Source organism: Elaeis guineensis, chromosome 4 (assembly GCF_000442705.2).
Source record: "Elaeis guineensis isolate ETL-2024a chromosome 4, EG11, whole genome shotgun sequence".
Lineage (NCBI taxonomy): Eukaryota > Viridiplantae > Streptophyta > Magnoliopsida > Arecales > Arecaceae > Elaeis > Elaeis guineensis.
Window position 1 is genome coordinate 42,883,729 of NC_025996.2, and position 72,089 is coordinate 42,955,817.

Here is a 72,089-nt window from a genome sequence, read left to right on the forward strand (position 1 = left end):
TTTTATATTTTATTGCTTATCCTTATTTTCAGACTATATTACTATATCAGTGTGATATGGGAATTCTTACTGGACTGTAAAGCTCACACCTCTTCATCTTTTTTTTCTTTTCAGAGATACAGGATGTTTATGATTGACTATGGCTTAGATTTACAGATGAGCAGATGAATAAATAGAGTGTCATAGTATCTGATCAGAGAATTGAAGAAATTTAATTTGTAATTATGCAAGATTTTATAAATTATTGTTGAAATAAATTATTATGGATGATAAGATTGTAATGATTTAATTTGGCCTTGCATATTCTTTAGGGCTTGCTCTAAGGAGTGTGCGGCCATCGCGTATCCGACTTGGGTGTTGGGTTCGGGGTGTGACAGAATGGTATCAGAGCATAGGTTATGATCATTAGGGATTATGATATAAGTGATTAGAATATTACAGAGTGATATTAGAGCTTAGGTTGTGATCATTGGAGATTACGATATAAATGATTAGGATGTGATAGAATAATATCATAGCTCAGGTTTAAGATCACCAGAGATTATGAAGAGATATTAAAACTTTATGTAAGATCAGTAGGATGTGACAGAGTGGCATCTGAGCTTAGAGGTTAGGTTACGTTTATTTGGAGACAATGATACAAGTGATTAGGATATGACAGAACAGTACTAAAGCCCAAGTTTAAGGTCACTAGGGATTGTCATATAAGTAATATCAAAACTTTGAGATTATAATCAATAGAGTATGATAGATAATATCAGAGTTTAAGGTTATAATCATTAAGGATGTAATAGAATGATATTATAGTTTAGGTGATGATCATTAGAGAATATGATTTAAGTGATATTTAAGCTTAAGATTATAATTATTTGAAATTATGACTTTAGTGATATTTAAACTTAGGTTATGATCATGAGGAACATGATAGATATGAAAGAGAAGATTCAATATTTAGATTTCGAATCAATAGATATTAAGATGAAATTTATGCATAAGTGGCATGTAATATTTATAATAGAATTGATGAGTTATATCTTAGATTTCAATTAGTAAGGTTAATCTAAGTATGAAAAGAGTTGACCTTGGAATGAAGTGGGAGGTATTGATAAGTTATGTTGAGTATACTAGATGATTTTGGAATGTAAAACTTATATGATTGAAGATCATGATAATTTTTTTTAATTTCGATGATAATTGTCTGAGCATTATAAATTTTGGACTTATTAAAGAAAGTTAATTAGGATATGGTCTAAGAAAAAATTACATCATATGAGAGAGAAATATTTTTGAACATTGAATCTATAAGAGGTCATATAAACTCAATTTAAAATTATATATATATACTTAAATTTTATTATGAGAATACGAGATACACATCTTGGTAAAAGTCTTTAGTCACTCAAAATATCATATTCTGAATATAATTTTTTATCTTTCAAATTGCATTGAATTTCAAATTAAAAGTTTATTTTTCTAAGTGGATCAAAAATATTTTGATATTGTTGTTAAATTAAAGAAAAAAATTTATTTTGTTAGAGTATGATATACAGGTTATGATAAAATCTTTAATAATTCGTATTACTATCTGTGGATTAATTTTTTTTAATTTTTTCTGTGATTGTTGAAGATGGTGAAGTGTATTAATTATTCAAGTCAAGTTTGGATTTTTTTTAAATTGAACTAAGACATCTTGCTAGTGTTAAATTTTGAATGACTTATACAAGGGACAAGATTTTGTATGGATAATAAGATTTTGTATGGATTTATTGATTAATATTAAGGGTTGTGATGAAAGGAGCTTTATAAGAAATAATCAAGTTGATTCTACTTAAGGATGTTGGCTTGAGTTCTTCTAATTTGTCAAGTTAGAATTAATTCTTAAAAAAAAAAAAAGATTGATTTAGAAATTATCTAAATGATTGTAAGGTAAATCTAAAGTTAACTCCAATTGATTCTAGATATGTTGGATTCTTGAAGAGTGATGAAACTTATACAATAATTTCAAACATAGAAAGTGGATCAAGATTTAATTTTTATATGCTATATCCGAAGGTAGTGAAGATAAAGAAACTTAAAATTTTATCCTAAGTCTTATATAAAATTTGAAGGTTAGATCTATCTTGGATTGATCTAACATATAAGGATATTTTTATCTTTGATAGACTTATATAATTTGATAAATTAATATCAAAGTGCGCAGTAAAGCATGGTGGATTAAATTGATTAAAAATATTAATCTTTTAAATCAAAAGATATTATGATGGAATACATTAGTTGCAAATAAGGAAGGATTTTATTGATAATGAAAGGATACTATAAATTTTGATCTAAATTGATCATAACCGGATAATTTTTGTCAGTAGATCATTTCATTGTAGATAATACCAAGAAATTCTAGATATCTCAAGTTTATTAATAGCTTGATAGTTCTGATATTAGTTCAAACTTAGAAAGTCCTAACATAGATCTCATTTTTTTTTAAAATTTAATATTGTTACTCGAACTGATATAGAAGGTTGAGATTTTCTTAAGATGAGAGTCTACATATAAAATTTATTGGAAGGACAAGAGAAGAAAAAAAATAGATGATTGTGATGAGTGCTCGATGTTTGACCTTTATTTATTTTTCTATCAAGGGTAGTCTGAGATAATTATGAAGTTGAGTGGAATGTATTAGACAAATAATGGTGGTATATTAATACAAGTCCAAAATGTTATAGTTCTTCAAAAAGTTGAGAAATCAATCAGAGGAGATGAATTTGAAGTTTCAAATAATTTTTGTTATAACAAGATCATGAGAAATAAATAATATATAAGACATTATTGTAAGCTTGAGAATGATATGAAGAATGTATACCTTGAAATATATCTCAACAACATAACTTAATTTCGAGGACGAAATTATTTGAAGGGGGGAGAATGTAACACCCCGACCCAAATTGGGTCCAGATTCAGCCACGGCCCATAAAAAAAAAATTGAAAAAAGGGGAGAAGACTCCCTCCGGGAGTCTTCTCCCTCCGTTAATCGGCTCCCAATCGGAGTCGGAGACAAGCTCCCTCCGGCCCTATTTAAGGAGGAGATCCCTCCTCTCTCCTTTCCATCGAAAATCCCAGGGCAAAACGGTGGCAATCGTCGGAAATTTCTCACGGAGACCCATCACTGTGACGTCCAATTTCTCACCAGAAAAGCTTCGCCGGCGACGGAGGTAAGCCTCCTCCCCTTCCTCTCTCCTTCCCCTTCCTTTCCGTGCCGATGTGCACGCTCGCCGGCGACCGGAGTCACCGAATTTTGTTGCGGAAGAATTTTTTTTTTTTGCCATTTTTTCATCGTCGGTGGTCACCGCCGACCACCTGTTTGGCCGCCTCTTGCCGTTGGATCACCTCTCCTTCGGCCGTCGACCATCCTCACGCCGGTTGCACCGCCAGCCGGCCAACCAAGGAGGGGATCAAAGATCCCCTGTTTCGGTCAAAAACAAGCCACGGGAAGAAAAGAAAAGAAGAAGGAAGAAGAAGAAGAAAAGAAAAGAAAAGAAAAAGGAAAAAGAAAAAGAAAAGAAAAAGGAAAAAAAAAAAGAAAAAGAGAAAGAGAAAAATAAAAATAAAATAAAATAAAAAGAAGAAGAAGAGAGAAAATTTTTCTCTCTCCTCTCTCTACCTTCTCTCTCCAGTTTCTTTCTCTAGATTCTCTCTCTATTTTCTCGCTCTAGATCTTTCTCTCTTTTTGTGGATTTTATCTCTCTAGAATCTTTCTACCCTCTCTCTGATTACATCACAGACCCTAGGATATATTTGAAATAAAAATATGATGAATTGAGATTGCTCCAAAATTCGTGCGGTAGATCTGATCCCAGCCGATCCTATTCAAAATTGTAACACTTGATTCATTTTAAGTCATCCTGATAGGACCTCTGATGGTCTCGACCATGATTGCCTCATCTGAAGGATACGAAGATTTCTCTCTCCACTTTCTCTCTCTACTTTCTCTCTCTAAAATTTTCTCTCTCTTCATGGATTTTCTCTCTCTAGAAGTCTTATGGATCAGTGGAGGATCCTGATACATAGACAAATCCTAATTTTGGTTAATCCTAAGAGAAGTCCTCGATCTGTGTTGTTAGGATCGATTATCGGTAATTTTCTCTATATATGATTTTTATATATTTGATCAGGGTTACGAAGAAATGATTGTCTGCATATGACATCAAGTGAAATATTTTGTTAGAGAAATTCATAAATCAAAGAAGAACATTGATTTCTGTGCTCGGATCAGTCATCGGTAAAGGTAAGAATCCCTGAACATGATCACTATTATATATATGCTATTTTACTGTTGGTCTTGCATCGTTGGTTTTGCATCGTCCGATTTGAGATCGATGAATTTATTATACCTGAGATACTGTTATTTGATATTGAGCATGAGTATGTTATGTCAATATATATGTATCAGAGATTGATGGCATGATTATATGGATATGACATATCTGAATTGATCATAATGCAAGACAGAATTGATTTGATAAAATCAATACATAATAATTGAATGAAAAAGAAAGAGATGTATGGTATGCACTAGCCTTGTCATATGGAGCAGCCCGCCAGGAGTTTATGCTTGGGACAGCCCCCACTGGCTTACAGGTGGATCAGCCGGCCAGGAGCTCATGCTTGGGATAGCCCGCCAGGAGCTTATACCTGGGACAGCCTCTCACGGGCTTTCGTACGTGGGACAGCCGGTCAGGAGCTCATCCTGAGACAGTCTTGAAAGACTTTTTAAGTGGATTCGATCCGGATGATGACTGAGGTATAGACTTGGATAGTCCAGAGCTAGAAAGAAAATATTAAAAATCATGTGATTATGAAAAGAGAAATGAAAGATAAGGCATGAAACAATTGTTAAACAAAAGTGTTTCACCTGTTAACATATGATGATGCATCTATTTTGATAAGACAGAAAATTTATGAATGTTTGTATTATTCTGGACATTGAACATGAGATTTTATATTTTATTGCTTATCCTTATTTTCAGACTATATTACTATATCAGTGTAATATGGAAATTCTTACTGGACTGTAAAGCTCACACCTCTTCATCTTTTTTTTCTTTTCAGAGATATAGGATGTTTATGATTGACTATGGCTTAGATTTACGGATGAGCAGATGGATAAATAGAGTGTCATAGTATCTGATCAGAGAATTGAAGAAATTTAATTTGTAATTATGCAAGGTTTTATAAATTATTGTTGAAATAAATTATTATGGATGATAAGGTTGTAATGATTTAATTTGGCCTTGCATATTCTTTAGGGCTTGCTCTAAAGAGTGTGCGGCCATCACGTATCCGACCCGAGTATTGGGTTCGGGGCATGACAATCTTCTACATTGAAATGGAGTTTAAACAGTGTTCGAGCCTTCCAAAATCTCGTCAGGCTATACAGTCCCACACTTGACAAGTCAATTGCTTGGGTTTTGGATTAAAGTCTATCTGTATTTGCTATTTGGATCAGGCTGATGAGTCAATGAGTGTCCTGAGTCAACGAGTGTAAGTGGACCAAGAGTTAAGTGTTACCAGGACCATAGAGTAGGAGTCTTATTAAGACTATATGGACTTCCTTGATGGGTAAGGAAAGCAAACTATAAACAACTCATAAGGCTTGGTCTCCAGTAACTAGAAAGCATAAAAGTCAATCAATTTTCCTATCAAGTTCCATGCTTCTGGTCCCTGCTTGCACAGTCTAGACTGGCTGAGTACCTGCCTGCAGCATAGATTGTAGTGCAGTTTGGCTTTGAGAGAGCTGTTGGGAGAGATTATCATAGGGAACCAGTCCACTGGACCGGGCCAAATCCCAGGATATGTGTACAGTGGATAACAGGATGGATTCTCATCCCTGTTTTGATCTTGAAGAGTTTAAATACAGGGGAGAATAATGTGGCGAATGACTATTGGCGTAACCCACAAGACTGGGTCCATCTAATAATTTCTCTTCGGGTTCGTGGGAACCATGTTTTATTATTTTATTCAATATAATTTTTATAATTATTTTGCTTGAATCTTTATTCTTTTCTAACCAGGCCTTGATTAATGTCAAGCCTCAATTGGTGATGGGAACCTAGGGATCCAACTTTAGTGGGAAGGTCGAAGAGCAAAAGAGAAATATTTGTTGGTTTCTTGAGCCCCAAGTCCAGTCCATTGGAAACCAAAAGAATTTTTGACCCAGGATCTAGATCTAGTCCTTGAGAACAGACTTTTATTCATGCAGGGCCATTGACGTAAGAGTTTTCATATTCACGGAACCTGAATGTTATATTCTATTTTTCTGGATATAACTGTACAGCTTTATATATGAATTGTTGTTTTGGCCATTTTGGATCCTTTTCTAGGCCATTGTCTATTCTATTCTACCGGATCATAAAGAAACTTTTAACAAATTTTCTCACATCATATTTGAGGGTGATTTGAGTATAGAGATGAGAAGAAGTATCTTATACTTGATGATGGCATATAGTTGATTATTTTACTCTTCCTTTCTTATGGTGACAAGCAAAAGCATCCCATATTATCAAGACGTGGTAAAGTTTAATCAAATAAAGAGCCTAATAATTACCACATTATATGGTATTGAAATTGCACAATGAGTTCACATGTAGTGGCCCAGACTCAAAGCCATCACATTTACAAACATATAGTGGGTTGAAGGATCGATATAGTGCATAATTATTAACTTGGTTTTTGTCACCCAAAGGCCTCAAACACATCTTGATTACTATCATTTTATTAATACCTTCATCACATGGATAGGCATATTATTGTGTTGTAGCCTATAATTTAGAAAAAGTGTTACGTTGGAAAGCTGTTATATTTACAAAATTAACTAATATGGTTAGTAATTTGGATTTGCTTTGAGTGCCTTGTAGCATGTAATATTAATAGTAAGCATGTACCATATTTGCAGCTCTTCTTCCTTGTTGGGTATAAAATACCCACAGCCGAAGTTCTCAACAGAATCAACGATTCCGCCCACGATGCCGACCTCAAAGGAAGACTCCGCCCAGACTCCTACGGGAGCCGGGCTTCGCCCTCGACTCCAACGGCTGCAGACAGACTTCGTCCGGACTCCTACGGGAGCCGGACTCCACCGACAACTCCGACCTCAAGTTGACTCCGCCCGGACTCCTACGGGAGCCGGGCTCCGTCCTCAACATCAATTGCTGGTAAGCCCCGTCCGGACTCCTACGGGAGCCGGACTTGGCCTTTAACTTTGATTGCAGGAAGACTCCGCCCGGACTCCTACGGGAGTCGGGCTTCGCCCTCGACTCCAACGGCTGCAGACAGACTTCGTCCGGACTCCTACGGGAGCCGGACTCCGCCGACAACTCCGACCTCAAGTTGACTCCGCCCGGACTCCTACGGGAGCCGGGCTCCGTCCTCAACATCAACTGCTGGTAAGCCCCGTCCGGACTCCTACGGGAGCCGAACTTGGCCTTTAACTTTGATTGCAGGAAGACTCCGCCCGGACTCCTACGGGAGCCGGGCTTCGCCCTCGACTCCAACAGCTGCAGACAGACTTCGTCCGGACTCCTACGGGAGCCGGACTCCGCCGACAACTCCGACCTCAAGTTGACTCCGCCCGGACTCCTACGGGAGCCGGGCTCAGTCCTCAACATCAACTGCTGGTAAGCCCCGTCCGGACTCCTACGGGAGCCGGACTTGGCCTTTATCTTTGATTGCAGGAAGACTCCGCCCGGACTCCTACGGGAGCCGGGCTTCGCCCTCGACTCCAACGGCTGCAGACAGACTTCGTCCGGACTCCTACGGGAGCCGGACTCCGCCGACAACTCCGACCTCAAGTTGACTCCGCCCGGACTCCTACGGGAGCCGGGCTCAGTCCTCAACATCAACTGCTGGTAAGCCCCGTCCGGACTCCTACGGGAGCCGGACTTCGCCCTTAACTTTGATTGCAGGAAGACTCCGCCCAGACTCCTACGAGAGCCGGGCTTCGCCCTCGACTCCAACGGCTGCAGACAGACTTCGTCCGGACTCCTACGGGAGCCGGACTCCGCCGACAACTCCGACCTCAAGTTGACTCCGCCCGGACTCCTACGGGAGCCGGGCTCAGTCCTCAACATCAACTGCTGGTAAGCCCCGTCCGGACTCCTACGGGAGCCGGACTTCGCCTTTAACTTTGATTGCAGGAAGACTCCGCCCGGACTCCTACGGGAGCCGGGCTTCGTCCTCGACTCCAACGGCTGCAGACAGACTTCGTCCGGACTCCTACGGGAGCCGGACTCCGACGACAACTTCAACCGCAAGGGGGACTCCGCCCGGACTCCCACAAGAGCCGGACTTCGTCGCTGACTCTGATTGCCGGTAAGATCCGTCCGGACTCCCACGGGAGCCGGACTTTCCACCTGACTTTAGTTGCAGAGGACTCCGCCCGGACTCCTACGGGAGCCGAACTCCGTCATCAGCTCCGACCACTTTCGAGCTTCAGCCGATGGATCTGCACTCCCTGACAGGCTGTTTTAACGGCCACGATCCTGCTCCACTTCCTGTGGCGGATTCCGTGCAGCTCCATCACTCCCTGACAGGCTGTTTTAACGGCCACGATCCTGCTCCACTTCCTGTGGTGGATTTCGTGCAGCTCCATCACTCCCTGACAGGCCACGATAAATGGCCACGATCCTGCTCCACCTCCTGCAACGGATACCGCACGATTCTCCCATCCGCTGGCAAGACGCGACAGCAAACGCCGCCCCACTTCCCGCGGCAGATTCCACGTGGCACGCCCCAGTGATGGCCACGGGTCTACTCCACTACTCTTCGCAGCAAATTCCGCCTGACCCTAGGCAGCCCACTACCAGGCGGTTACAAACGTCGCCATCAATCCGTTACCTCCTCCGCCTATAAAAAGGAGGACCCAGATACGTTATTCTATAAGCTCATTTCTTATCTCAAAACTCTGCTAAATTCTCCGTTCGAGCGCTCCATTCTTGTTGAGGCAGAGAACTGACTTGAGCGTCGGAGGGTCTTGCCGGAGCAACCCCACCTCCGATTTAGACTTCCCTTGCAGGTCCCGACGGTGACCGCGACTTCCCCGACTCCAGCTTCTCCGGCGCAAGTAGATTTTTGCACCAACAGGATTGGCGCTAGAGGAAGGGCGGCGAACCTTCGTAGTACCCTTGTTCTTAAAGGAGCGTTCAACGGAGCCGCCTCCGATCATCTCCTCCGACACCCACTCCTTATTTTCCCCCGCTGGGTCCACACTCGATGCCTCCACGCAAGGCATCCACGCGACGGTCCACGGCCTCCGCGGCCAGATCTCAGGCTCCAGCCTCCCCTCCTATTTCTCAACCTCCTCCTCCTCCTCCAGCGGCGGTGGTCGGCGCGGAGCAGTTTGACTTGCTGGCACAGCAGGTCAAAGGCCTCATCGAAGCTGTGCAAGCAATGCAGCAGCAGCAGCCGCAGGCGTCAGCGCACCCGAAAAGGGCATCTCCGGAATGCCAGAACCCGACGGCGGGGCGGGCCACTTGGGCCAGCCGCCCCGTCCTTCCTGGGAAAACAAACCCGAGGGTAAAGAGCCCTCAATCGGACCACGACTCCACCCCTGGAAGATCCCTGCCCCCGTTCTGCCAGAGGACCCTCGAGACTCGAAGTTGAGAAGATTTCCTGGATCGGAGGCTCCAGGAGATGAACCGGCGGATTGAAGAACTCCGTCATGCGCCCCCCGCTTATGGTGAGGACATTTGTACTGACCCTCCCTTCTCCCAAACGATCATGCAGGAACCGATCCCGCCAAACTTCAAGCTTCCCCAGTTCGAAAGCTACGACGGGACTTCGGACCCGGTTGATCATCTGGAGGCCTTTCGGACGATGATGCTGCTTCACAGTGCTCCTGACGCCATCTTATGCCGGGCTTTCCCGTCTACTTTGAAGGGAGCAGCGAGGAACTGGTATTCGGCTTTGAAACCGGGTACCATCTTCTCCTTCGATCAAATAAGCCACCAATTTGTGGCCCATTTTGTCAGCAGCCGGCGCCCCCGGAAGGGTTCGGAGTCCCTCATCAACATCAAGCAGAGGGAAGGGGAGTCCATACGGGCCTACATCAACCGCTTCAACATCGCGGCGCTGGAGGTCCGAAACTTGGACCAATCAGTTGCCATGGCCGTCCTGAAAGGCGGCCTTCAGAAGAATGATCTTTTGTTCTCCCTGGAGAAGAAGTATCCCAGGGATTTTGCCGATTTGCTGGCCCGGGCTGAGGGATACGCCCGAGCGGAAGAAGCTTTCAAAATGAAGGATGAAGAGACAGCAAGGGAGCGACAAGCGGGAGATTCGAGTAAGCCCGCAGTTGAGAAAAGGCCAAAGGAAGTCTGGCCGCATTCTCGATCCCCTCCTGGGCATAAGCACGCCCATACTCCACCCCGGGCATGCAGGCAGAGAAGCCCGGACCGCGGGGTTCGGCGGGATTCCCCACCAGGAAGATTCCGCAACTACGCCCCCCTCAACGTCTCGAAGGCCCATGTATTAATGGAGGTCAGGGAGCAGCTCCCTAGGCCGGAGAGGATGCGCACACACCCCGAGAAGCGCAACCCCAACAAGTTCTGCCTCTACCACCACGACCACGACCACGACACAGAGGAATGCATCCAGCTCCAGGACGAGATCGAGGAGCTCATTCGGCGAGGTCGACTTGACAGATTCATCCACCGCAGGCCTGAGGGTAGGGGAGACCGTCCAAGAGCCCTTCCACAGCCTGAACCGCCGAGAAGGGAGGAGCAACCCGGGGACCAGCCTCCCATCGGGACCATCGACTCCATCACCGGAGGGCCTCAAGGAGGAGCGGGCCACCCGCGACCGAGGAGCTCGGAAAACCTGTAAATGTATCACTTACGATTTTGCCTTGAATCTAATTTTCTTTCTACTTAACGTGCTCTTCCCATCTGGCGTGGATTTATTATGACTGGATACGACCCCACCGAACGTTTAAAACACAGCCATGTCAGGAACAGGAGGAGAACCTCATCCTGACATGAGCAAAGTCAAAGGCCCGATTCTTTTAGACCGGATGGGGGGAGAAGCCTTACAACGCCCTAATGTGCCCCCACAGCCATGTCAGGAACAGGAGGAGAACCTCGTCCTGACATGAGCAAAGTCGAAGGCCCGATTCTTTTAGACCGGATGGGGAGAGAGGCCTTACAGTGCCCTAACGCACCCCCACAGCCAAGCCGGGAATGGGAGGAGAACCTCACACTGGCTCGAACAAAAAGGAAGACTTCACCCGGACTCCTACGGGAGCCGGGTTCCGTCCACAAGGAAGACTTCACCCGGACTCCTACGGGAGCCAGGTTCCGTCCACAAGGAAGACTTCACCCAGACTCCTACGGGGGCCGGGTTTCGTCCACAAGGAAGACTTCACCCGGACTCCTACGGGAGCCGGGTTCCGTCCACGATGCCAAGGAAGACTTTCGGCACCGATTAGGAAGACAACGACATCCCCGAAATAATGTGGGGCCCGGACGGCCAAGCTCGGGCTTGCGGCCACGCACGATGAGAAAGGCGAGCTAACGCATCGACGATCGGGCACCCCCTGACGACGTCTACATCAGACAAGTCAAACGACAAGAAAGGTTCGGCAGACAGCAATATTAGTGCAACGCGCGGACGAGGTAACACAAAACGCTCTTTTTATTCCATTTCCGATATACACACTACAAAGCCAGGAAGGCCAAGGAAAGAAGGGCAAAACGACAAAAAGGAAGTAACTACATGACAAGAAAGAAAGACAAAAAGAGCTCTAAGGAGGCCCTGCTCACTCCGACCTAGAGTTATCTATTCTGTTCCTCAACCAGGACTGCCTCAGATTCTCAATCTCCTCTTCTAGCTCTTCCCTCTTCCGCAGCGCGTCCTGGAGCGCCCGACGAAGTTGCTGGCTCTCAGCCTCTGCCTCTCGACGCCTCTTCCTCAAAACTTCAGACTCCGCCTCCGCGTCCGCGACGGCCCGCCGCTCGAGTGCCAGTTGGATCTTCACTTGTTGCAGCTCGGCTATCTTTTCCCCGAGGGAGACAGAAATCCCCTCCACAATGCCTCTTAGGGCTTGGAGCTCTTCAGAATCTTGGGCAGAAGTAAGCTGTGCCCTGCTAGCCAGCTGTCTCTGGAGATGGACGACTTCGTCGGCTGTCGTCCTGAATCTCCCTTTGTATTCTTCCACTTGCCTGCGCCAGCTAGCCCGTTGCACGTCGTGGCTCACCTCGGCATCCTGAAGCTGCTGCTGAAGGTCGAAAACCTTCTGCGACCATCTCTGGACATCGTCGACCCGGGCCAAGAGCCGGGATGAATTTCCTTCCAGCTAGCCGATCTTCCCCTTTGCAGCTGACAGTTCCACCTTGAGGGCGCTGATCCTGGCGGCCTGGGCCCAAATCCGGTCGCTAGAGCTCTTCTTGCATTCCTCAAGCTCCTTTACGAAGTTCACCTTCCTCCAGCTATACTCCATGATCCCCTTCACATGGAGACTCCGAAAGTGGGCGGCCTCAGCGGCGGCTTCAGAGTGACCTTCTCTCGATTTGCGGAGCTCGGCTTCCGTTTTCTTTAACTTCTTCGTCAGGTGAAGGGCCTCCTTTTTCAACCGCTGGATCGTCGATTTCAGCGGGACCCCCAAGGGCAGGGGGAGTGCTTCTGCAGGACACTGCCATCGGAAGGTCAAGGCGTCAAAGAACGATTCATTGCAGGAAGAAAAACAGAGAGAAGGAGGGAGGAGGAAAGAGAAGCCGTCCGCAATGAGAAATTCAATTTTATTGATTGAATGATTTTTAAAGACAAATGGAAAAGAAAAATTATGACGAAATAAAGGTACAAGATCGGAGGTCTCAGACCTCAGGGGCGGGGGGTGGAGAACTCGGCGCGGGGGCTGCGACAGTAGTGGCGGCTGACGAGGGGCCGGCCTCGTCCTCAGACTCCTCGCCTAGGAAGCTGAGGTCGAGCTCTGGGAATTTTCTGGCCACCTTCTCTTGGTAGAGCTCGAACCCCTTAATGAACGCTTCCTGGCCGAACTGGATATTCAGGTCCCTCATCTCCGCAGAGGCCTTGAATTCCTCCACCGCAAGGGCTCTGGCCTCCGAGATCAGGACCAAAGTTTGCTCGACCAAGTGGGCGACCTCGGCCTCCGCCTTCCTCGTCGATTCCTCCAAGATCTGCCTCTCCTCCTCCCGGGCTTTCTTCTCCCTTTCCAGGGCCTCCTGGAGGGTGGCTACTTCGGCCGTCTTTGCTTGGAGGCGAGCAACCTCCGCCTGACAGCGTTCCTCCACCTGGAGGATGTCCCTCCTCATGCGGCTCATCGCCTCGATATAGGCGAGGAGCTGGTGCCCAATCTGCAAAGACAGCTAGGGAATCAGTACAAAGGCCGAATAGCCATGTAAATGAAGAGTCGCTCACCTCAAGGAAGGACCCCAAAGAATCCCAAGCCCGCTGCTCAAGATCGGCGTGGTCGATCCTCTCCACGACATCAGGCAGAATGCAGACGTCGATCAGCCGCCTGATAAAGTCCCTATCATTGAAGGGATTCTCCGACCCCTCCTTGGAGCAGAGGGACTCGTCCACAGCATTTCGGCGGCTACTCGCCCTACGGGCCACCGATTTCTTTCTTTTCCCCGCGGCGGGCGCCTCCGTGGGGCGAACCCCCGGGGCGGGGGCCCCAATCGACGGACTCCTCGAGGAGGCCCGGGGAGCTGTTGGCTCGGCATCCGAGGGAATGTCGATGGCCGGGGCCGCCTGGACGGGTGCCGCTAAGCTCGTCTCCTCCGCCCTGGCCCTCTTCGCCGATCTGGAGGTCGTAGCGCCCTTTCTCTTGTGGATCCTCATGCCCCTGGCGAGCCTCCGCACTGCTTCGGCGTCCATTCCTAAAAAAAAAAAAAAAAAAACAAAAGAAGAGAAGAAAAGGAGAGAGAGAAAAGGAAAGAAGAAAAAGAAGCAAACCAATCAGTCAAAAAAAAAAAAAGAGAGAAAAGAAAGAAGAGAGAAAGAAAGAAACAGAGGGGAAAGAGAGAGAGAGGGAAGAGGAGGTAAAAAGAAGAAGAGAAGGGAAGCATGAAAAGAGAAGATAAGGTAAAAGATGAATACTCGCTGGATCCTGGGGACTCAGGCCGATGTTGAAAAGAAACTGCTCCCTCAGAAGATTGGGAAGGAAAGGAGCGGAATAAGCTAGAAGCTTCTGGGCGGCCTGGAGGTCGTCCTCCCCCAGGCTGGGAGTCCGACGGACAGAATCCCTCAGAGAGCCCCAAGGGGGCAGGCCCAGTTTCAGGGTCGGGCAATGGACGAAGAGGTATTTTCCCTTCCAATTGTGGATCGAAGAAGGGGCGCCTTTCAGCAACCCCTTCTTGCCGAACTGGAGGGAGAAGTACCACCAGTCCTTCGCTGAAGGATGGCGCTTGAAGGTATAGAAGTGCCTAAACAAGGAGAGAGACGGCTGGACCTTGACTACGTGGCAGAGGGAGAGAAATCCTATCAAAAACCTAAAAGAATTAGGGGCCACGGAAGCCAAGGAGATGTCCAAGAAACGGAAGAGGGCAACGACAAAGGAAGGAAGCGGAAGCCGGAGTCCGGCACGGAACGCTTCCTGGTACAAGCAAAAGCGACCGGGAGGAGGAGTGCTGGCCCGGTCAGAAGGGCCAGGCAGCTCCAGGTTGTACTCCGAAGGAACTCCATACTGAACCCTTATCAGAAGGAGCTCCTCCGGGATCAGGGAACACGGAATGGCGTCCGACGCAAAAACCGGGCGGAGCCCAGCCCCAGACGCGGGTTCGTCTGCAGAGACGGAGACCTGGGGGTTTGAGGCAGAAGAACTCCCGGAACTGCAGGGAGCAGAAGAGCCGGAAGACATTTCAAGTAGTTTCGAAGTGGGGGCTCTAAAGGACCCTAAGAAGGCGGACAGAAGGGGGAATGAGAGGTCACAGGAAGCTAACTCGGAGGGGTGCAAAAAGATAATGACAGAAAAGAAGTCCCTAGGTGGTGAGAAGAAGGTTGGCGGTGCTGGAACTAACCTATATCGCTCTGAGGGATCTGAGGAATGAAAATAGGAGACGCCTACGACTCGAGAAGACGCCCACTGAAACAGGGCTCTCGAAGAAAAGGCAAACGCTGGTGAGAACTCAGGAACGAAGTAGGGCACCTAAAGGTGGGAGGACGGGTTTAAATAGACCCTGGGATCCAGCGCCATAATGATCGCGAATCCCCCCAGGCCAGTCCGCATCCGGCACGTGTCCCACTCCCCCTGGCAGGCGGCTAAAAGCAGCTGATGGTTGGCAGGGCCATTATTGCGCCGTACCTAGGCCAGTGTACCTGCGGGAATTTCGAAGAGTCACTTCGCACCGCCCCAATTCAAAAAGACTCCAGCACGCGCGCAATTAATGTCCGAAATATCTGGGGGCAGTAGTGCGTGGGATTCGAGGGGATGGCTTCGACTGTACCCATCTCTCTGTACTTCCTTCGTTCGAAATTCAAACTCGGAAGTAGGGGGACTGGTGTTGGGTATAAAATACCCACAGCCGAAGTCCTCAACAGAATCAACGATTCCGCCCACGATGCCGACCTCAAAGGAAGACTCCGCCCGGACTCCTACGGGAGCCGGGCTTCGCCCTCGACTCCAACGGTTGCAGACAGACTTCGTCCGGACTCCTACAGGAGCCGGACTCCGCCAACAACTCCGACCTCAAGTTGACTCCGCCCGGACTCCTACGGGAGCCGGGCTCCGTCCTCAACATCAATTGCTGGTAAGCCCCGTCCGGACTCCTACGGGAGCCGGACTTGGCCTTTAACTTTGATTGCAGGAAGACTCCGCTCGGACTCCTACGGGAGCCGGGCTTCGCCCTCGACTCCAACGGCTGCAGACAGACTTCGTCCAGACTCCTACGGGAGCCGGACTCCGCCGACAACTCCGACCTCAAGTTGACTCTGCCCGGACTCCTACGGGAGCCGAGCTCCGTCCTCAACATCAATTGCTGGTAAGCCCCGTCCGGACTCCTACGGGAGCCAGACTTGGCCTTTAACTTTGATTGCAGGAAGACTCCGCCCGGACTCCTACGGGAGTCGGGCTTCGCCCTCGACTCCAACGGCTGCAGACAGACTTCGTCCGGACTCCTACGGGAGCCGGACTCCGCCGACAACTCCGACCTCAAGTTGACTCCGCCCGGACTCCTACGGGAGCCGGGCTCCGTCCTCAACATCAACTGCTGGTAAGCCCCGTCCGGACTCCTACGGGAGCCGAACTTGGCCTTTAACTTTGATTGCAGGAAGACTCCGCCCGGACTCCTACGGGAGCCGGGCTTCGCCCTCGACTCCAACGGCTGCAGACAGACTTCGTCCGGACTCCTACGGGAGCCGGACTCCGCCGACAACTCCGACCTCAAGTTGACTCCGCCCGGACTCCTACGGGAGCCGGGCTCAGTCCTCAACATCAACTGCTGGTAAGCCCCGTCCGGACTCCTACGGGAGCCGGACTTCGCCCTTAACTTTGATTGCAGGAAGACTCCGCCCGGACTCCTACGGGAGTCGGGCTTCGCCCTCGACTCCAACGGCTGCAGACAGACTTCGTCCGGACTCCTACGGGAGCCGGACTCCGCCGACAACTCCGACCTCAAGTTGACTCCGCCCAGACTCCTACGGGAGCCGGGCTCAGTCCTCAACATCAACTGCTGGTAAGCCCCGTTCGGACTCCTACGGGAGCCGGACTTCGCCTTTAACTTTGATTGCAGGAGGACTCCGCCCGGACTCCTACGGGAGCCGGGCTTCGTCCTCGACTCCAACGGCTGCAGACAGACTTCGTCCGGACTCCTACGGGAGCCGGACTCCGACGACAACTTCAACCGCAAGGGGGACTCCGCCCGGACTCCCACAAGAGCCGGGCTCCGTCGCTGACTCCGATTGTCGGTAAGATCCGTTCGGACTCCCACGGGAGCCGGACTTTCCACCTGACTTTAGTTGCAGAGGACTCCGCCCGGACTCCTACGGGAGCCGAACTCCGTCATCAGCTCCGACCACTTTCGAGCTTCAGCCGATGGATCTGCACTCCCTGACAGGCTGTTTTAACGGCCACGATCCTGCTCCACTTCCTGTGGCGGATTTCGTGCAGCTCCATCACTCCCTGACAGGCTGTTTTAACGGCCACGATCCTGCTCCACTTCCTGTGGCGGATTCCGTGCAGCTCCATCACTCCCTGACAGGCCACGATAAACGGCCAAGATCCTGCTCCACCTCCTGCAATGGATACCGCATGATTCTCCCATCCGCTGGCAAGACGCGACAGCAAACGCCGCCCCACTTCCCGCGGCAGATTCCACGTGGCATGCCCCAGTGATGGCCACGGGTCTACTCCACTACTCTTCGCAGCAAATTCCGCCTGACCCTGGGCAGCCCACTACCAGGCGGTTACAAACGTCGCCATCAATCCGTTACCTCCTCCGCCTATAAAAAGGAGGACCCAGATACGTTATTCTATAAGCTCATTTCTTATCTCAAAACTCTGCTAAATTCTCCGTTCGAGCGCTCCATTCTTGTTGAGGCAGAGAACTGACTTGAGCGTCGGAGGGTCTTGCCGGAGCAACCCCACCTCCGGTTTAGACTTCCCTTGCAGGTCCCGGCGGCGATCGCGACTTCCCCGACTCCAGCTTCTCCGACGCAAGTGGATTTTTGCACCAACATCCCTCATGTTGTTTCTCTTACTGGATCGCATGTCACTATGTTGAATGGTTCACATTTCTCCAGTAGAAAGATAGAATTACTTCAACATTGGAGTGCATGGATTCGGACCAGGTACTTCGTGAGGACATGCCACATGTTCCCATGGATCCAGTATGCTAGAGGATAGAAAGTTGTATGAGAAATGGGAGAGTCTTTACTCAGACAAAGCCATATATCCAGAAACATTCAGGGATGTATTCCTGCTCTTATAACTGCAAAGGAAATTTTAAATGCAGTTGAAGAACAATTTGTTAGATCTGGCAAAAGTATTGATGAGCATCCTAATGTCTAAACCTCCTCCATGAGGCATGATGACACCAGTGGTGTGAGTACAAAATGGAGATGAGAGATATAGCAGCCTACGTCAAATAATTAGAAGTTGACATGTTCGAGTCATTTCTCATCCACTTTGTGCTTAACTATTTTCTACCAGACTATGGACCATGCAAAACTCATTACAACACAAAAGGAAAATGGTCCATCAATCAACTTCTCAAGGAGCAGATACCGAAGCAAGAGAGACTAGAAAGCGTCCATTTGGCCTCTCATAAAGTGAAGGGGAATGCAGATTTGAGCAAAAGTCATGGCATTGCTGCTAAAAAGGCAATGAAGGTGTCAAATAGCTTGCCAGACAAAAAGGACTTCAAGTGCTTCTTTTGCGAGAAGAAGGGAGACTGTTGGGTGGATGTCTGGCCAGGACACCACCTCCCAAGATTCTTTCAGTACCACGCGATGCAGCAGGGAGAAAAAAGAAACAAAACAAAAGGAAAAACAATCAAAATACGTGGATCAGCCACAAAAGGGCTCGCCTCCACAGGACATGCAAACTTCACTATGAAAAGAAAATTTTACAAGAGGAGACCTCATCCTCAACCCTTGTACACCCAATTCTCTCTCACATGAAGTTTCCCTCACAAAAGCTCTCTCTCTCTTGGAGACCCCCCTGAACCCCTGAAGAGCCTGGCGACCGCTGTCCAGGAGCCTCCTGCTCCTTCTCTCACAGCGCCTCACGCCTCTCTCTCTCCTCTCGGTTCGTACGGCGGCGAGAAACCGAACCCACTTCCTTCTCTGTTCGTCTCAGGGCCTTTTAAAAGGCTTAAACCTGGTTTAAACTTGATTAGAGAAGGATTAGGAATCCTAAACCAAGCCAAAAAACCCTCTGAACCGTCGGATTAAGACCGGGAATCACCTGGGCCCTCCGATCGTGCTCCGGTCCACGGAATAGTACCGTGGACTGCATGAAACGCGTGGGAAACGCCCACGCGGTCCACAGGCCGGGCCGTGGACCACCCGGTCCACGGTGGACCGGGGCAAGGGGGCCAGCAGCCCGCTGGCCTGGGCTGGCCCGCGCGCGCGGGCCTGGGCCGCGCCTGCGCGCGGGCCAGCGTGCGCCTGGGCCGCATGACCGACCTGGGCCGCGCGCCCCACTGGGCCGCGCTTGCACGCGGGCCTGCGCGCGCCTGGGCCGCGCGCCCGCCTGGGCCCCGGGCCCCCACCGCGCGGGCCTGGGTCGCGCGTCCCGCGCGCCACCGCCTGCGGCCGCGCCGCTGCCGCCCGCCGCCGGTCGCCGGCGGTCCTCCGCCACCTCGATTCTCGTGCCGACTTCATAAGCTCGTATCTCCTCCATCCGAGCTCCAATTCAGGTGATCTTGGTCTCGTTGGACTCCGTTTTTCGTCGCAAACCTCACTGTGGACTCAATGTGGGCTGAATCTCGAGGCGTCAAATCCTAACAATCTCCACCTCGACTCGATATTCGGCCTCCTCCAAACTTCGAGAGCTTCTGGATCTCCTCGCCCCCATGCCCTGGGGCAATCGCCTGCTGATCATGGATGGGCAAACATGGGAGTCAAGCCAGGCTGTCCGATCCCATCTCCGTCATATGCTGTGCTCCTCCTGACCTGAGACCTGCTCGGGGCATCATCCTGCGGCAATAGGAATCTTACCTTGCGACGTCACCTCTCATCCTCCGGAGTCTCCTGTCTCGTGCCCGATCCGCCTCCTGGAGCTCCACCTCGCTCTGGACTCCACCTGGCTCCCGCTGCTCCACCTCGCACTGGGCTCCCTGCCAGGTAATAATGTCCTCTGTTCCCCTTCTTCCCCTCCAGCACAATCCTATCGCCGCATAGCACCCTCAGGATTCCTCCACTAGCTACCGTCCTGTAGCCTCTCGAATCCAGTCTGCTAAGTGAGATAAGATTCCGCCTGAAATCGGGTATGTATCGGACCTCCCCCAATCTCCTCACTGCACCGTCATGTGTCCTCCAGCTGACCGTCCCAATGCCTCTGATCGCACAGCTCGATCCATTCGGCAGATATACAGTGCTCTCACTGTTCTCCAGGGAGTCAAACTGCTCCTCTCTGCAACACACATGATAGGGGCATGCAGAATCTAATATCCACTGCTGGGAAGAAGTAGATACCTCATCAGATATCTCCAGGACATCTCCATCTGAATCGCTGCCGGCCGCCGCTACAGCAGCCACCGTCCGATTTTTCAGTTGAGGGCAATCTCTGGCTAGATGCCCCAACTCTTCACACCGGTAACACCTGATTTTGCTCAAGTCCCTCCTGGACTTAGACCGCCCTCGATGCGATCTCCTATCGCTCCGTCTACCGCCTCCTGTACCTCCAGAAGCCACCAAAGCTGAGCTATCGCCACCTGAGCTCGAAGCTGGGTTCTCCCTTCTGAGAACCTCGTTCTGGAGTATCGCCGCGGTGACCTCGTCCATCTTGATAGTGCTCTTCCCCACTAGAAGAGCAGTCACCAAGGACTCGTATGAAAAAGGAAGCGATGCCAGCAAAACCAGCGCCCTGGTCTTCTCCTCAACGTTCTCGCCAACGCTGAGAAGGTCGGTGAGGATCTTCTGGAAGTGGCTCAGATGCTCCTGCACGCTCTGTCCCTCAATCATCCGCAGTTGGTAAAACTGCCTCCAGAGGAAAAGAGTGTTGGTGAGAGACTTCGCCATGTACAACTCCTCGAGCTTCGACCACAGCACCGTCGGAGAAGTCTCGCTCAGCACATGGATCACCACCTCATCTGCCAGGTACATGCGGATGGTACTCACCGCCTGCATCTGTAGCCGTTTCCAATCCCGCACCTCCATGGTGGTCGGCTTCTCATCGCACAAAAGAGCTTCGATCAACCCCTGTTGGATGAGTACGTCCTTCACCCTTATCTGCCACAAGGAGAAATTGCTCTTACCATCAAACTGGTTGATCTCCATCTTGATTGTTCCTGTTTTCTCCATCTTCAGTCTTGCTCACCACTACTGCAATCTGCGTCCTTGTACCGCCTTGCTCTGATACCACTTGTTGGGTGGATGTCTGGCCAGGACACCACCTCCCAAGATCCTTTCAGTACCACGCGATGCAGCAGGGAGAAAGAAGAAACAAAACAAAAGGAAAAACAATCAAAATACGTGGATCAGCCACAAAAGGGCTCGCCTCCACGGGGCATGCAAACTTCACTATGAAAAGAAAATTTTACAAGAGGAGACCTCACCCTCAACCCTTGTACACCCAATTCTCTCTCACATGAAGTTTTCCTCACAAAAGCTCTTTCTCTCTTGGAGACCCCCCTGAACCCCTGAAGAGCCTGGCGACCGCTGTCCAGGAGCCTCCTGCTCCTTCTCTCACAGCGCCTCACGCCTCTCTCTTTCCTCTCGGTTCGTACGGCGGCGAGAAACCGAACCCACTTCCTTCTCTGTTCGTCTCAGGGCCTTTTAAAAGGCTTAAACCTGGTTTAAACTTGATTAGAGAAGGATTAGGAATCCTAAACCAAGCCAAAAAATCCTCTGAACCGTCGGATTAAGACCGGGAATCACCTGGGCCCTTCGATCGCGCTCCGGTCCACGGAATAGTACCGTGGACCATGAGAAACGCGTGGGAAACGCCCACGCGGTCCACAGGCCGGGCCGTGGACCACCCGGTCCACGGTGGACCGGGGCAAGGGGGCCAGCAGCCCGCTGGCCTGGGCTGGCCCGCGCGCGCGGGCCTGGGCCGCGCCTGCGCGCGGGCCTGCGCGCGCCTGGGCCGCCTGCCCGGCCTGGGCCGCGCCTGCGCGCGGGCCTGCGCGCGCCTGGGCCGCGTGACCGGCCTGGGCCGCGCGCCCGCCTGGGCCGCGCCTGCACGCGGGCCTGCGCGCGCCTGGGCCGCGCGCCCGCCTGGGCCGCGGGCCCCCACCGCACGGGCCTGGGTCGCGCGTCCCGCGCCGGCCTGGGTCGCGCGTCCCGCGCGCCACCGCCTGCGGCCGCGCCGCTGCCGCCCGCCGCCGGTCGCCGGCGGTCCTCCGCCACCTCGATTCTCGTGCCGACTTCATAAGCTCGTATCTCCTCCATCCGAGCTCCAATTCAGGTGATCTTGATCTCGTTGGACTCCGTTTTTCGCCGCAAACCTCGCTGTGGGCTCAATGTGGGCTGAATCTCGAGGCGTCAAATCCTAACAGAGACAAAGAGATGGACCGTCCTAAGTAGAAGACAAGACTTCAAGTGTTGATTCAATTTGAGTTGATGTTCCCATAATACATGGTGGATTGATTTCGGTGCCATTGTCCAAATTGCAAGATCCATGTGGAACTTTCTAAATAGCCAAACAACAACTAGTAAGCAGTGCATCATAATGCAGACTCCAACTTCATATGAAGGCATGGCAATCACAAAGCAAGAAGTTCGGAATGTAAAACTGCTAAGAGTATAAGGGTAGAACTTGCTCACAAAATGTGAAAATCAACGTACTATGAAAATGCAAAAAAGCATCTAAAGACTAAACCTATAATACTATGATTTGCAATAGACTATGAGACCAACAAAGCACTGCAAGCAAAACATATATGCACCAAAAATCATACACTATAACTACTATTAATTGTGGTATGAGTCCTCAAAGTAACAATACCAGCTTCTTCTTTGACAGGACATCAAAGATGGTGAAAGCCGAAACACACATTATTTCGGTGTAAAGAAACAAGTATTCCAAGCTAGTCCACCATACTTAAATTGTACTTAGAATGATTTATGCAAGTCAAGGTAAACATCTGAAGATTTATGATGAAGACACCAGAAAGAAAAGGACTTGGTGGTTTTTTCCATACAAAAGTTCTGCAGGATTAGGGAGATTGAGAATCTTTTTTTATTCACTCATGCCTAGTTTATTTAGTAATAATTACATATCAAGCTGACAGGAAATTTTTCGTGTCACAAAATAGGTTGGCCCATCTTTTATTATCTTTCTTTTAACATTGAATGTCGAAGTTAAATAAGAATGACATTTTTATTTGAGTAATTCAAGCAAATATATGTGAGGCATCAAAACAAAAAAAAAAAAAAGAAAAGTAAATCACCTCATCATGATAATGTAATTCTTTTTGGTGCTCATCTTCTGATCTATGCATCTGAGCAAGCATTGATACACTCAATCCTATCCCTCAAATCTTTAAGAGCATCTTGCACATCAAGAACTTGGTTGCAACTGTTATTTCTGTCTGCTTGGAGGATGATGTAACAGGGTTAATAAACAAGGCCAGATTTGGGAATAAGGGATTATATCACATAATATAACTACAGATTTTAAAAGAGAAATCGAATCAACCAAGTCACAGCAAAACACCAATTAACTGTTGAACTATCTATGATCATTCAACAATATGAAAAGGATTTGCAGATGGCAACATTTTCCTCACTGTATTTCTCACAGAAACAATAAGAAAGAGATATTTAAGGACAGGAGTCACCTGGAAAGAACAAAATGGTTTATAAAATTTGGTTTATATAAAATGCCGGTAATTTTGCCATACAGGCAAAGAGCAAAATATGCACCCAAATATTTCAAACTAAAAGAAAAATTAAAGGAAGAATGGACATTAAGGACGTATTTCAAATCTTTGATATGGAAGAAAAACTAGGAAAAGAAAGAGCATAAAAGTGAAACCCAAATGTGCAATTCCATATATGCTAAAGGAGACAAAATTCTTGGTGTGACCAGCTCTAATAATGATTGTAACATCCCGGCCCAATTGGGCCCAGAATCAAGCCCAAAACCCAAAGCCCATACAAAAAAAAAAAAAAAAAGAAGAAACAGAACGGGAAGAAGACTCCCGATGGGAGTCTTCTTCTCCGGTGAATCCCGGATGGAAAGGGAGTTCTAAGACCACCGGAGCCCTAGGGACCTCTATAAATAAGCCTCTCCCTCTCTCAAGACCCTCCACCGGTGATCTTCAAGTCCGATTCCTCTTCTTTTCTCCGTAGAAGCCGCGGCAACCTCTTCCCATGCTTGCCGGAAAATGGAGCCGACGACGCGGCTGAAGCTTGAGGTAAACCCTTCTTCTCCTTCCTCTCTTCCTTCCTCTCTTTTCCATGGCTTCGTGCATCCTCTCTGGCCTTCGGGATCGTCGGAAAATCCATGAACAAGGTGACCCTGTTTTGATCTGTTCGGCCGGGCCATCTTCCTCTCTTTTCCGGCCACCGGCACCACCGGTTGCGGCGTCCCATCCCCGAGACCGGACCCTCATCTCTCTATCCCTCTTCCCTGAAGGTCTGGGCCGCCGGTGACTGGCCAATGATCGAAAAATAAAAAGAAAGGGGCGGATTCCCTGTTTTTCAAAAAAAAAAAAGGAAAGCTTGCCGGCCGAACTCCGTCGCCGGCCGGCTTCGCATGGTCGGCCATCGTTGCCTGACCTCCGACAAAGCCACCCACCTCGTCAGAGCCCGGGTCACTGGAGGGGGGGACCTCACGGTCTTCCCTGTTTCGGCCCAAGGGAGGCCGCGGGAAGAAAAGGAAAAAAAAAAGAAAGAAGAAGAAAGAAAAAGAAAGAAAAGAAAAGAAAAAGAAAAGAAAAAAAGAAAAAAAAAAAAGAGAAAGAGAAAATTTCCTCTCCCTCCTTTCTCTCTCTTTCCTCTCTCCTCTACATTCTCTCTCTATATTTTCTCTCTCTAAATTCTCTCTCTATTTTTTCTCTCTAGACTTTTTATCTCTCTTCATAGATTTTATCTCTCTAGAATCTTTCTACTCTCTCTTTGATTGCATCACAGACTCTAGGATAAACTTGAAATGAAAATAGATCTAATCTCAATCTGATCCTATTCGAAATTTGTAACACTTGATTCATATTGAGTCACCCTGATAGGACCTCTGATGATCTCAACCATGATTGCCTCATCTGAAGGATACGAAGATTCTCTCTCCACTTTCTCTTTCTACTTTCTCTCTCTAAAATTTTCTCTCTCTTCATGGATTTTCTCTCTCTAAAGTCTTATGGATCAATGGATCCTGATACCTAGACAAATCTTAATTTTGATTAATCCTAAGAGAGGTCCTAGATTTGTGTTATTAGGATCGATTATCGATAATTTTCTCCACATATAATTTTTATATTTGATCAGGATTATGAAGAGATACGATTGTCTGCATAAGATATCGAGTGGAATATTTTATTAGAGATTCATAAATCAAAGAAGAATATTGATTTCTGTGCTTGAATCAGTCACCGATAAAGGTAAGAATCTTTGTACATGATCACCATTATAAATATGCTATTTTACTGTTGGGTCTTGCATTATTGGTTTTGCATCGTCGGATTTGAGATCGATGAATTTATTATATCTGAGATATTATTATTTGATTTTGAGCATGAGTATGTTATGTTAATATATATGTATCAGAGATTGATGGCATGATTATATGGGTATGACATATCTGAATTGATCATAATGCAAGTCGGAATTGATTTAATGAAATCAACACATAATGATTAAATGAAAAAAAAAGAGATATATGGTATAGACTAACCTTGTCATGTGGAACAGCCGGTCAGGAGCTTATGCCTGGGACAGCCCATCAGGAGCTTATGCTTGGGACAGCCTCCACTGGCTTATAGGTGGATCAGCCGGCCAGGAGCTCATGCCTGGGACAGCCTGCCAGGAGCTTATGCTTGGGACAGCCTCTCACGGGCTTTCGTACGTGGGACAGCCGGCCAGGAGCTCATCCTGGGACAGTCTTGAAAGATTTTTTAAGTGGATTCGATCCAGATGATGACTGAGGTATAAACTTGGATAGTCCAAAGCTAGAAAGAAAATATTAAAAATCATGTGATTATGAAAAGAAAAATGAAAGGTAAGACATGAAATAATTATTGAATAAAAGTATTTCACCTGTTAACATATGATGATGCATCTATTTTAACAAGACAGAAAATTTATGGATATTTGCATTATTCTGGACATTGAACATGAGATTTTATATTTTATTGCTTATCCTTATTTTCAGACTATATTACTATATCAGTGTGATATGGAAATTCTTACTGGGCTGTAAAGCTCACACCCCTTCATCTTTCTTTTTTTTTCTCAGAGTTACAAGATGTCCCTGGTTGGCTATGGTATGGATTTGTGAGTGAGCGGATGCATAGATAGAGTACCGTTGATACCTGATCAAAGGATTGAAAGAATTTTAACTGTAATTATGCAAGTTTTATGAATTATTATTGAAATTAAATATTATGGTTGATAAAGTTGTAATGATTTAATTTGGCCTTGAATATTCTTTAGAGCTTGCTCTAAGGAGTGTGCGGCCATCACGTATCCGACCTGGGTGTTGGGTTCGGAGCGTGACAATGATGCAACCCTTCAATGGACTATCTCATCAAAAAACTTCTTTCAAAAATCAAAAATAGATAACATCATCTATATGTCAAAAAAAAAAAAAGATGATCTCTCAATGAAACAGTCATAAATTTAGAGTGCTTGCTTCTGGCTGTCATCTATACCCTCTAAGAGTAATTCCATGTATCAGCAGCTCCATTTTAATTTGATCCTGGGACTGCCAACCAAGGTCAACTAGCTTAGGCAAGAGGAGACCGACAACTACATGCAGAGAGAGAGAGAGAGAGAAAGAAGAAATGAGATTTTTAATTCTTCAAGCATCACCAAATTCCCTTTAATCCGGGCTATATTGCTCCACCCTATAAGGTAGCCTACACTAGGTAGAATAAGATGATATTAGATATTATAATTCCGATTCCAAATTCTTGAGAAAAGTTCATCCAAGATTCCAAGCAATGTAAGAGTCTCATTCTGTCTAACCTATAAGCCCCAACCCATAAGCCTTAGCCCGACCTAGCTTGGGCTTGGAACCAAACCAGAACACAACACACAAGACCCACGACTGCTCTCTTCTCTCACGCATGCACCCCAGCCCCATCGATCCTTTTCTCCATTGCTCCTTTTCCTCTTCTCTTCTCCACCCAAGCATCACCACCACCACCACCTCATGTTCCACCCTTATCTTTATTGCTCTTTTCATCTCTCTCCTCTCCTTCTCTTGCTCACCCACCCTTGCTCCTTTCCTCTCCTATTACAATCTACCCCTCTTTTTCCCATGTTCGTCCCATCTTTTACCATTTTGTTCATCTGTTTGGTGAGATTCGATCCAAAATTTTAAATCTCATAGGATAGAGGTATCCCGATTTCTCCATGGAACATGATGCCTCGCTATCCTGTCCTATCCCAATAATGGTTCTGATCATGCAACCCAGTAGATATCCTCCGTCTCTCTCCCTTCTTCTTTTCTTTCTTTTTTTTCTTTCTTTCCTTCTTTTCTTTCTTTCTCTTCTATCTTCCTTTCTTTCTTTTCCTTTTTCTTTCTTTTCTTATCCCTTCCTTTCTTTCCTTTTTTCCATTTTCTTCTTCTTTCTCTTTCCTTTCTTCCTTATTTCCTTCCTTCCTTTTTTTTCATTTTTCTTCTTCTTCTTTTCTTTCACTTTTCCTTTTCTTCATCTTTCCTTCCTTTCTTTCTGTCCTATAATTTTGATGTTTACAGGCTCACAAAAGCGATCATAAAATCCATAGATAGTCATGTAAGCGAACCCATCAACCTTGACAATCTTCAAAAACACCTTAAGAAGAAGCTGAGTGGGAGGAGATATCTGCTTGTCTTGGATGACCTGTGGAATGAGGAAACAGAACAATGGGAGAGGCTTAGAGTCCCCTTGCTATATGGAGCCAAAGAAAGTAAGATATTGGTGACTACTAGGAGTTATCGGCTTGATCTATGTTTTACTGAGTTATCGACTTCATCTTGATCGTCTCGGATTTGAGCAGGTATAAACATAACTGATTTATATTATTTAGATAATCTTTTGGAACGACTATATTCATATTACTTATACTTAATCCTGTGAATGAAAAGATCGTATGGCAGCCATATACTCCTCTAATCCTAGCTGGTCTACCAGATTATTGTTTTAGCGGACAGCATATATGACGATGTCGGGTGACACTTCTATGCTTTTTTTATTATCGAGTGGCACTATCCAGATCGAGTGATGCGCCAGTTCGGATTACAACCGACTATTTTGGAGGTTTGTGATACGGATTCCAGACTTCATCATATCGACCTTTGAGGGTGCACCAATCATGACTGCGAAAGAATTCATCAACAGTGGGTTACAATCTGGCAGAGCCGGCAGGATTATATTGTAAACGGTCCAGCGACCGATGGTATGATGGACTATTATGATGACTACATGGAGTGGTATCGTCGCATTGCGCATCAATTTATTTATCGTGGTGGAGCGATAATTGACTATCTGGTAAGGTTTTATATTTTACTTTTAATTTTCTATGACTAACACATGTTTATTTGCCTACTGCTGAGCGGGTTGTTTGTGTTAGAGTGACAGTCTGGCAAAGATTCATCGTTTGGCTCATCCAGACTCGTTAGCCACATCCAGACAACTCATCCAGGATAGTTGTACTTTAGGCCTCCATGCCATTCGACAGCATGCTCGTATCTCCACCAATATCCATGATCACGACCATGGCACTGCAGAGTCCACTCCTTCACCTTTCATACATCCCTCATCATTAAGAGCACCTGCATTGCATAAAGGAGGTACCAAACCATATTGTTCATCATCGTTTTCGATTTCGGATCTTCCATCATTCAGTTCATATATGCCCTCGCCTGTGCATATGCATGATGATATGACCCAGTTTGAGTCCGCAGAGGAGACTGTAACACATTTTGAGTATGCAGCGATCGAGTAAAAGTCTGATGGAGTATCATACGGAGTCGCACGAGGGTCCGACTCAGGGTTCAAACGAGCATCGTATGAAAAGCATGACAGTCCGACCAAGGGTCCAGACGAGCATTGTACTGAAGGAGCGAGTGAGGCTCCACCTATGAGTCATCGAGTGCAACCTGCAAGGAAGAAGCGAAAACCACCTTGTGGGATATGATGTATATATTTTTATTTTTTCATGTTTGTAGGATGTATAGATATGAAAGTCATGGGATATTTCATTAAATTGCATCAAAGTAATGAAAATCTTTTATTAGATTAAAATTCTGCATCAATAAGTGTATTAGATTTGTAAATTGCATGTTATTTTAATCAGACTATCAACTTGCAACTAACATGCTTGAGCAGTCTGTTCAACTTTATATGAAAACAAAAAAAAATTATGGTTTTAACAATTTAACAAAAAGTAAAAAGTCTAATCCAATGCAGCAAACAAAAAATTATGGTCCTAATAATTTAATAAAAAATTTAAAAAAAAAATTGAACTGTGGCATGCAAGCCATGCCAAGCCGATCGACCGCCTAAGAATTTCAGTCGATCACGACAAATTGAGCCGATTGATCGAGTCCAGAACCTCAGGTCGGTTGACCAATTGGCACCAAATTGGCCAAACCAGTCGATCGCTTGAGAAATCCAATCGACCGTTGCAAATCGAGCCGATCGATTGAGTCCGAAATCTCAGACCGGTCAACCACGTGGCATGCAAGCCGTGCCGAACCAATCGACTGCGACCCATCAAGCAGACCGATCGAGCCCGGAACCTTAGGCCAGTCGACCAAGAGACCACTTCCCTTTGCTTGCGATCGATTGGCCTAAGATCCCGGGCTCGATCGATCGGCTCGGTGGGCTGTGGTTGATCGAAATTCTCAGGTGATCAATCGGCTCAGCATGGCTTGTGTGCCATGTGATCAATCGGCCTGAGGTTTCGGACTCGATTGGTCGGCTCGATTTGCAGCGGTCGATCAAATTTCTCAAGCGGTCGACCAGTTCGGCATGGCTTGCATGCCAAGTGATCGATCGGCCTGAGGTTTCGGACTTGATCGATCAGCTCGGTTTGCTGCGATCAACTGGATTTTTCAAGTGATCGACCGGTTTGGCCAATTGGGTGCCAACTGGTCGACCGACCTAAGGTTCCGAACTCGATCGATCGGCTCGATGGGCCATGATCGATCGAAATTCTCAAGCGGCTTGCATGCCACAATTTATTTTTTTCTATTTTTTTAATTTTTTATTAAAATTATAAAATTTTAACCAATTTTCAATATATTTCTTAAATTATAAATTTTTTTCTTAATTTTTTTATAATTATTCATTAGATACTAATTATTGATTAACCACTTCGCTGCCAAATCATATCTTAAATTTCACATAATTTTGGTCAAATTACAAGATTGGTCATCTAAAACGACAGCAACAAAAGAATGGTACATATGCTTACATCAAATCGAAGTATATTTATCTAAACATAAATGAAAAAGATGACAGATCTTCGGATGAACCCTCACGTACTGCTACTAATTGCTGCACTTTAATCATCCAGAGTAGGGTCTTGTGGTAGTGGAGAAAATTGACGATAAAAATGCTATACAAACTGATCAAATCATCCAAATCCCTCATCCAATCGAGCACCCATCTGTGCGAATCCCTCATCCAATCAAGAATCCATATGTGCAAATCTCTCGCTAACAGATATCTCCAATGCATCTATGCGAGCAGATAATGCATGCTGATCGGATGACTACTAATCGGACTGTGTAGCATGTGCGGGCTGCTCTCTGTCGGTAGGCTGACCACCTCCTTCACCATCATGTTCTTCTTCATCTACTATAGACGTACGCATCCATACCCCATCATGAAATATATACCCCATACACCTCAGAGATACATGATTGTAAATATCACTACATTTAACCTTGACAACTTCATCATCAGCCGTGATGTGGATATCAAATGCCTCGAATATAGTAGTCAAAACAACTCCATATGGCAAGATGGTTTTTGAACTTTGAAAATATTCATTCATATAAAACATCAATAAATAGGGTAAATTAACCCTATTACCTAAAAAAATCATTCGGAGGAGATAAACATCTAAATATGATACGTGTTCTCTATGATCTCTGGGCAGAAAATTAAACGTAAAAATATGATGGACTAACTTAATTTCAAGTAGTAATAGATTTGCATTAGGTTTAGCGGTCGCACTTATATGGTCGTCAAAAATAGTTCTAACACAGAAAGCATAGTCTAATACTGGATGATTCCAAATGGTATTACTCTTGAAAAATCTATCACCATCTGATGGAATATCCAAAATTTGACCTAAAACTTCACAGTCAAATTCGATCAATTGTCCTTTAACATGCGATAAAATGGAACAAGACTTACTATTAAAACTAAAATTACTATAAAAATAGTGAACCAGAGTAGGATACGTTAGCTTTTTGAGTGTAATCATAGATAGCCAACCCATCCTTTCAAATAAAAATTTAATACGAAAATCACTAAAACTATTTAAATCGATATTCTACCTCCTACAACTTTTCTTTCAGAAAAATTTGATTGAAATTTTTCACTACACTCACTATTTAGAAACAAGCACTCTTCATACCTACGAGATGGTTGATTTCCTTTCTCTACTCGAGCCCTCTTTTCTCTCGATAAAACTTTATTTTTTTTTTAAGCCATAATCGATTTTAAGAAGGGGGATCAAAATTTATGAATTAATGCAAGAAAATTTCTAAAAATCTCAATAAGGAGTAGGGAGGGTGGGGTGTGGATTTAAAGATAGAGAGGGTGGGGTGTAGATTTAAAGACAATGAACCCACGAATTCAAGCAACGGGCCAAAATTTCGAATGAATTTATGGGTTGAACCCACGAATTCTTAAATTCGTGGGTTCAACCAACGAATTCATTCGAAATTTCAAATCAATTCATGGGTTGAACTCATGAATTCAAGAATACATGGGTTCAACCCAAGAATTCAAGCAACGGGCTAAAATTTCGAATGAATTTGTGGATTGAACCCACGAATGCTTGAATTCGTTGGTTCAACCCACAAATTTTATTTAAATTTTAAAAAAAAATTTGTTGAGACTGAATTCGTGGGTTCAACCCACGAATTCATTTGGTTAATTCGTGGCTCCTATCCACGAATTCAAATTTCAAAATTCGTGCAATGCAGCCAGCTGGATCAGAGAATTCGTGGGTTCAATCTACAAATTATCCATGTGTACAGCTAAGTCGTGGGTTGAACCCACGAATTTATCCTACGTGCCCCCCCCCAACGGTAGTTTGGTAAATAGTTTTTGAACCACGGTATTTTTAAAATATTTTATTAAAAATACATTATTTAAAAAAAAAATCCCCTTATTATGCTTTCATTTGCAGTGACCTGCGAGGGGAGTGTACGTAAGATCGGCTCTTTAATAAACCAAATTGAGCTCGAGAATGACATAAAAACCAGAAGTAGGCTTTGGAAGCGTACTATATACACAAGTTAACTGAAAACAATCAAAAAAACTAAAAATTCAAAGAATTTGGCAATTTGAAACATAATACGAGTGCCACCTAAACGTGCGTCCCAGAATTGCCTTTGCACTGGATAATCACTAGTCAACGCATTTCAGTCTCCGCACTAGATATGAACCCATGACCTCCTATCTCTTCATCTTTTTCCTGCCATCTCCTGCACAAGATTAACCTCTCTCTCTCATACGCAAATACACATGGGTGGGGACGTTTCCTCTGCCTTTCTACAGTTCCTGTTTGAGAATTTGGCCGCTCTGCTACTGGAGGAGTTAAGATTGGTCTTGGGAGCTGAGGACGAACTGAGAAATCTCAGGGACAGTCTCTCCATGATTCAAGCTGTACTTCATGACGCAGAGGAGAGGCAGTGCACCGAGAACGCGGTGGGGCTGTGGCTCAACGAGCTCAGGGTCGTCGCCTACGATGCAAATGACGTGTTGGATGAGTTTGCTACCGAAGCTCAACGCCGGCATCTGATCCCACATGCACGGGTACGCAACTCCTTGTCCTTCCTCAATCCTAGACGTGGCTTGCTCTGGCTCAGAATGTCTCATAAAGTGAAAGAGATAGCCGATAGACTCACTGTCATCGGAAACAGACGTCATGCATTTAGCTTGAGATTGGGGGATGAAGCAAGGAATCAAGAAATGTGGCGTGAGAATTATCAGAGCACCTCGCTGAATCCTTCGTCAGCTCTTGGTCGCGAGAGCGATAAAAGGAGGATCACAGAACTGTTAGTACCATTACATGGTGAGGTCGAGAATAACATTTCTGTGATTTCCATACTTGGGATGGGTGGACTAGGGAAGACGACCCTCGCTCAACTAGTCTACAATGATGAAACTGTGGAGAAGTATTTTGAGCTCAGGCTTTGGGTCCATGTGTCCTATAATTTTGATGTTTACAGGCTCACAAAAGCGATCATAGAATCCATAGATAGTCATGTATGCGAACCCATCAACCTTGACAATCTTCAGAAACACCATAAGAAGAAGCTGAGTTGGAGGAGATATCTGCTTGTCTTGGATGACCTGTGGAATGAGGAAACAGAACAATGGGAGAGGCTTAGAGTCCCCTTGCTATATGGAGCCAAAGGAAGCAAGATATTGGTGACTACTAGGAGTGAGGTAGTTGCGGATGTCATGAGCACCTCACCTCCATACTATCTGCAGGGTTTATCAGACGACGACTGCTGGTCTTTGTTTTGCCGATATGCATTTGCGCGAGATCAACAGACATTTTCTGATCTAGATGATATCGGAAGAGAAATTGTGAACAAGTGCAAGGGCTTGCCTCTTGCAGCGATTGCTTTGGGCCATAGGCTGTGCCGGGTAGCTGACAGAAGCAAGTGGGAAGCAATTTTACAGGGTGAGGACTGGGAATTCTCAGGTGGGAACAGTGACGTTTCTCGGGCGGTTTGGTCGAGCTATCAGCAGTTGCCCAGATACCTTAAGCCTTGTTTCGCATATTGTTCCTTGATTCCAAAAGGTTATGAGTTTGAGAAAGAGTTTGTAGTTCAGCTGTGGATGGCACAACATTTCATTCAGCCGCGAGGAGAAGAGCTCATTGAAGACATTGCTGGATCCTACTTTGATACCCTTGTGCAAAGATCATTTTTCCAATTCTCGCATTTCGACTGTAGGAGTGGCCAACGTAGATACACAATGCACAATCTTATTCACAACTTTGCCCAGCGTGTGTCCGCAGAGGAATGCTGTATACTGCAGCTTGGTCGACGGCCCAAAGAACCAGCAAAGATTCGACGCAATCTAATTTGTCTAACCAAAAGGACAGTATGTTTGAGGACATTTACAAATGCAGGGGCTTGTACACACTCCTACTTGCTGGTGGGTTCAGAACGCACGAGATGAGGATACCCAACAAACTTGCAAAGCGCTTGAAAAGACTGCGCACTTTGGATCTAAGCAATTCAGACCTGACTATGTTGCCTGAATCGATTGGCACTTTGAAGCATCTTCGTTGCCTCCGGCTTCAAAACACAAAAATTACAAGGCTGCCCGAATCAGTGGGTTGCCTGTACAACCTTCAAATATTGGGTCTTAGAAACTGTGACATTGTCGAGCTGCCTTGCAACATGAAGAATCTTCGAAAATTGCGGCACCTTGATCTACGTCTTGATGATGATTCAGTGTTGGGAACACACGGAGCCAAGTCTAGAGTGCATAATTTAAGGTCAATGCCACCAGAAATTGGGCTATTAACCGATCTCCAGACATTGTCAAGATTTGTCATGGGTACGATGTATAAATCTGGGATAAGTGAGCTGAAAGACTTGAACCATCTCCATGGAGAACTTCTAATTTCAAACCTTCACCTAGTTCTAGATGCAGCAGAAGCAAAGGAGGCGAATTTAGCTGGAAAGCGATATATTCACAGGTTAGAGCTACGATGGAGCTATTCACGTGGTGCGCATGATGTGAAAGTTCTAGATAGTCTCCAACCTCACACCAACCTCAGAGAGCTAATGATAGTAGGCTATGGAGGTGCTTCATTTCCAGATTGGATATGTCATTCTTCCTTCTCCAATCTAGTAATCTTGTCACTCTCCGACTGTGGTAAATGTGATAAACTCCCACCACTTGGACAGTTGCCTGTTCTGAAGGAACTGTACATAAAAAGAATGGATTCAGTGAAGAGAGTGGATTGCTCATTTTGTGGTCATGATAGAAGAAAGTTCCCATCATTGCAAAAGCTACACTTCGAGAGCATGCATTGCCTGCAGGTTTGGTGTGGAGCTGATGATTGCCTCCTTTCTTCGCTTCGAGAGCTTGTTTTCAAGAATTGCGCTGATCTTCGACAACTCACTCATAATCTTCCTTCCCTGACAAAGTTGGAGATCGAGGGATCCCCAAAATTAGTTGGCTTGCGAAGCTTCCCATCTCTCCAATTTTTAGAGGTGAAGGCCAGTGGTGAATGGGTTTTCGACTCGTGGTCCAGTGTTGCTCCTCTTTCTTCCCTGACCCTCAGCGGGTTGCCAACAATAAGCTTGCCTTCAGAACTCCAACTTGGGCATGCTTCTATACGCTGCTTGGAAATCAGTCACTGTGACCAATTGGTATCATTGCCTGACAATTGGCTCCCCCCTGGCCTTACCTATTTTGCGATCAAACATTGTCCTCAACTCAGTGCTCTACCTAGGGGACTGCAGGACCTAAGGAAGCTGGAAGACTTGGAAATCCAGAACTGTAGGCAGCTAGAGTACCTACCAGATGGGCTCAAGAACCTGACATCGCTCACGCGTTTTGAGATTTCAGATTGTCCTCAGCTTTTATGCTTGCCAAATGATGGTCTGCCAACTAAACTTCGGTTCTTGAGCATCGACAATTGTCCAGAGCTCAGGCGACGGTGCAAAGAGGAGGTAGGTGAAGACTGGCCCAAGATTGAGCACATCTTCTCGGTATGGATTGATAAACAACCAGTGGTTTCCTCTGTTCAGCCTCAACGCGAAAGTCGGAGCACGCCCCCTTTTTATGAAGGTACGAATTCATGTTAGTTGCTCTACTAACCCACTTCTTATGCTTTGGTATATGCCTCATTGCCGCTTTGAAAATGATTGTGTTTCTCTGAGCTATACTGCATGTGGTCTTCAAATGTTAAGCGTAAGATTCTAAATTTAGATGAACAATTACACAAAAAATTCTGTCTCATATGTTTTATAGTAAGAGTTAAGTTTGAAAATTTGGATGTCTCCGTTGATTCCCCCCTGAGAAATCTACATATCATCCTTGATATGCAATTCATTTCTAAAAGATTCATTCAATATATATAGTTTTTAATGAGTTCCAAATTGATAAGGGGGTGAATCGCATTTTTACCCTGAAAAAAAAAAAAAATGATGACATCGAATGGTTTTTTGCAGGGCAAAGCTCAGGGCAATAAATGGGAATGATTGCAAGTGCCGTCACCTTTATTCTGGTGAGCTATGCTCAAAATTATACGAATAAGTTATACTTATTGAGGCCAATAAAATAACATATGCTTGATTTAATACATTTGATTGACATAAATTTTCATGTTTGTTTGTTATGAAGCCAGGTATCAAGGCAATGCCAATGAATCCATTTCGTAGTTTGATGTTTCTGTCGTGTTGCGGAGCAACAAAGTATCACGGATGGGTATCATTTTATGAGGTGCATAGCTTCGGATTCTCTCTCTCTCTCGCGTATGCACGTTGAGAAAATTAAAGGATTAAATATTTCGGAAGTCAATTTCTTGCAAGTGTCAGGAGCATGGTTTTTGGTGCTTGCAGTATTCCTTGTGAGGACGTTGATGCAGTTACATGCTAGATTTCATACTCTGTAGTCTGTACTTTGGTTTGTCGTGAACCGATGATCAGTTTCAAAACTTCTTTATGTACTTGTGGCTCAAAACAGAGTAGTTGCCTCAAAAAATGAAAAGCATGATATTTTTCAGAAAAAATAAAAAATAAAAAGCATGAAGTTGGATTTGAACGTTACCGATAGCCGTAACTACAGTATTTCCACCACAAATGACAGTTGGATTTGAACATTACTGCCGTCCATGAACCAAAGCTTCTCCAAAATCTTCAGCTGCCATTGCCGGAAAGTAGACTCCCATTCTTTAATCGCAGCAACATCTGGTATTTTTCTGTTCCACTCTTTAATCATTTTTTAAAGAGCTCTACAATTTATACCAGCATTGCTCCAATCTCGAAGCATGTTAGGATTGAGTCGCTTCTGATTCACTTCTTACAATACTTTCTATATCATAAAAGCCTCGTGTGACCCGAGATATTCCCCAGCCAAGAACGATAGTCTCCTAGCAAAGCTTCTGCTCAGCGTCGTGATAGGCTGGAATGCTAGCCGGCTCTTACCTTTTTGAAGTTCCTGTGAACTTTGAGACTGTCACATGACAGCTTTTCTTCTTCCAGTAAACTCACCTGTAACTGGTTAGACAATACCCGAAATCTTTCTTGCAGATTGACACCTATAACTCCCAGCATCCCATTCTTAATCTCATTCCAAAAGGAACATGCTTCAAACATTTGAAGAACTGCATTTTAAATATTGAAATTCAGGTGGTCCAAGTCCAATCAGTTATACCAAGCTTGGAGGATGATTTTTTCAGAAAATGGCCAGCTATATAATGGCCGGTCTCTATCAGTGCACATTGCTTGCAAGATAATGCAGAAAGCCTTAACTCTTATATAAGCGCCAAAACTTTTCCAATCAAGCAAGCATGTCATAGGCATAAAAATATTCAAGGCGATTTGTTTGTGAAATTTCAGAGCAAGTTCCATTTTTTTCCTGTGAATGCAACAATAATCCTTCTGTAATGTAAAGCCAACATGAAAGCTGCATCACAGTCTATATGTATGGCAAGATCATTTAAGAGTTGATAGCAAAAAAGTAATGTTGTTGTCATTTCTCGTCTTTCACTTTTTCGAGCATGTACCGTTGCAGAGCATAACAGAAGCAAGCAAAAATGATTCTAAGACATGAATGTACCAAGATTGTCCATATACATACCCAAGCATTTGCCTGTACCATCATGCTCTACTTGCATACTGCATATACAAGATTTGAGTTCTTCGTATGAAAAAAATTCAGTTATTGTCAATAGCTTCAGTTCCTCCCAAGTCTCCCATGTTGTTAAAGCCACATCTGGGACATATATACCTCCTCTGTAACTCCTCCCCAGCTGAAGCATAAGCCTTCTCGTTAGTCTGCTTGTTTCTAGTTAGAGAAAATGTTTATCAAACAGTGTAGAAAATGGCATCTTAATCATATTAAGGTGAGGTAAAAATTATTAATAACAATTGATCAAGTTAAACTTCATGTATTGAACATTAATATTTGTGGGATGATAAGAGAGTTGAGACAAAATAAAGGATATCCTGCCAGCTCTTGCAGCAGTTTCGTTTCTCCCATAATAGCCTCCAAAAGGAACCCTCTCCTTTTAACAATGGCTAACTCCTTGGAAACCTGCACGTGATACTCTCTAGACATAAAATTGATTAATTCCCATCACATCGTACAAGAGATCAAAATTTGCAACAGATGATACTAGCTTTGACTACTTCCAAAGTAGCTTGAATTAAAATTGTTTCCATCTAAAAGAAGGGGTATGACTCATGGAACAGGAACAAGCATCATTGACTAGAAACCATTCTTCAGCTACAAATAAACAGAAACTGGCACAGTTGAAGTTCAGCATATACTTACAAGCAATTTCTAGCAATGTATATAGCAACACCATTGGCAGTTTTGAATTCTGAGATCTGGACCCCAACATTATGCTAGTGTACATGGATATGTACATCAGAAAATGTTGGCACAAAATTTACTAACAACCTTCATGTGTCACATATTCTAATTTGATTGTGCATAAGTAGATACCATAGCAAGGTCATAATGAACATAAGAATGTCTATTTATGTACTCAGAAGAGAGTCGGGATACAACTTTTCCAGAATCCTTCTGAGGCTTAAGACAAACTTACACAGGCTTCATACCTAATGAACTTACAAATTGTAGACTCGAGTTAAGATAACTGTCAAACTTTGGTAGTATCAACAGAATGTGTGGAATACAAAAAGCCATTGAAAGGAGTTCGAGCTTAACTGGAGCTTATCCATTATCAAACAAGCAAAGCTGGTTTTCTTTTTTACTGAAACAAATACACATGAGCAGTATTACTTACAGGACCCAGATGATAATGCAACGGGTCTTCAAATCACTTACAAAGCATCAGAACTCCACCATATATCATGAGGACTACAGAAAATTGACGTTTGACCATGTAGTATCTAGTATCTCATTCTTAAAGCGTGATACCAGAATCCATGCTAAAATGAATGCATATATGGTTAAAAGCCAACCTAATTTTTGAGTCCATATTGTTTACTAGATCATTTAATTGATGCTAGAAGATGGCTACATTACTCATATTTTTTGAAACAAGAGCACTTTAGCGAAGAAAGAAGAGGAAAACAACGCTCACGCACACCAAGGACCAAAGATTGTCAAGATTGTGAGGCAGCCTGTAGATCCTGAACCACCTTCTACATTGAAATGGAGTTTAAACAGTGTTCGAGCCTCCCAAAATCTCGCCAGGCTATACAGTCCCACACTTGACAAGTCAATTGCTTGGGTTTTGCATTAAAGTCTATCTGTATTTGGATCAGGCTGATGAGTCAATGAGTGTAAGTGGACCAAGAGTTAAGTGTTACCAGGACTTTAGAGTAGGAGTCTTATTAAGACTATTAGGACTTCTATTAATGTGGATTGAATTTTGGATATTTTTTATGGGCTCGAACTATGACCCGATCTGAAAAGCCCGTGCTGCGACCTGAATGAAATTTTTTGGTAGGGGAAATCAGACTGCGGCTAGGATTTGGAAAGTTCTAAGTGATTGTATCTCTCTTTTCATCATAGTGAAATTTTTCTCTTGTATCTTGCCCGTGGATGTAGGCTTTACAGCTGAACCATGTAAATCCTCTATTCATTTTTTCTTCTCTTCTCTATTTTGTATGATTGTACGAATCTGTGTGCGTCCTATTTTTGTGCTTGTTCTAACAACTTCCTTGATGGGTAGGGAAAGCAAACTATAAACAACTCATAAGGCTTGGTCTCCAGTAACTAGAAAGCATAAAAGTCTATCAATTTTCCCATCGAGTTCCATGCTTCTGGTCTCTGCTTGCACAGTCTAGACTGGCTGAGTACCTGCCTGCAGCATAGATTGTGGTGCAGTTTGGCTTTGTGAGAACATACTCGGTTGGGAGAGATTATCATAGGGACCCGGTCCAGTGGACCAGGCCAAATCCCAGGATACGTGTACAGTGGATAACAGGATGGATTCTCATCCCTGTTTTGATCTTGAAGAGTTTAAATACAAAGTAGAATAATGTGGCGGAGTGACTATTGGCATAACCCACAGGACTAGGTCCATCTAATAATTTCTCCTCGGTTGGGTTCGTGGGAACCATGTTTTATTATTTTATTCAAAATAACTTTTATAATTATTTTGCTTGAATCTTTATCTTTTCTAACCTGGCCTTGATTAATGTCAAGCCTCAATTGATGATGGAAACCTAGGGATCCAACTTTAGTGGGAAGGTCGAAGAGCAAAAGAGAAATCTTTGTTGGTTTCTTGAGCCCCAAGTCCAGTCCATAGGAAACCAAAAGAATTTTTGACCCAGGATCTAGATCTAGTCCTTGAGAACAGACATTTATTCATGCAGAGCCATTGACGTAAGAGTTTTCATATTCAAGGAACCTGAATGTTATATTCTATTTTTCTGGATATAACTGTACAGCTTTATATATGAATTGTTGTTTTGGCCATTTTGGATCCTTTTCTAGGCCATTTTCTATTCTATTCTACCGGATCATAAAGAAACTTTTAACAAATTTTCTCACATCATATTTGAGGGTGATTTGAGTATAGAGATGAGAAGAAGTATCTTATACTTGATGGCATATAGTTGATTATTTTACTCTTCCTTTCTTATGGTGACAAGCAAAAGCATCCCATATTATCAGGATGTGGTAAAGTTTAATCAAATAAAGAGCCTAATAATTACCACATTATATATGGTATTGAAATTGCACTATGAGTTCACATGTAGTGGCCCAGACTCAAAGCCATCACATTTACAAACATATAGTGGGTTGAAGGATCGATATAGTGTATAATTATCAACTTGGTTCTTGTCACCCAAAGGCCTCAAACACATCTTGATTATTATCATTTTATTAATACCTTCATCACATGGATAGGCATATTATTGTGTTGTAGCCTATAATTTAGAAAAAGTGTTACGTTGGAAAGCTGTTATATTTACCAAATTAACTAATATGGTTAGTAATTTGGATTTGCTTTGAGTGCCTTGTAGCATGTAATATTAATAGTAAGCATGTACCATATTTGCAGCTTTTCTCCCTCATGTTGTTTCTCTTAGAGGATCACATATCACTATGTTGAATGGTTCATATTTCTCCGGTAGAAAGGTAGAATTACTTCAACACTGGAGTGCATGGATTCAGACCAGGCACTTCGTGAGGACATGCCACATGTTCCCATGGATCCAGTATGCTAGAGGATAGAAAGTTGTATGAGAAGTGGGAGAGTCTTTACTCATACAAAGCCATATATCCAGAAACATTCAGGGATGTATTCCTGCTCTTATAACTGCAAAGGAATTTTTAAATGCAGTTGAAGAACAATTTGTTAGATCTGGCAAAAGTATTGATGAGCATCCTAATGTCTAAACCTCCTCCATGAGGCATGATGACACCAGTGGTGTGAGTACAAAATGAAGATGAGAGATATAGCAGCCCACGTCAAATAATTAGAAGTTGACATGTTCGAGTCGTTTCTCATCCACTTTGTGCTTAACTATTTTCTACCTATGGACCATTCAAAACTCATTACAACACAAAAGGAAAAATGGTCCATCAATCAACTTCTCAAGGAGCAGATACCGAAGCAAGAGAGACTAGAAAGTGTCCATTTGGCCTCTCATAAAGTGAAGGGAAATGCAGATTTGGCAGCAAAGGTCATGGCATTGCTGCTAAAAAGGCAATGAAGGTGTCAAATAGCTTGCCAGACAAAAAAGACTTCAAGTGCTTCTTTTGCAAGAAGAAGGGAGACAAAGAAAAGGACCGTCCTAAGTAGAAGAAAAGACTTCATGTGTTGATTCAAATTGAGTTGATGTTCCCATAATACATGGTGGATTGATTTCGGTGCCATTGTCCAAATTGCACGATCCATGTGGAACTTTCTAAATAGCCAAACAACAACTAGCAAGCAGTGCATCATAATGCAGGCTCCAACTTCATATGAAGGCATGGCAATTACAAAGCAAAAAGTTCGGGATGCAAAACTGCTAATAGTATATACAAGGGTAGAACTTGCTCACAAAATGTGAAAATCAACATATTATGAAAATGCAAAAAAGCATCTAAAGACTAAGCCTATAATACTATGATTTGCAATAGACTATGAGGCCAACAAAGCACTGCAAGCAAAACATATATGCACCAAAAATCATACACTATAACTACTATTAATTGTGGTATGAGTCCTCAAAGTACCAACTTCTTCTTTGACAGGACATCAAAGATGGTGAAAGGCGAAACACACATTATTTGGGTGTAAGAAACAAGTATTCCAAGCTAGTCCACCATACTTAAATTGTACTTAGAATGATTTATGCAAGTCAAGGTAAACATCTGAAGATTTATGATGAAGACACCAGAAAGAAAAGGACTTGGTGGTTTTTTCCATACAAAAATTCTGCAGGATTAGGAAGATTGAGAATCTTTTTTTATTCACTCATGCCTAGTGTATTTAGTAATAATTACATATCAAGCTGACAGGAAATTTTTAGTGTCACAACATAGGTTGGCCCATCTTTTATAATCTTTCTTTTAACATTGAATGTCGAAGTTAAATAAGAATGACATTTTTATTGCAGTAATTCAAGCAAATATATGTGAGGCATCAAAACAAAAAAAAAAAAAAAAAAGAAAAATAACCTCATCATGATAATGTAATTCTTTTTGGTGCTCATCTTCTGATTTATGCATCTGAGCATTGATACACTCAATCCTATCCCTCAAATCTTTAAGAGCATCTTGCACATCAAGAACTTGGTTGCAACTGTTATTTCTGTCTGCTTGGAGGACGATGTAACAGAGTCAATAAACAAGACCAGATTTGGGAATAAGGGATTATATCACATAATATAACTACAGATTTTAAAAGAGAAATTGCATCCACCAAGTCACAGCAAAACACCAATTAACTGTTGAACTATCTATTATCATTCAACAATATGAAAGGGATTTGCAGATGGCAACATTTTTCTCACTGTATTTCTCCCAGAAACAATAAGAAAGAGATATTTAAGGACAGGAGTCACCTGGAAAGAACAACATGGTTTATAAAATTTGGTTTATATAAAATGCTGGTAATTTTGCCATACAGGCAAAGAGCAAAATATGCACCCAAATATTTCAAACTAAAAGAAAAATTAAAGAAAGAATGGACATTAAGGATGTATTTCAAATCTTTGACATGGAAGAAAAACTAGGAAAAGAAAGAGCATAAAAGCGAAACCCAAATGTGCAATTCCATATATGCTAAAGGAGACAATTTTTGGTGTGACCAGCTCTAATAATGATGCAACCCTTCAATGGACCACCTCATCAAAAAGACTCCTTTCGAAAATCAAAAATAGATAACATCATATGTCAAGAAAAAAAAAATGATGATCTCTCAATGAAACGGTCATAAATTTAGAGTGCTTGCTTCCGGCCACCATCTATATCCTCTAAGAGTAATTCCATGTATCAGCAGCTCCACTTTAATTTGATCATGGGACTGCCAACCAAGGTCAACTAGCTTCGGCAAAAGGAGACCGACAACTACATGCAGAGAGAGAGAGGAAATAAGATTTTTAATTCTTCAAGCATCACCAGATTCCCCTTACTCTGGGCTATGTTGCTCCACCCTATGAGGTAGCCTACACTAGGTAGAATAAGATGATATTGGATATCATAATTTCGATTCCAAATTCTTGAGAAAAGTTCGTCCAAGATTCCAAGCAATGTAAGAATGCCATTTTGTCTAGCCTATAAGCCCCAACCCATAAGCCTTGGCCCAACCTAGCTTGGGCTTGGAACCAAACCAGAACACAACACACATGACCCACGACTGCTCTCTTCTCTCACGCATGCACCCCAGCCCCATCGATCCTTTTCTCCATTGCTCTTTTTCCTCTTCTCTTCTCAACCCAAGCATCACCACCACCACCACCTCGTGTTCTACCCTTATCTCCACTTTTTTCATCTCTCTCTCTCTTTCTCACTCTCCCCCCCTTCTCAATCTCTTCTCTCTTCTCCTTCTCTTGCTCGCCCACCCTTGCTCCTCTCCTCTCCTATTACAATCTGCCCCTCTTTCCCTCATGTTCCTCCCATCTTTCACCATTTTGTTTATGGTGAGATTCCATCCAAGGTTTTAAATCTCATAGGATAGAGGTGCCCGATTTCTCCATGGAACGGGACGCATCGCTATCCTGTCCTATCCAAGTAGTGGTTCTGATCATGCAACCTGATGGATATCCTCCGTCCCTCTCCCCTTCTTCTTTGCTTTCTTTCTTTTTTTCTTTCTTTCCTTCTTTTCTTTCTTTTTCTTTTCTTTCTTTCCTTCTTTTCTTTCTTTTTCTTCCACCTTCCTTTCTTTCCTTTCCTTTTTCTTTCTTTTCTTATCCCTTCCTTTCTTTCCTTTTTTTTCTTTTTTCTTCTTTCTCTTTCCTTTCTTCCTTCTTTCCTTCCTTTCTTTCATTTTTCTTCTTCTTCTTTCCTTTTACTTTTCCTTGTCTTCATCTTTCCTTCCTTTCTTTCTTTCCTCTTTCTTCTTCTCTCCCCGCGTGGACAGGTTTCGGAGTCCTGACCATATCCCGATCTCATTTTCTCATAGGAATTGGACAGGGCGATAGGGATGCCCCCATCCTACTGGAATATAAAACCTTGATTCCATCTCCTAACTCTATTTCCCTCTTTATTGTAGTTTTGTTCATCCTAATCAAATCATAATGGCATCTTCTATGTGTAGGGAGAGATCATCACCACATTGAGTAGGAAGAACATGGATTTAAGGCCCTGGCTTCTAACTACAAGCCTGATTAAAGTAAACTCCAAACCAATTCCATTTAATTTGGTTGTATGTTGCAGCTTTGTGGTTGATTTAGGGAAAAAACCTAAGTCTAGGAATATGTTGCCAGTCACCTATGACGAGTTTTGATACAGCCTGCATCCCTAAAATTCTCATATTCTAGATATTCCAATAAGACCAACATCATAATGGAGTTATATTTTGATAATTGTAGACTATTTTTATTGTAGGGAAAGCCTAGACCTATAATTGATAGTGTCTACCAGGATTATTGATCTAGCTAAAAACTAACTATAAATTTGCTCTCCTATCTATTTAAAATATTTTTCTCTCAGTTTCTTAATTTTTGGATTTTCTTTTATTAATTATGATTTTTTTTTTGTCTTGCATGAAGTTTTGGGGATTAATTGGACGAGGACTGTTTAGGCTAAGTTTTAATTGTAGATTGTTTGTAATTGTTCAGTGCAGGATAGGATTGTGTTCAAGTAAAAAGACACTTGTTGGACTTAGCATGTTCGGTACATAACCTCAACCTATATATCCAAATCATATTTTTATATTGGTTTATTGCAAACTTGAAAATTATAAACACTTTTTTGGATGTATTGCATGTTTTCATACCAAGTGCAATGAGTTTCAGACCATGAACATCCATATCATGTCAAGCCGATAAAGTGTCAGCATAGTGCATTGGTTAGCATAGGATGCATGCCACCACTAGCACACATCAGTACCAGTGCTCTCTTGTCAACATGTGTCACGCTTGTCACAATATGTTACAGTATTAGTTAGCTATTGGTAGGGCACAAAACCAAATTTAACCTTTGTTCTTCCCAAATGTTCTTTGTATACTTGCAGATTTAGATCAAGAAAGCAAAGACGATGATATTGAAACTTTTGAGTTTCTTTTCAAAATATAATTATTAATTATTGTCATGATTTGAAAAATAAGTTCAATTTCTTGAAAACCTTTGCATGAAACCTCTGAAAACATGCATCTTAGAATGTGCTTTTGAACACCTCTTAAAACCGTGCATGTTTTGTGAATGTTTGAAACACTTGAGTAAATTACATATATTTTGGAAACAACTCTTTAAACAACTAGTATGACTGGGAAATCAAAATGAATGGAACATGTAAACATTTGAAATCATGAATAATCTATTTTGGACTCTTAATCTGGTTACATTTTAGACCCTGCTAATATGGATATTTTGTAACTTGGTATTTTGGACTCTCAATCTAGTTACATTTTAGACCCTGCTAATATGGATATTTTGTAACTTGGTTGCGTGTACTATTTTGGACAGGGGTTAAAAGTGGTACTTTGGAACTATTCTGCATGGGTTAAATGTGGTACTTTGGACCTACTCCATGGGGTTAGATTAGGTACTTTAGGCCTTGTCATAGGAATAATGTGGTTGTAGTCTTGTAGACTAATGAATTGAGGGTGTCACACAAGGTTCACACTACCGGTGTGTATAATTTACAATAATGGTGTAAGCCAATACTCGATTTGGAGGCATACTAAATATTGGTATGCCAAACCTATCCCCATACTAGGTATACCAACATGGTACTAGTACAAGGTTTAATACCGAGATTGCGAACCTTGGTCACACGCATATGTATGATATCAAAAGGACAACATTTTAATTCATTCTACCAATTATTCAAGTGTTGATGTTGATGGGCTGCATGGGCATACTGGCCAATGGCTAGCACGTTACATGCCATGTCATGCTTTGCAATGCTATAAATAGATAGATAGACAAATAAAATGGGCTTGGTACCCAAGTGTATCAACTTGTGCTATAGTACCAAAGTCTAGCACAGGGTTAGTACCCTGCGATATGCACGGTCACACTTATGCCTCGCATACCAACAACAGACTTGCATGGCATACACGGACAAGGACTTGAGTTCTTCATTCATATTCCACTTTTTGACAAATATTCCGCACATGCGCCAATATTAAAGAAGTGTACATATATTACTTTACTTTCTCCTTTCTTTCTTGAGGTAGGTGGTATTTTTAAAATTTAGGTGAGTCAATGCAACCTAGCATGGCATGACATGGACTAGCACTTGAGTCCTTGCTTCATGTTCCACTTTCCTGACAAATATTTCCCAACATGCATCCATGTTAAGGGAAAGCCATTCCTTTTTGTTTTCTATATTTTCTCCCTTCTTTCTTTTCAAGGGAAGGGGCCTAGGAAGTACACTAGAGATATTTTCAAAACTCGGGAGGGAGATTCCAACTCCCATCCCACAAAGCTTCATTTCTTGCCAGTTCCATGATGGGGCCTATAAGAAAATGATAAGGTCTATGCAATGTCTTTTTTAAAAAAAGAAGATAAATTTACCATAAATCCATTGTTATCAAAGAATATATTGCCCATTTGAACTAATTACTAAATAGTAGAACCCAAAAATATCCATAATGAAGTAAATATCTATAATAGTGTAGAATTTTCAAGAAATTTTAATGAGGCCAAATATTTTTTTGACCAAGATATGAGAACATCATCAACAATATTTAGAAGTCTCACTTTTGATCCCAACAAATTTACATCTAAATTTCATGCATCTTGTATTGCAACTTGCGAGAAACTATAAATCCCTTTATATTTATTACAGAATAACACTTTGTGAACAGGCAACAGGTGATTAAAATGACTGTGAATTGTAAAGAAGTCCAATGAGGCAAAGAATTCTATACTAAAATCAAGTTGCAAATTTTTCTTATTTGACAACATAAACCAGTCTCAGTTCTCATTGAATATCAGGCATCCCACTAAATTTTACATGTTAGCTTTAAACAAGTCAAAAATTTTTTCAAGGAAGAAGATCTGATTACAGAAAACAAAAGACTGAGGTTATTCCTCTAAATATTCCACTTCCGACATATGGCAGACTCATACGTCAGGAGATTTTGCCTATCCAGAATTGCTAAACTTTAGAATCAACAAAAGCTACTTACCATTATCTGATGAAAGTTCTGAGCATAGTTGTTTCTGGAAATCATGGATGACCATCTCCTGAAATTGCCTGCAAAAGTTACTGATATAGACAATCACACTAAAAATGAAGAACTAGATATTTGTTTGAAGAATTAAGGTAGTATATGCCCAAAAGGATTGAGTGTTCAATCCTACCAGTGTAATAAAAGTATTGCTATAGCAAATTGAGGCCTCAACCTATTGGTGCGAAATCAATGATGGTAATTTTACACATTTTATACTGAGGTTCCAAATTGTTGATTATGATCTGCAATATTTGATTTTATAGAAACAAAGGGGCAAAAAAATCGTGTTTTTATGAGGTTTCTTACCTGCAAAAATGAACAGCATCAGCAGAGTTACCATGCTAAAACATATTGCAAGCCATATAAATTAAAAACACGAACCATTGCTTTGATCTGAACATTTTGGAACACGTAAAAACCAAAATTCAACTGGTTTGGATACTTATAGACCATAAACTGAATAAGAATAGATCATGCCATTAAAATTGTCTATTTTGAAACTACTTGATACAGAAGGACAAAATCTCAATCATATTTGACTTTTGATTCCTACGCATTCTGGATGTCATATATCATGTTTAATAGTGTGGATTCTTTAAGTCAAATGCACTATCACTGATTGTACACTGGTAGAATTAAAGCCTTTCTCTACTTAGTTAGATTATAGAAAAGAAAACCTTAATTTTGCAACAAAATGGGAATCATGAACAATAATCTGCAAAAATTGCCTATTGACCTTACAAGTGTAGAATGAGGGAAAGGAGTAGGAAAAAAAGAAATAAAACTAGATATTAGTGACATATCTGAACTAATTATCCATTCCTGTCTGCAAAATGAACATGATATGAAGGATATAAAAGGTGTGCATAAAATTTTTCTCAGACAACATTGAGCATTTTCAAATAAGATGAATAATGTATAAGAATTTAAACAAGCACTCTTAATAATTTATCAGCATCTAAAAGGGGTGGAAAGTTCAAAGGTGATTCAAGACTTCAACAAAATGGTAGAATACTTAGTTGTCTAGCACATGTGGAGGTAATGCATTCAAGTGACAAGACACAATGCTTACCAAATACATTGTCAATAAGTTACTTGTAAGTATTTTGAAAGCATGTGTTTAACATTTGACAACTTAATTACACATGAAGTTTGATTCTAATGAATTAGGAAAGACACAAGCAATTTTATGCCTACATAGTCATGCTGCAAGAACTCTAGCTCTTCTGTTCACCTGTAACAAATACTTTCATCAAATGATTTTATAGTAGGTTTGCCATATCGATCAGTATCATACCATACCGTACCGATATCGAACCATACTAATACCGGACTAGTATGTAGTCTCATACCATACCAACACTTGGTATGCCTCGCCATCCCGTACCATATCGTGTATCGATACTGTAATAAGATAGTATCGGTACGAGGTCTAGTGCTGAGACGGCAAACCTTATTTTACTTCATATCACCAAATTTTATGACCAATAAAGAGCTAGTTAGTTCACAAATTCCAATATAAAATGCTATTTGATAGATGTAGGCGTGCATCATCTTGCATCAAGAAAATATCATTATAAAAAAACTTCAATGAGGTCATCGATCAAGGAAAAAAAAAAGAAGAAGAAGAAGAAAACAGCTTGCAAATAAGAGATATAGTATGACCACAAACAAAATTCCTATAGTGCAGCCAAACATGGGACAATATTTTTTTGTGGTGGAAATAAAATGCAAGCAAGCATTCATTGATGAAAGCATAAAAAGTAAAAACTTTATCGGATGCCCAACATGCTAGATATAGTCATATATAGCACAACTTTCATTTGTGACACATATGGAGCAGATGTTTGTGTTAAACTAATTGTGCCAAAAGCAGCATTTGCCAAAACAACCTAAACCAAACAGTTTGGTTAATATCGGACCAAACAAGCATGAAACCAGGATGGTTTTGATGGTCGATTTGTCTTATAAAAACCTCCCTCAACCCTTCCTTTGACTACTTTCACTATGGTCTCTCTCCCCTCTTTGACATTCACTTAAATGCCATCTCGCTTGTGCCAATGATGACACCATTTTCCTCAATCAATACCAAAGATGGCATTGGACCCCTCGATCAATGCCCGTCCCTTCTTGATATCTTCAGCCATAGTTGATGGTTAGGATTAGGGTTTGGGGCTTTCATATGTCATTGCTGATAAGGTAAGCATTCCCAACCCCCCCCCTCCCTCACTCTCTCCCTCCCTCCATGTCCGTCTCCCCATCCCTCCTCTCCATAAGCCCCCCTCTCCTCTCCCTTCCTCCCTCCCTCTCTCACTCTCTATCTCTCTTCCTTCCTCTCTTTCTCCCTCTCCCCCTCCCCCCTCTCCCTCCCTCCTACCCTCCTCTCTCTTCCTCCTCCTTCTACCTCCCCCTCTCCCTCTCCCTCTCCATCCCCCCAGTTTGATGCACCTTGGATTAGCATGGTACATGCCGGTGTCATACCAATCCAATCATCGGCCAGTACAACCCCCTATATTGGTCCAACAAACCTTAGTTGAAGCTATCATAATTGAAAGAAATTGTGAGTTGCTTCTTTTCTTTACTTTTAATTACAATAACAAAAACACATTATCGAAGCACAAAAGCACCTTAACAGTACATTGAACAAAAACACATTATCTAAATCAAGCAGGCAAAGGAAGTTCGACCTAGACCCCTTAATTGCCTTCAATTACTTAGTTCTTCATTTGTTTGACTATCAGCATTTTCTTTCATTATACAACTGAGAAATGAATACTTTAGTAGAAGACCTTGATAAATAATTTATTTAGAAGTGTGAAACCAAATGCATGAAATGGCAAACAGGAAACCAAGATAATATTAGATATGGTTAAAGTCACCACTTTAAGTTATTTATGTCTCTGATTATATTTGTTTTGTTTCTCTTCCCAATATCTTGTAGTATGAATATTTAATATCGTAAACCTATCTCTATTCATTATGATCATTTGTTGTTTATCATCCTTACAACATGTCCCTGCAAAAACCATTTTTCTTCTCCATTCTTAATGAATATTTTGTTTATATAATTTTGATCTCTTCCATATTGTTTTTGCACAAAAATCTACAAAATCAATTTTCAACATTTTGCAATGAACTAATACAACTAGGTCTCTCTTTTTGCATTTTGTGCAATGCTGATAGAAATTTTTGTTTGTTTTTTGAGATCCTAATATTCTATCTCCTTATCTTCTCTTATTTATGAAAGTTGAATGATATGTATACACTTCAAATTTAATCTCCTTAGAGTACTTGTTGCATTTGAGGTTGACCAAGTTATTTTCTAGCAGGCTATATCTAAATGCATGTTTTGCAGGATTTCATATATGTAGTCAATCATTATACATGTAATCAAGTTCATTTGCTTTGTCAGGTTTTATTGAACCCTTCAATCCAAGACCCATTGTTGAATTAATTAACATATTCAACTCCATTACATAAATGGATTTAACTAGTTTAAGAGATGCAAAGATATCAGACGTTTGCAATATTCTCACCAAGCTATGGATAGGTTCACCAATCATCATGGCTTCAGCACTAATGAAGGAAGTCTATCGATAAGGAAGACCTCATTTGATGGTTAGTTCTTAACCAGGGAATCATTCTTATTCATGAACAGCCAGGATACAGCCCATTTTAAGAAAATCATGAGAAGAGAGAGAGAGATTGTTCATAATAGAGATTAGGAGGTATAAATCTAAAGAAACAAAACAAAATTGCATTCATGAGAAGCCAAACAATGAACCAAATCTAGTCTTAACTTAGGTAGTTGTGACATAAATAACAGGAAGATGATTCCAGAAGGGGGAAAATAGATGAAGGGTCAGCAAGCACTCTTGAACTAGAAAAAGATGGCAACAAGAAACAATCCATCAATAATTGGAATAAAGCTAACTTATCAATGGACAAAATCTCCATTCCAAGCAATATTTATCCACCTCCAAGTGGTATTATTGACCAACAAAGTCAAACACAATTAGTGACACTAATATAAGGAAAAGGACTGAAGGTCTTAAAAGGTCTAAACACATGGGTTAAAAAGGAATTCAAAACTCTCCAATCAAGTTAGTGAACAAAGGCCATGCTTGGAAGAAAATTAAGCTAGAGTTCATTCAATTGAACATAAAAGGCAACAGACTGAATATTTAAGGGCTATCATTTATATAAAATTGGTCAGGAAACCATGCTTCTTCTAACAGCACAGACAGTAAAATTCCTTATTTTGTTTCAGAATTTCTGTTTCATTGTTAAATCAAAATAAATAGATTTCCAATATCATATCATATCTGTTGTAGAAAGTCCATATGTTGATGCATGTAACAAAAATCAAACAAACGTACATAAACATTGAAATTCAAATGATAGTCAAATTATGAAAGAAAATGAAAGATCTGTACTTCAACTACCAAAGAACTCTAGGAGGAAAGAAATAGAGCAGAGGCAAGGCTGACCTTATCTTCACGTTCAACTCATTCATTGTGCTAATAAACTCATCTCTGCCTCGACAGAAACAACACAACAATTTAGGCATGCATTAAATTACACAAGGGAACAACACAGGGGACCAAAAGACCAAAAAAAAAACAGAATTCCATATAAAGCATGTACCGCTGCACGTTCTCTTCAGCCTTTAAGCGAGCAGCAACAAAACACAACCATTGTCCAGATTACAACCAAGAAAAATCCATAAACAAAATCAGCAATCTAAGTAAGAAGATAATACTCTAAAAAACTTGACATCACTAGCTTGACACACGACCTTGAGTGCATCCAGATCCGATCCGACCTTTGAAATCTTCTCCTGCAGCAGAAAAATCCTCGCCTGGGACCAGGATTTCGAATCAGAGAAACGATTGCAAGATCAACTAGACGATGATGAAAAGAAGAAGAAAGAGTGAGACCTCCCGAGCTTTGATCGAGGCATCGACCATAGAAAGCAGAACCTGGGAGCCTCTGAGCTCCTGCTCGCTCACCTCCTTGGATCGCTTGGCCGCCTCCAGATCGGCATTGGCTGCGTCCAGATCGGTCTGGAGCTCCAGAAGTCGCTTCTTGAGATCCGAAACCCTGCGCTCTGGATCGAATTGGGGAAGAAGAAGGATGGATCGGGATGGAGCGAAGGGTGGAGAAGAGAAGAGAGGGTTAAAATCTCGAGGGTACCTCCATGGGACTTCTCGGCGATGAAATCGCGGATTAGCGAGAGGAGTTGCTTCTGGGGCTCGCCGGTCGCCATGGCCGGAAAGGAAAGGAAAGCAAAGTACAAGGAGACTGAAAGAGAGCTTCACTTCACTCTGGCTCTTCTGCTTCCCGCTTTCTGAACTTCGAACCCGTGTTTCCTGAGGCGTTATGCTAGAAGGAACGGCCGTAACGCTTGCGTCTTCGGGCGGAAGCAAGGTCTCAATACTGGTAATTGGTGTTACAGCAGAGAGTAATGGCGAATTACGGAACAAACAATCGTAATTTTTTTTTCCGGAATCTGTTGCTAGTTAATAAAACTTATTATTTTCTTTTTGAAGAATAAAACTTGTTATTTTCGGCTGGTACGAAATCTTTCTCAAAGGAGTAAATGCAAAATTTAAATTTAAAATATTAATTTATTTAAATAAACACTAAAAATACAAATAATTATAATGGATTCTTATAACACTAAATAATTTGTTACAGTGGCTGTTATTTTTTCTTTCATTACTCTGTTAATATAAGACAAAAGATAGGTCCAATAGATATGGTAGTCATTATAATGATTGTTATCTAAACCTTGGTAGTAACCAAACAAAATTCAAACAAGATGAGCCTAGTTTTAGTGTTTTGTAAGAGACGATAGGATTAGATAAGATTTGATATTGCCGCTAATTCTTACTTGAATTTGGCATAAACTATTTTTCTGAGGGTTTGGCTAGGCTTAAACTAAAAAATATTTTTCGAACCCAAATTGAGTAATTCAATTTCAAGCCTAGATCTAAGGGCATCCAAGGTTCAAATAGGCTGGATTATTTTTGATCTAGTTGGGGTTGCAAGATATGAGTTACACAAGCAAAGCTATAAGCTTCAGGTCGAAAATAATAATTTGGTAGACAATGATAATAGGAAAAGAGAGAACCCTCCCGTCATAAGGGAGGAAGCAAGAAAGTAGGATTAGATGCACATATCGTACAAAAGAAAGATAAGATGAGCAATGTCCGTTAAGTAAATAAAATCACCTAGTGAGAAGTAAAGAACTAGGGGGTGGAGGAGGAAAGAACAAGAGAGGGAATAAGGCTATCAAAATCTTGATTTTTGATATCCAAAATTATCATAGTATTCTTCAATTTCTAGTATTTATGGTCTCAATGTAAATATATTCTATAGTGAAATTCAAAAGCTGATTTTGTAGTATGAAAATACTCTAGTATAGATTGAATATGAAATATTTTTATACTCCACTCAAATCTCTTAGAAATAAAAATCCGCCCGTCCCCTTTTAATTTCATTTCTTTCTTATCTTCCATCCTCCCCTGATGGCCTCTGCCTGTATCATTCCCCACCATATTAGAGCCCCATGTGGGCTCATCCAAAGATGGCGATGGCACCAACCACGATGATTGTGATGGTGTGGGCGTCACTAAGATCCCCACTCTCTCTCCCTCCTCCTCCTCCCATCTCTCCCTCTATGCCTTTCTATCTCTTTGGACCGCCTCCAACACATCTTCGGCCATCCCATGGCCCATTATTGGCCATTGCATGTTGCTGAGCCTTCCAAAATGTGGCCATCTTTCCCTAAGGTCGGAACTTCTAAGCTACTTTGTGTTGGTGGAATTGAGAATGAGGGAGGTCGATTATTTTTTTCTTGTGTATGTAACTTTTGAGAACGCATTTGAGAATTGAAAGGGTGGGTTGTATTGGGGATAGTGTTGGTGGGCACGGGCCCCTCTTAGTGTTATAAAAAAGAGTCAAACTATGTGAAATCGAGGGTTGGGAATCACCATTTCGCATAAAAATGTCATGGAGCATTTCAAGTGTGTTTGAATTGTAATTGGAGTTGGAATGGATTGAAATGGTCATATTTCCTAGAGAGCAAATCTTCTGTGGTGCAATTTTTGCACCACACCGTGCTGTGCATGCTTGGATTACCTCCACGTGGAATAAAGCACATCCAACAATAAAGCATTAGAATTCTTTTTTTTTTCAAGGGATTTAATGACCTGATAAGATATCTTCTTAAAGCTAATGATGGAATTTAATAATGTGACTTGATTTAATGACGCACATTAAAACAATACGAAGTTAAAATAAATTTAATGGCAACGCTCTTCTCTTCTCCTTTGGGGAGGATCTAACTATCGGCCTCCTGTACTGCTCCACTCCACTCTAACATTGTTTTATCAGGAAGGAGCTTGATTGGCTTTTAGAAACTAAAGAACAGCTTTACGATGACAGGAGGATCGGCTGATCCGAACAAAAGCCGGCATCTCGCATTTCATCCAGGAAGAGGAGATGGTGGGATTTCTGTATCTCAAAGCTATGATGCCTATGACCTGCTCAAAAGAATCATATTGGAACCGCACCCAGAAACAGAGGAGGCCATTAATCCACACGGCCTTGATTTTATGCCTTCCCGGACACTAGTGGAGACACTTAAGTCACTTTTGCATTAAAATAAATTTAATAAAGCATGCACCTCTCCTCTCATGGCCTTACGGAGGTGGGTTTGGTCCTATACTTCTGGATTATTTTGATGGCCTGATGAGGTGCTTGAGAAGGTGTGTCATGGGAGCATAGATACTTAGACACTAAAATACTGCATCCATCGCACATCTTGATGTATGATTAACGACTGACACTAAAAATAATCCATCAAAAGTCCAATGAGCATCAGACATACTATGCTCTAAACTTATGCTGGTACTAGTCATTAACTTGCCATACAACCTAATTTTAAGATTTTGCTATAATGAAAAGTTTAAAGGATCTGTAGAAAATCACCATGCAATGGAAGCCATTCTTGGCTTTAAGGATTTGTCTAATGAGCATCAGACATACTATGCTCCAAACTTGTGCAAGTGCTAGTCATAACTTGCCATGTAACCTAATTTTAAGATTTTACTGCAATTAAAAGTTCAAAGGATATGTAGAAAACCATCATACAATGGAAGCCATTCTTGGCTTTGAGGATTTGTTTTTGAAAAAAAAAACGCTAACAGCATGCTCTTACTATGTACGAGAGGTTGATAAATTTGAAGCCATTTAGGGTAGTCAAAGGATCTGAATGCAAGATTAATTTACAAGGACTCAATTGGCGACATCTTAAAACCATTCAAAAAATAGTTTTCTCACAAAATTTAAGCTACAATATCGATGGTGGTTTCACCAAGAAAGCCAACAGGTCTAAAGTCATAAAAAAATTTATAAATATAACATAAGACATATTTCATCAACTTGAACTTGCAATGATGAAATAATTAGTCTTTTAGCACATGTCAAAAAAAATCTTTTAATTTGTTATCCCTTTTAAAAAAAGTATTTGAACTTATCGGCGGCTGCTTGCATCCGACACTCCTTACCTAACATGAAAAAAATTAGAAAGAGAAAATTATTTGCACATATAACCTAAAAGAAATATAAAACCATAATAATATATTTATTATACCTGGCTCTATTGAACACTATTTGATGATTATGAACTTTGAGATGATGGATTTAGCATTGATTGCTGTGAGGAACAAAAGTAATGCAAAACTTTCAAATGCTTCTGTAAGCTAAATATGTATAAGTTCGTATGTAGTACTATAATCTTAATCCTCAAAATAATTTACCTTTAATAACTGAGTGAAACTTGGAACGTTGGTGGATTGATCTATTCTTATAAATGTCTCCTTTAATTCAAATATTTTGTTCAACCAAGTATTCTCATAAATGTCGTGTTTCTCAAACATAACCTTCAATAAACTTAGAAATTCATCTACCTCCTCACATGCATACACGTACTTCTTGAATTCTTTTTCAAAATCACTATTATCCCTAAATAAATGATTCAAGTGCTTGAGGGTATTTTGTTTCGTATGCCATGTACATAATCGATGGTATACTTCTGACATCACTAGTGAAATTGCTTTTGCCATGGCAGCATCTTGAACTGTGAAAATAGTTTTTGATTTTTTTGCTGATATCGCCTTAAGAAAAGTCTCAAATAGCCATTGAAATGATTCAATAGTTTCATTATATAAAAGAGCTGCTCCAAAAATAACCATCTCCCTATGATGATCGAAACCAATTAGGGATGCAAAAGGTCAAAACTCTTTGTTAGTTCTAAATATTGTATCAAATGAAATCACCACACCAAAATAACGATAATTTATAATCATCTTAGCATCTGCCCAAAAAATATTGGTTATTTTTTCATTAGCATCTAATTGCACTACATAGAAAAAGGCTGGATTTTTCAATAATTGCTCTTGAAAATACTTCATTAGTGCCCCAGCTTCTCCATGTTCAATTTTCTGCTATCGTTTGTTTCGAAGAATATTTTTGTGATCCTGTTTAGTGAATCAAATATTGGTCCTACCGCCAACATGCTAACTTATAATTTCATGAGAATCCTTCAACCTAATACCGGCATCATCTGCTAAATCAATTTCATATATTTGGGCTTCTAACATTTTACATTGAGATAGCATCATCTGGGAGCATGATGGAATGTGAAGAGGATGGTTATGCTCTACCACAAAGCTCTCAATTTGAAATTTTCCACTACTTTTGTTAAACTTAATAAGCATATGTGCAATGCAACCGATTCTTATTTCAGCACGATGATTTTTTACATGATCATCACGTTTGTTTAGAAGTCGGAAATCTTTTTTACAACATATAAATTTTTTGGAGGTTGCTTGACCGGTCTTTGATGCTTGTTCGCATACTCTCTCTAAATAATAAATCCAATTATCCATCCATAATGATGGTAAAATTTATATGCATCATTTTCATATTCAAATTTCATGTCTACTTTTGAGATGTATGATGGAAATCATGAGAGTCAACCGTATTTTCATCAACTTGACTCTCTGCCATAGTAAGCCTCCTCCATATTAGCATAAATTAACTAAATATTAGTAACAACATGCAATAAAAGATTTCAAATATATATAAGATTATTGATTGCATAATAAATTAGTCAATATGATAATAGATTATTTGTTTGATATGTTCTCCCTTCTTCCGATCGATTGTTGTGGTTTCTTAGTATATTCTATAGTCATAAATATGCAAGGCTACGTTGTAAGAAACTATCTTTACAGGCTTTGAAAAGAAAACAATATCCATATATCCTTGCTAATTTAACTAGCACAATAATGAGCTGCAACATGATAATTTTCTAAGTTCTTAATTAAATATTTTTGGCTATGCTTTTTGTTCTTTTATTGCTAAATATTTGATAGGCTAGTAGACGATGCAACAAAACAATGCAATGACATAGACAATAAGCCTTTTCCATAGATACTGGCTTCATTTAAGACTCTTCTTTTTGGTCCTATGCCTGACGCAGACAGCAAGCAATCATATCAGACCAAACAATTTCCTACACCGGACTCCATTTTACTACGTTCTCTTTGCCCTGTCATTAGTTTATTACAAAATATCCACTATACCATTCCTTTCGTTACTTCATCAGTGGTACACCAAGCTCTCTTTTTCTTTATTACAAAAGTAATTTTTGTCGGCGGCAACAAGACCAAACAATATAATATATTATAATATAAATATTATCTTTCTCAATTACTTATTACATGTTTCATAGGTAAGTCAGCTTACTAGACATTTCCACAAACACTTGCTACGCGGTAAAAAGTAATTAATCCATATAGAACATGACCAATGGAAAGTGGAAGAAATAGGGAACAATGATAATGAATATGGAGTGGCCTTTACTGATGTGGTGGTAAAGATGGTGAATGATGGCGATGAAGGATTGTAATATCTTTCCTACGCTATTATTGATTGAGAAAGATTCTAGAGGATGAGAGAGCTGAGAAGGCCCACTGGTATTCACCGTGAAAGATCAGGCCAAATCCACTATCTCCTAAGATGGATATTTTTCTAAAAAAAATAAAACAATGTTAGTTTCTAAAAGCCGATCAAACTCCTTCATGATAAAACAAAGTTAGTGAGGAGAGGAGCAGTACAAGAGGCCGATAATCAGATCCTCCCCCAAAGGAAAAGAGAAGAGCGATGCCATTAAATGTATTTTAACTCCGTATTGTTTTAATGTGCATCATTAATCAAGTCGCATCATTGCTTTATTCCACGTGAAGGCAATCCCAACATGCACAGCACAGTGCGATGCAAAAATTACACTGCAGAGAATCTGCTCCCTATTCCCTAACATGTTTAATTCATGATTGAAATCAGAACCAAAACTAAAATTAAAATGGACTTTGAATATCAAGAGAGAGTCAGAATTGGATTTTAAGAAATTTAGACATTTTCATTCCCTCATGAATCAGAATGAAAATAAGATTTCTTCAATCAAATAATTAAAATAGAAGCCACTCATTCTCATTCTCATTCCAAAACCTCACTCCTACAAACCAACATATCTTTTTTGATTTCGGGCAAATTTATACCTACTCTGTGACCTATAGAAAGTTGATGGCAAAGTACCATATGTGCACAACAAAACATCCTTGTTAGAAAAGAAAATGTAGTCAATCCATTAATTCAAAAAAGTTGATGCAAAAAGAAAGAAAGAAAGAAAAAAAAGATGATCATGGGACAGCATTATACACCTCCAAAAAAAATAATTTGAAGATAGGAAGCAAACATGTTTTTATGAAATGGATTCAAAGCAAGACTATCATCTTTTTGAGGCATTAGCATCCAATCAGATAATGGATTTTGAGCATAGCAAAAAAGGCTAGAAAACAAAAATTTAGTGAAAGTTTTGATGCCCATGTTAAGGTCAGAAACAATCTCATACTTGACCTGACCTCTTAAAATGATCTCTTTGGTTTTGTACCTAGTGATCGGAGATCAGGTCTCCATTTATGAATTTAATGTTTTCTTATTTATTAATATCAATAAAAATGTCTTCTTATTTACTCAAATTTCTTCTTTCTTTGATATATTTGTTGCTTATAAAGTTTGATGCCTGTGCTCATAGAGAATGGTATTCCAACAACTACTTTGACTGTGCTTACGGTATCCTTGCATCGACCAGACCAAACAATAAGAGGAATAGGAAGAAAGGATTTCCCACTTGAATGCTCATACGTAGTCATAACCTCTACAGTGTTCTTTATCTGCTTGATGTGCAGTAAAATCCTAAGTACATCAGTACTTTCATAACATTATTTTGCTAAGCACTAATTGTTGCTGCTAAAATCCAATCGAGCCAGGACTCTCAGGAGGGCATTGTTTGATTCACGATGGTGAAATACAATCTGTCTTAGAGTCGCAAATCTGCATATCAAAAGACGAAAAAGCTCGTCGGATTGACTCCGACCGAGCCCTCCGATATTTAAGTCAGATTAAGTTTTGAAAAAATAAAAATAATGAGATTATAATAAAAAATATAATATAAAATATTATCCTATTTTGATTAGGTTGGTTTGGATGGCCTTATCTCTTTTCATTTTGGCATTTTCGACCTTCTGATGAGCTTGACTTTCTCGGATTTCTGATAAGGTTGACTTACTTGGCCTTCTTATGATGTCGATTTATTTGATCTTCTGATGAGCTCAGACTTTCTTGACTTTCTGATGAGATTGACTTACTCGATCTTCTGATGAAGTCGATTTATTCAGCCTTCTAATGAGATTGACTTATTCAGCCTTCTGATGAGATCGGACTTTCTCGGCCTTCTGATGAGGTCGACTTACTAGGCCTTCTGATGAAGTCAGAGTTTTTTAGCTTTCTGATGAGATTGGCTTACTTGGCCTTCTAATGAAGTCAACTTATTCGATCTTTTGATGAGGTCGACTTACTCAACTTTCTAATAAGATCAAACTTATTCAGTCTTCTGATGAGATTGACTTATTAGGTCTTCTGATGAGGTTAATTTATTCGGCCTTCTGATGAGGTCAGATTTTTTCGACTTTTTGATGAGATTGACTTACTTGACCTTCTGATGAAGTCAACTTATTCGACTTTCTAATGAGATCGACTTACTCGACCTTCTGATAAGATTAGACTTTCAATCAAGAAAGATCTTTATGAATCGCTTCTCATATCAGAAACAGATTGAGTTGATGACCCAGTAAGCCAAACATTGGAAGCAACGAAAATAGAAAATCAACTAAGGATCTAGATCCATCCAAGCAACTAGGAAGATCAACTGAGGTCACCCCGACTTCGGCTGGGACCTCCAAATTCTAAGTATACAGATAATCAACTAGCTCCAATCGAAATGATTCAACTTGGTCAACTGAACACTCATCTAATGACAAGTATGAGCTCTGGCTCGATATGATTCGATTTGGTCAGTTGAACACTGATCTAACGACAAGTATGAGCTCTAACTCAAAATGGTTCGACTTGGTTGGCTGAACATTGACCTAACGATAAGTATGAGCTCCGACTCGAAATGATTCTATGTGATCGGATGAGACCGACCTAACGATAAGTAGGAGCTACGACTCAGGATGATTTGACTTGGTCAATTGAGCTCCGATCAAATAAAAGATTCGAGCTTTGACTTGGGATGATTCGATTTGGTCGGCTAAGCACCGATCTAATGAAAGGTATGGCTACCACCAAAATTATTTCTAACAACACTCAAGTTTTTAATCATGAACAAGATCAATTGCAGTTCGACTACTTCCTTCGCCTGAGCCAAAAAAAATGGCTCATACTTGAAAATGGGGGACATATGATATGACATATAAATCAGCCTTCCTATCATGAATGGACGCATGACAAACAATTTTATAAAAATTTGAATTCTAGGTAGTTATATATTCGCTATTGAGAGAATCCAAAAATGAAAAGCTGAAAAGACCGAAGAAGCTGAAAAAGCCGAGGAAACTGAGAAGGTCGAATAAGTCGACTTCATCAGAAGGTCGAATAAGTTGACCTCATCAGACAGCTAAATAAGTCGACCTCATCAGAAGGCTGAAGAAGCTAACCTAATCAGAAAATCGAGTAAGTCGACCTTATCAGAAGACCGAGTAAGTTCGACCTCATTAAAAAATTGAGTAAGTTGACCTCATCAAAAGACTGAGTAAGTCGACCTCATCAAAAGATCGAATAAGCCAACCTCATCAAAAAGTCGAGTAAGTCGATTTTATCAAAAGATTGAATAAGTCGACCTCATCAGAAGGCCAAATAAGTCGACCTCATTAGAAAGTTGAATAAGTCAATCTCATCAAAAGATCAGGAAAGTCGACCTCATTAGAAGGCCGAGTAAGCCAACCTCATCAGAAAGTTGAGAAAGTCCGATCTCATCAGAAGATCAAATAAGTCGACTTCATCAGAAGATCAAATAAGTCGACTTCATCAGAAGGCGAAGTAAGTCAACCTCATCAGAAATCTGAGAAAATCAAGCTCATCGGATGGTCAAAAAGGCCAAAATGAAAAGAGATAAAGCCATCCAAACCAAACAAATCAGAACAGGGTAACATTTTATACTATAATTTTTTATGATAATCTCATTATTCTTATTCTTCCAAAGTCTGATCTGACTTAAGCATCGGAGGGCTCGGCTGAAGCCAATCCGGAGAGCTTTTTTATCTTTTGGTGTGTAGATCCGTGACTCCAAGATGGATTATATTTCACCATCACTGATCAAATAACTTCCTCCTGATGGTCCCAGCCCAGTTGGATTTTGGCAGCAACACTAATAATGATATACAGACATCACTGTTTTAACAATGAAAGTTGGACAATATTCACCAAGTATTGGACTTAGAAATTTTACTTGTGGTGTTTCCACATTATTATTCCTGAAAAATGGTACGTCCCTTCATCAATGTTGTCTTTGAAGGAAAATTGCAATAGAACAACTTTCAATGCTCAAATGTCATGACTCCTAAGCTTTGCTGTCCTGACAGTCAGCTTCAGCACATGGCCATCAATGCATTATAGCACTGTTAGCAGAAGGATGGAGTCAATGTTGACCCTTGTAATATGGATGAGGACTGCTGCTTGCCATTACACAGCACAAAGGGTTGTCCCTCTTTATTTTGTGAGGGGTGCCATAACAAAGCACAACCATGCATGAACAATTCCAGAAGTTGAATTATTCTTAATATTCATAAGCCAGCCAGCAATGGTTGCCAGAAAAAGACCACTATTCTTAAGTGACTATGCAGCCATTAAATGATAGATGCTGTCTGATAGATACAGATAAATGCAATGACTTGACTGTAATACATCATTCTATCCAAAGCTATTGGTGATAACCTACATCAATGTCCTCTATACATGAGAAAGGGTCCTTTTAACTCACATTGCTATACTTTGGAGCTTGGCCCTACAAATGTTAAGGCCTAAATTGTGGACCTTCCCCTCACAATTTTGCTGTCTAGAGAAAAGTTAACATGATATCAGAGCCAAAGGTGATGGATGCAAATCTCATTCAAGCCAATTTACCTGTTTATTCGCTTGAGTTTTTTCATGTTTTAACTTATTTCTCCTGGTTGTTATTTAAATCTTTTTTGACATTAACTTGAGCTGTTCTTGAGTTGCATGCATGGTCTAGGTTGATACAAATTGTTGACCCCCACCCACAAAACAATTTACGCTTTTGGGGCAGTTTTTGATGAAGCAATATGATATGATTAACTTGAACTCTTACAAAAATTAAAAACTTATAGAGCCCTTCACTTGATAATCATGATAAATAAGGATTGCATATCAACTTTCAGATATCCAGAGCTCACAAAGTATGAAAGATGAAGTTGAGCTCCATAATCACTACTGCTGGTTATTTTTCAATATAGACCTATAAAAAACAATGTAAGCAAATTTACATGTTTTATTATACTTAATCCAGTAAATTGCAATATTAAGCCAAGGCCACAATGAATTTTCTTTTCTTCCTGAAGCAAAACAATGAAGCGATTTGATATGTGCCTTAACCTTGGATATCCACCGACATTGTATGCTGGAGCTGAGTGGCAGAAACTACCAGTTCTTTGCCTATTCACACTAAGATGATGTTTGCAATCTTGGGCTCAGTCCTTGGCTTCCTCATCTTGGTTTCATGGCCTGAACCAACACTGACTGTTAATGCTCAAGAATTAAAGCACAGGGGCAAAGCGTCACTAAGAAAAAGGAAAGAACAGGAGAAAATATCAAAACAATCAATTCAAGTTAGGTTCATGCACATATCTGACTGGGAATCAAGCTGCACAAAATCTTTCATAGCTATATCTTCAGAAATTTTGAAGTGCAGAGGGCAGATCAGAAGCAGTTGATGGTTCCTAGATTGATGAGGCCACTAGAGATGTACAAATTAGGCATATAGTCAGGCGATCAGAAATGACTGATTAGTGGTTACCCTGTAGCATATAGAACCAAGGCCGCCTTCTATCCTGAAGGCAACTCAGAGGAAGGGGATCAAGAGAAAGCATGATGAGATAGAAACTGGGTTCACTTCATGAAGCATCAAAGAAACTTAAAAGGCTTGCAGCTGAGAAAGGAAACCAGTCACCACTAATAATAAGCCAGGCAAGAGCACAGGTAATTCCAGGCAATGTCCAAAGCCAAGGCAAATGTTTTCCTCAAAACTCAACACTAAGACAAATTGTTTAAACCAAAAGACCCCTAATCAATCTTTATGCAGCCCAAAGAAAACCTACCTAACTCTGTCGATTCATTCATTGCAGCTACTTGCAAGAGTCAGAAAATTGCAAAAACCAATAAATCTAATGTTGATGAGAAGTTTTACTGGCATCCTATGTGGTGTTCTCATGAGCATTGCAGGATCATTCACTGGTTCCTTAGGAAAGAAATCATCAAAAATTTGTTCTGCCTTCACATGTTGACGTGCCTAAAAGACGAGTTATAACTCTATTAGCCAATGCCACTGAAGGTGTCCTATTTAAGAAAGATTTTTAAATCTCTCACTTTCCGCACCTGCCACTCTCCGTGTGAAGCTACAGCATGAACCAGCAATGCTGTTTAACCAAAATCAAGCAAGCACTTCTTTAAACATTGTGATTTATGTCCCTGAGTTTTCCCCCACAAAGCCCATATGGAATCATCAATATGCAACTCTTTAAGCAAGAATACTAATATGTAGATATGAATTTGATATAATATTTCAGATAAAATCCACCAAATTAACGATTTCAATGTATAACAAATGAAAACTGAATTTTCATCCTTCTCAACAAGAAAATGGACAAGGAAAAAATATGTAAGGTTAAATTTCCTCAAGCATATCTCCTAAATAACATGCCTTGCATGCTAAACACGGCAAATTCACATGATTTATGATACAGTTTCCCACAAAATTTACTAGTATAGTAAATACTTATCAACTGATCATAAATAGCAGATAAAAGTAAAATGCTGATGCTGCCAGATATGAAAAAATTGCATAACGTATGCCTGCACCTGGATCAATGTGTCATCCATGAATGATACATCAGAGCCAAAAGGAAGAAACCATGGGCTGTTCATCAAACCCCAAGAAGATGTGCATGATCTTTGGCCAGTCTTGATCTCCAACTTGGCACTTCAATGGAGATTAGGATAGTTGTTGATGCTCAAAAACTCAACAGAAGGGGGAAGACCATCAGTTGGCAAGGACCGGAGACCTGGGCAGTCTGATATCGCAAGGCGAATGAGAGAGTTTAGGTTCCTGAGCCCTTCTGGTAAGTGTGTAAGCTGCTCACAATCATGAATTTCCAATTCTTCTAATGCTTCAAGTTCTTGAAGTCCATTGGGCAGAGACTTAAGCTGAGGACAGTGCTTAATTCCAAAATAGACAAGGCCTCTAGGAAGCCCATCATCGGGCAATGATAACAGTTGGTCTAAGTGACTGATTTCCAGGCGACGTAAAGAGGCATGACTGCTAAGTAGTCCTGAGGGAAAGGTACTTGTTGGCAACCAACAGAGGGTGAGGGAGGAGAGTGAAGCAAGACAGGGCCATGACTTCCAAATCCAGTCACCACTCGCCTTCACTTCCAAGGAATGAAGTGACGGGAACCTTGGCAAGCCAATCAACCATGGGGAACCTTGCATCCTTAATATTTTCAAGGAAGGAAGATTGTGGATGAGCTGCCGCAAATCAATGCAGTCCTTAATAACAAGCTCACGAAGGCAAGGGAGTTCACAGCCATCATTTCCATCCCATACCTGCAAGCTGCGCATGCTCTCAAAATGTAGCTTTTGGAGAGATGGAAAGGTCCTATTGCCATGGCCGCCACAAAATGCACAATTTACAAGCTTCACTCCGTCCATGCCTTTTATATAAAGATCTCTCAACATAGGCAACTGTCCAAGAGGTGGGAGAGTTTCACAGTTCTTGCAATCAGAGAGCCTTAAAGTCACTAGATTTGAAAAGGAAGAAGATCCCATCCAAGATGGAAATATTGTGGCACCGTAGCCTACAACTGCAAGCTCTTTGAGGTTAGTGTGAGGTTGGAGACTGGCTAGAACTTGCTGTCCAACTCCCATAGCATAACTCCACCGTAACTCCAACTTCTGAATGTATTGCTTGCTTGCTAAATGTGCCTTCACAGCTTCTTCTGCACTTTGAACAAGTTGGAGGTTTGAGATGAGAAATTCCCCATGGATGTCATTCAAGTCCTGCAACTCTGATACCCCACAACCAGCCTTTGTACTTGCGATGAATCTCGACAATGTTTGGAGATCGCGTAATAGTCCTATTTCTGGTGGCATCGATCTTAACCTGTGTGTTCTAGGCGTAGCTTCCTGCGCCATCATCAGCGAATCATCATCAAGATGCAGATCAAGGTGCCTTAGCTTTCGCAGATTTTTCATGTCCACAGGCAAGTCTTCAAGGTAATAACAATTTCGGAGCCCCAAAGTTTGAAGGTTGTAAAGGCAACCCACTGATTCTGGCAGCCTTGTAATATTTGTGTTTCGAAGCTGGAGGCACCGAAGATGCTTCAAATCACCGATTGATTCTGGTAGAACACTCAGGCCAGAATTGCTCAGATCCAAAGTACGCAGGCTTCCCAATTTCACACCAAAGTTATCAGGGATTATCAAGCTATCGGATGTGGAATTCCTGACAAGTAGAAGTGTGTACAAACCCTTCAATCCATAAAGTGTATCAAATATACTCCTTTGAGTAGATGAACGTGAGTGCGTGGAGTCATTCCTTACAAACTGGTCATAGATCAATGACAAGTGCCGAGTCTTTTCAGAGAAATCGTATTGTTTGCCAAGCTCCATAGTACAACAGTCCCCTGCCGACACATGTTGTCCATAGTCATGAATAAGATCATGCATCGTGTATCTAGGTTGGCCACTCTTATAGTCAAAATGTGAGAGCTGGAAGAATGACCATTGCACAAGCGAATCAAAGTAGCTGGAACCTATGTCTTCCATCCGTTCTCCTCCTCTGGGCTGAATAAAATTCTGTGCCATCCACAGTTGGACTATGAACTCCTTCTCAAACACAAAACCTTTTGGAATTATGGAACAATATGCAAAACATGGCTTGAGATGTGCAGGCAATTGCTGATAGCTCGAACCAACAGCTCGCGAAATGTCACTATTCCCACCAGAGAATTCCCACCTCTCATTTTGTAGAATACTTTCCCACTTGCTCCAGTCAGTTACCTTGCTCAGCCTATGACCCATAGCTATTGCTGCTAAAGGCAATCCGTTGCACTTCTTCACAATTTCTTTCCCAATCTTATCTAGATAGGAATATGAATGTGTGTAATGGCCCATTGCATACTGGCAAAACAAAGACCAGCAGTCATCATCTGATAAACCATGCAAAATGTAAGTTGTGGTGCCCATCATTTCTGCGACTTCCTTGATCCTTGTAGTCACCAATATCTTACTTCCTCTTGCCCCAGACAGTAAGGGGACTCTCAGCCTCTTCCACTCTTGCAGGCTTTCATTCCAAACGTCATCCAAGACGAGCAGGTATCTCCTCCCATTTAGTTTCTTCTGAAGATGTTTCTGAAGAGTGTCTAGGTTGGTGTTATCACATACAAAACTATCTATGGATTCTATTATGGCTTTGGTAAGCTTAACAACATTGAAATCACGGGACACATGAACCCATAACCTCAATTCAAAATGCTTTTCCACAATCTCATCATTGTAGACTAGCTGAGCGAGTGTCGTCTTGCCCAGACCGCCCATCCCAAGTACAGGAAATACCGAAATTCCAGCTTCGACCACCCCATCTGATGATGTCAACCTCTCAACAATTCTCTGTTTATCATGTTCCCGACCCAAAGCATCTGTTGAATTCATTGAGGTGGTCTGAAGGAGTTCGCTGCCCTCCCCATGATGCCTTGAAACATCTGCCCGTCTTAAGCCGAGTGCATGCTGCCTTTTTCGAACAAATTCCAGCCTCTGCTCTATTTCTTTGATCTTATTGGATATCCCATGCCTAAACTGAAAACGCTTGGGGTTAACTACAGATAAGGAGTTGCGTACCTGCGCGCATGGGATCAACTGCTGGCGTTGAGCTTCTGTAGCAACTTCATCCAACACATCAATCGCATCATATGCAACATCCCTAAGCTCATCAAGCCACAATTTCGCTGCATTTTCTTTCTGCTCTCCTTCTTCCGCATCCTTGAGGACAGCTTGAATCATTTGGACAGTGGTTGTGAGATTCCTCAATTCTTTCTGAAGTCCACGGTGCGATCTCAGCTCCTTCAGCAGCGAATCAAGTACAGTCTGGAATATGACCTGTGAAAAGGCTGATAGCACCGCGTCTTCCATGAGTATCTGTCTGCGTGCACAGCAGAGGGTGAAGAAGAGGTGGGGGGATGGAGATTGAATTGCAGATTGATTTGGTTGGCGACAAACAGAAGAGAGAGTAGATTCCTTTGTGAGTGGCTGTTAGATATTCTCAATACAGTTAGCATATTGATAATAAAATTGACAATTAGCAGCCAACCACATGACAAGCAGAAGAGAGAGTAGATTGATTGGTGAATGGTCGTTTGATCTTTTCAACACAATGAGCAGCTTATTGCAATAAAAAACCAAAAGTCAAGGCCGAGACTAGGCCTGTGGCAGCCTGGCAGGGGATAAATATGCTCTTATCATCAACATCAGTATGCCAAATGGTACCCAAGTTTTGAATTTGACTTATTCAATGGCAAATACAACAACTGATCTTCATATTGGTCATTCAGTTAAAATGTGATCAAGTTAACATAGATTTGACCGTATTCCTCCTCCTATACATCAATTGTTATTTCTCAAGAAAATCCAACCATGTATCTTTCCTTGAGAGTTCAGTTCCGTCTTTCATACGTTTCCATGATACATGAGTTTCCGAAAACAAGTCCAGTATAGAGATCAATAACTAGGGTAAAAGGCAAAAACATTGGTTTAAAGAATCTGAAGCTTCTAAATATATACAAATCCCGTAGACAAGTCCAACATCAATCAAACAACCCATAGACGAAGTCCAGCAGTGGTCCCTAAAAGAAAAAAACTAAAATTAAATGTGTTGATAGCCTTACCTACCCTGTTTTTCCATCTATTGGTGGGATCCACTGAATACCCTAACCCTTAATCGCACAAATCTCTAAGCAGTAAAAAGATCAAAAAAAAAAAAAAAAAGGGAGGGAAAGAACCCTGGAAGAGTTCTATTCCTTCTCCGATTCAAAGTCTAAAAATCACCTGGAAATAGAGTTTAAATAAAACTTAAAATCCTCCCCATTGAAACCCTATTTAAAAGCCCTAATCCCTCTATTTTTTCTTACCAAAAAATCTCCAAAAAAATCACCGTTTAACTCGCTAGTTCTCTTCCCTGATTTCGCCCTGTTCATCGGTGGAATAATCTCATTTTAGCCGCTGGAAATCAGATCAAATCCCTTCAAAAATTAGATAAATCTCTTCTCTCTTATTCCCTCAATTTTTTAGGGGTTTTCATTTTGAATCTTTGTAGAATTTTCTGTTGAAAAAAATCCTTTGAAAATCACTATTTTTCGGATGCCCTATTTTTCACTTTGTTTTTGATTTTTCGGCCGTTGGTTGCTGTCGTCGGTCAGTGGACCTGGTCGCTCGGCATCATCGAGGACTGTCCCACCGGCCTGAGTGGTGGTCGGCTGGGGGGGAAGTCTCATCGTCAGGAACAAGGGGGAGCAAGAGCTCCCCTGTTCCGTGAAAGAAAAGAAGGAAGAGAGGGACACGGTTCCCTCTCCCGTGGAAAAAGAAGAAGAAAAAAAAAAAAAGAAAGAAAAGAAAAAAATATTGAGAAAGTTTCTCTCTTTTCTCTCTCCCTTCAGTCTAAACCCTTACTTTCTTTCTCTAAAATATTGGACTTTCTCTCTCTACTTTCTCTTTCTAAAATTTTTTTTCTCCAGACTGATGCTCTCTCTTGATGGATTTTTCTTTCTCGAAGTTATCTTTCTAAGATTAGCCAGTGAAGGACTTCTTTTTTTGATAATTTTGATAGAGTTTAGTGAAGGGTCCAATCCTAAGTGGGGTTTTGATTTGAAATTTGTTTCGATCTAATTCTGAATTAGAATTAATGCAAAAATATAATTTTGAACAATAGGTTCTGAAGATTCTTCTAAAGATTAATCGATCTATTCATTCAGTGGTCTGTGAAAGATAAGTAATGAATCATCTTTTCGAGATATTTCATATTTATTTTGAAAGCAAACATAATTATCCTTAGAATTATGCATGATTTATGAAATTATATTTTGAATGAAAAGTGATTCTAAAATACTATAGTTTATTGATTATACATATGTTCAGTAGAAATTATGATATGTTACGATACAAAAGTATTTTGATACAGATCGGATTTATGCTCTTAGTCTAACTATATTTCAGTGGGTCCGACCAATGGGGATTATACATTGGTACTCAGTGAACCCTATCAGTGGAGGTTGTGCACTGATATTCAGTGGATCCTGCCAGTAGGAGTTGTGCACTGGTATTCAGTGGACCCTGCCAGTGGGGGTTGTGTGCTGGTATGCAGTGGACTCCGTCAATGGGGGTTAAACGTTGGTCATAGTCGAGGCTGTTGAGTTATGAGTATTTTGATTCGAATCGAATTTATAATTATATTGTATATAAATATTTGAAAAGATTGGATTTGTATTGAATTAGCATGAAATATATTTTTATGTTTATTCACAGCATTGTTCTTGAATATTATATAATATCTGAAATATATAGTTGAGATATTTATTACTTTCTGGACTATCTAGCTCATTATCTTTTTTTTACTTTTTTCAGATTTAGATAATTAATTATGAATGTGGGTAATAATGTTGAGACAGAGCTTTTAGATGCGAGATTTAGCATTGCCAACTTCATTGAATTTATATCTATTATTTTATTTTTAATAAAATTTTATTGAATGTAAGATATTTAATTTAATTATTTGAATTAAAGTTGAATAATAATTATTTAAATTATATTCTGCTGTGATGCATTGATATCGTGATGAGATGCCTTATATACTTATAGAGAGAGTTCTTCATAAGTATGTGACAGTTGCCATGACCCTTAACTCGTGATCTCAGGTTGGGAGCATGACACCAAGAATAGGTTATCACCTTTCTTTATAAAGAATGAAACTCTTGTATAAAATGGGGAGGACCCCTAAGGCTGTAATACAAAAGAAAAGAAAGAAAAAATAAAATTTTTTCTTTCCTCTGAAATTCCATCTTCCTCTCTTTCTTCTTCCACCTTCTCCCATCTCTGATTTTCAACTTGGTATCAGAGCCAGGTTCTCCATAACCCATATTCCATCAAGCTCCACCGTAGATTCGAGCCTCCACCATCGTCGACATCCACATCGCCACCTGGCTTGGTTGCCGACCTCCTCACCGTCCGCCATCGTGACATCAGTCGCCGTCACCTGCCGTGGTCGTGGCCTCCTATTGTCCTGCTGTGGTCGTGGCCATCACCTGCCATCGCTGACATCTTC

At 41.7% G+C, this 72,089-nt stretch overlaps 3 protein-coding genes across 4 annotated transcripts; 1 reads left to right on the forward strand and 2 right to left on the reverse strand.

The window, feature by feature from the left end:
* The first annotated feature begins 32,462 nt into the window (after positions 1-32,462).
* On the forward strand, positions 32,463-36,699 carry LOC105037461 (putative disease resistance protein RGA3). Its single transcript, XM_019847823.3, is given in 4 exon segments — positions 32,463-34,077; positions 34,080-35,819; positions 36,203-36,258; positions 36,375-36,699. Coding segments are annotated over 3 exon segments (3,315 nt in total). The 5' UTR covers positions 32,463-32,522; the 3' UTR covers positions 36,223-36,258; positions 36,375-36,699.
* A 1,078-nt stretch (positions 36,700-37,777) lies between these two features.
* LOC105032353 (uncharacterized) lies at positions 37,778-53,499 on the reverse strand. 2 transcript variants are annotated; one of them, XM_073256462.1, is made up of 9 exons: positions 53,210-53,499; positions 52,954-53,123; positions 52,812-52,874; positions 52,661-52,680; positions 52,504-52,548; positions 47,969-48,048; positions 42,846-42,982; positions 38,200-38,288; positions 37,778-38,033 (listed from the first exon to the last, which is right to left on the reverse strand). In XM_073256462.1, the coding sequence occupies exons 1-9, from the start codon at positions 53,280-53,282 to the stop codon at positions 37,910-37,912; spliced, it is 801 nt and encodes a 266-aa protein (XP_073112563.1). In that variant the 5' UTR covers positions 53,283-53,499; the 3' UTR covers positions 37,778-37,909. The 2 variants fall into 2 exon arrangements, with proteins under 2 accessions (XP_073112563.1, XP_073112564.1); XM_073256463.1 differs by having other exon boundaries at positions 47,969-48,036; positions 53,210-53,497.
* Positions 53,500-63,918: 10,419 nt separating this feature from the next.
* On the reverse strand, positions 63,919-69,128 carry LOC105032354 (putative disease resistance protein RGA3). The gene is made up of 2 exons (XM_010906789.3): positions 65,582-69,128; positions 63,919-64,228 (listed from the first exon to the last, which is right to left on the reverse strand). Exon 1 carries the CDS (start codon positions 68,906-68,908, stop codon positions 65,705-65,707), a length of 3,204 nt encoding a protein of 1,067 aa, XP_010905091.2. The 5' UTR covers positions 68,909-69,128; the 3' UTR covers positions 63,919-64,228; positions 65,582-65,704.
* Positions 69,129-72,089: the final 2,961 nt, after the last annotated feature.

Coding starts and splice junctions, on each gene's coding strand:
- LOC105032354 (XM_010906789.3), bottom strand. CDS start 68,908: ATGGAAGACGCGGTGCTATCAGCCTTTTCACAGGTCATATTCCAGACT.
- LOC105032353 (XM_073256462.1), bottom strand. CDS start 53,282: ATGGCGACCGGCGAGCCCCAGAAGCAACTCCTCTCGCTAATCCGCGAT. Junction 52,875..52,953: donor CCTCGATCAAAGCTCGGGAG/GTCTCACTCTTT, acceptor TCCTGGTCCCAG/GCGAGGATTTTTCTGCTGCA. Junction 38,289..42,845: donor AATTACATTATCATGATGAG/GTTATTTTTCTT, acceptor TATCACGTGCAG/GTTTCCAAGGAGTTAGCCAT.